At 41.5% G+C, this 72,089-nt stretch overlaps 1 protein-coding gene across 1 annotated transcript; it reads left to right on the top strand.

The window, feature by feature from the left end:
- The first annotated feature begins 24,966 nt into the window (after nt 1-24,966).
- On the top strand, nt 24,967-67,977 carry vtg3 (vitellogenin 3, phosvitinless). Its single transcript, XM_024378647.2, has 27 exons — nt 24,967-25,039; nt 25,130-25,150; nt 25,254-25,405; nt 25,636-25,887; nt 25,989-26,150; nt 26,305-26,453; nt 27,071-27,221; nt 27,369-27,526; nt 28,613-28,778; nt 29,164-29,295; nt 29,526-29,744; nt 30,149-30,366; nt 30,460-30,557; nt 30,680-30,804; nt 30,894-30,995; nt 31,116-31,235; nt 31,395-31,584; nt 31,696-31,783; nt 32,120-32,305; nt 32,406-32,541; nt 32,632-32,800; nt 33,143-33,252; nt 33,358-33,453; nt 33,681-33,893; nt 43,462-43,607; nt 59,934-60,072; nt 67,870-67,977. Exons 1-27 carry the CDS (start codon nt 25,000-25,002, stop codon nt 67,975-67,977), a joined length of 3,846 nt encoding a protein of 1,281 aa, XP_024234415.2. The 5' UTR covers nt 24,967-24,999.
- The last annotated feature ends 4,112 nt before the right edge of the window (nt 67,978-72,089 follow it).

The following is a 72,089-nucleotide window of genomic DNA, read 5'->3' as shown; positions in this document are numbered from 1 at the left end:
GGCCATGCTTTCCACCTGGCTACCCCTACCCCGGTCAACTGCCCGGCACCCTCCACAGCAACCCGCCCAAGCCCCCACCATTTCTCCTTCACCCATATCCAGATACCTGATGTTCTGAAAGAGCTGCAAAATCTGGACCCCTACAAATCAGCCGGGCAAGACAGTCTGGACCCTCTCTTTCTAAAATGATCTGCCGAAATTGTTGCAATCATACCTTCTCCGCTATGCAATCTGTTTTCCGAGCCGGTCATGGGTGCACCTCAGCCACGCTCAAGGTCCTTAACGATATCATAACCGCCATCGATAAGAGACATTACTGTGCAGCTGTATTCATCAACCTGTCCAAGGTTTTGACTCTGTCAATCACCACATTCTTATTGGCAGACTCAACAGCCTTGGTTTCTCAAATGATTGCCTCGCCTGGTTCACCAACTACTTCTCTGATAGAGCTCAGTGTGTCAAATCAGAGGGCCTGTTGTCCGGACCTCTGACAGTCTCTATGGGGGTGCCACAGGGTTCAATTCTCGGGCCGACTGTGATGTCGCTCTTGCTGCTGTTGATTCTCTGATCCACCTCTACGCAGACGACACCATTCTGTATACTTCTGGCCCTTCTTTGGACACTGTGTTAAAACCTCAATGGGATCGGTGTCCCTATACCGGGACGGTTGTTGCTATTGTGCACTAACATGACTAGAATGACGTTGTAAGTAACATCAAATTTGCCAGGACATAGACATGTCTTATATTTGCAGATATATTAAATTCCTGTTAATCTAACTGCACTGTCCAATTACAGTAGCTATTACAGTGAAAAAATACCATGCTAATGTTTGAGGAGAGTGCTGTGACAGAAAAAGTACATATTTACCTAATTTGTTGGGTATTTAACAATTATTTACAGTACTTAACATACTGTAAGATATTTCTGTCCTACTAATGCTGTATTTTAGTGTCTCCACCCTGCAGCTAATTTGGGTGTATGGTTTACTAGAGATAGTAATAATGATTTGATATCTTGGTGATAAAAATGAACAGCGACATTCCATTCTATGGTTAGTGGTGCATGAGAGGGAGATAATGTACTTACGGTAAATTCAGTAATCTTGCTCTGATTTGTCATCCTGAGGGTCCCAGAGATAAAATGTAGCATAGTTTAGTTTGATAAAATACATTTTTCTATTCAAATGTTGGAACTGGATTCTAAAGTTTGAACCCCTGCTGTTTCTGACCCCACACCCACATCCATCTAGATGTATGAAGGTTAGTGTCTTTTCTGTAGGGAAGCTCATTTTCCATCATGTATGACCTTCCTGGGAGTGTGTAAACTAAAAAAAATGTATTACCATATCATTTTTGTATGTTCTCTATATTTGTGTACTTGAAAATGTATCAATTGACCAATTCGGCACATTTGGGCAGACATGATACAACATTTTGTGCAGCAATGCAATACTTCACTGGATCAGTCTGAAATTTACACATCCAAGTATACCTGACTAAATTATGAAAGACAAGAACTGTAATTTTGAATTCTGTAAAGTGAGTGTGGAACAATTATTGTCTATCAACAATGACAAGCCTCCCGGATCTGACAACTTGTTTGGAAAATTACTGAGAATTATAGCGGACGATATTGCCACTCCTATTTGTCATATCTTCAATCTAAGTCTACTAGAAAGTGTGTGCCCTCAGGCCTGGAGGGAAGCAAAACTCATTCCGCTAACAAATAATAGTAAAGACCTATTTACTGGCTCTAATAGCCGACCAATTACCGTCAGTAAACTTTTGGAAAAAATTGTGTTTTACCAGATAAATGTAACCTTTATTTAACTAGGCATTTTACAGTAAACAAATTGACAACAGGCTTTCAGCACGCTAATAGGAAAGGACATTCAACAAGCACAGCAATTACTCAAATGATTGGCCCGAGAGAAATTTATGATAAAAAGATTGTGGGGGCTGTGTTCGACTTCAGTGCGGCTTTTGACATTGATCATAGTCTGCTGCTGGAAAAACATACAGGATGTGTTATGGCTTTACACCCCCTGCTATAGTACGGATAAAGACTTACCTGTCTACCAGAACACAGAGGGTGTTCTTTAATGGTAGCCTCTCCAACATAATCCAGGTAGAAACACCTGTCTAGGCCACTTACTTGTTTCATTCTTTACAAATGACAAGGCACTGATTAAAACCAGTGTGTCTATGTATGCAGATGACAACACTATACAAGTCAGCTACTACAGCGACTGAAATGACTCCAACACTTATCAAAGAGCTGCAGTTAGTTTCAGAATGGGTAGCAAGGAATACATTAGTCCTGAATATTTCAAAACTAAAAGCATTGTATTTGGGACAAATCATTCACTAAACCCTAAACCTCAACTAAATATTGTAATAAATAATGTGGAAATTGAGCAAGTTGAGCAAGAGGTGACTAAACCACTTGGAGTAACCCTGGACTGTAAAACTGTCATGTTAAAAACATGTTGACACAACAATACCTAAGATAGGAGTATATGTCTGTCCATTATAAAGCGTCAATAAGGCAGGTCCTACAGGCACTAGTTTTGTCACACCTGGACTACTGGTCAGGTGACAGAAAGAGGAACCTCTGAAAATTACAATTGGCTCAGAACAGTTTCACACGGCTGGCCCTAAAATGTACACATAGAGCTAACATTAATAGTATGCATGTAAAATCACTCATGGCTCAAAGTGGAGGAGAGCGTGACTTCATACGAAGTGTTGACAAGCTGAATCTGTTTAAACTACTAGCACACAGCTCAGACACCCATGAATACACCACAAGACATGCCACCAAAGGTCTCTTCAAAATCCCCAAGTCAAGAACACACTATGGGAGGCAAACATTACTACATAGAGCCATGGCTACGTGGAACTCTATCCACATCAGTTAACTGATGCAAGCAGAAGAATTATATTATATAAAAAATAAAAAATAAATACACCTTATGGAACAGCAGGTACTGTGAAGAGACACACACACACAGGCACAAACACACGCATACACACACAAATGCTAGCATACGCACTCTAAACAAATGTACATTGTAATATTGTTGTATGGTGGTATTGTAGATATGTAGCGGTGTAATAATGTTATATGATGTACTGTTTTATAGTTTGTTTTATGTACAGTATGATGTAAGTTCCTTAATGTGTTTGGATCCCAAGAAGAATGGGGATCCCTAATAAATACAAATACAAACCGAATGTAATTACTGACTTTAAATGAATTAGTGTCCATGCTGCGAAGTGATCGAAAGCCACACTGGAATTTTTTAAATAAGTTGTTCATACTTAAATGAGCCATCAATTGCTTAAAAAACAACTTTTTCAAAAATCTTGGCTATAAAGGAAGCTTAGATTTGGGTCTTATGGAACAGTGGGGAATGTGAAGAGACATACACACAGGCACAGACACACATACACATGATAAGACAAGCATTCTACATACACGTACACATGGATTTTGTATTGTAGATATGTTGTAGTAGAGTAGTGGCCTGAGGGAACACAATGTGTTGTGAAAAGGGTTATGAAATGTCATGTAATATTTTAAATTGTATATAACTGCCTTAATGTTGCTGGACCCCAGGAAGAGTAACTGCTGCCTTGGCACCAGCTAATGGGGAACCTTAATAAATACAAATACAAACTGGACAGTTTTATTTCCCTCTCTACATTCAAAGACTCAATCATGGATACTTTTACTGACATTTGTGGCTGCTTTGTGTGATATACTGTTGTCTCTAACTTTTTGTCCTTTGTGCTGTTGTCTGTGCCTAACAATGTTGGCACCACATTTGTGCTGCTACCATGTGGTGCTGCTGCCATGTTGTGTTGCTACCATGTTGTTGTCATGTTGTGTTGATACCATGCTGTCTTAGGTCTCTCTTTATCATCATCATCATCATCATGGGTTGTTGTGATACAGCCTGGAATTGAACCAGGGTCTGTAGTGACACCTCGAGCACTGAGTTGCAGTGCCTTAGACTGCTGTGCCACTTGGGAGCCCATCTAGATAGCCAATACATCTCTGTTGCTAGGCAGGAACTTAATGGTTCCTCTCACTGGTGAAGTCATAGCCCTGCCTGATACTAGAACCTTTGTGGGCAAGGAAGTGTATGTGTGAAATAGGACTGTAGTAGGAGAGTTGTTGTGGTGGCACTCTCTGGCCCCCCTCACATAGGTTTCTTCTAACTTCATCTGTTGAGTTGACCTCGAGACGCATTCCTCGCTCCTCCCTATTTCCGCAGCTGGCCTGCCTTATCAGACACTAACTATTGCCCTTCGCCTCCCTCGTTAGAAACATCGGACAGAGTATGAACTTTCTGCACTTAGGGACTGGGTGTATGGAAAGTTACTATCTCCCCTTCATTGACCCCATCATGTAAAGTAATCAATAAGTTCTAGTGTGGTAACATGAATAAGTATTTTTCAAGCTAGATTCCAACAAAATGTATTAATTTTCTGTCCTGTGGCCTTTACTAAGTGAGTTCCTAGGCAAATTTTATAATTAAACTCTTCATGATGGTTTTTATGCCTTACATATCTCATCAGGCCTTATTTTGAGGCCTAGACTTACACAAATCCAGTGGCCTGAAACTCATGGTTTTACAGGCCACATCAGGCCTGCAAGTAGGGTTGCACAATTCCAGTTTTAACTAAAAAAAAAACATTTTTGGAGGATTTCCAGGAATCTCCCATCTGGGATTTCTAGAAAACTTGGAAAATGCACCAGAATTTTACAATCCTGCTTGCAAAGTGATATATATTCCTATTGGAATCCAGCCAGAGTCAGGATATCCAATAGTTGGAATTGTTATTCACCCATAACCTGCATCCATAATGAGGCCAGGGTTTGGAACAGCGTGAGGAGACTACCTAAGACATTTAAACTGGAACAACCATTTCAGTAAATGGTGCAAAAAATCTGACTAAATGATTGGATTCGTTCAGAAAAATATGATTTATCTTTGTGTAGCATTATATCAATCAATCACTCAATGTACATGCAAAAGCACATATATTAAAAACGACCTGCTGTAGAGCATGCTGGGTAAAAAAGTAAATTTGTTATCATAACTTTAAAAAATAGAGTTGATGTGACTTCTCATTTCGTTTTGAGTCAGTACCATAAACATTTTAAGTAATTATTACTTTTAGTTGACTTTGAGTTCAACTTACTAGAAGTATTTCAGTTAAAAATACTTTGGAGTTTACGGTGTAGTTGCCTCAAGTGCCTGCTGACCAGAAATGCTGGTATGGGGCAGGCTACTGTCAATTTGGGATCTAACATTTTCGATATTTTCTGTAAAGAATCGTAAAAACTGTTCACAGAGATCAGGGAATGCGAGCATGTCATTGTAATTTGTCATCAGGTCATCAGTTTACATGCCTTCAATTTACATTCAACCTTTCTAAGTTAACTTTTTAAAGCACAAGTGTGGTAATTTAACCAGGGTGATACACTGGCAGACAATCTATTATTGGTTTTAACTGGTGCCACTGAATCTAAAGTAGCCTGACATATGTCATTGGAACTGTTCAACAAATCATTGTTGTGAAGACAAAGAACAGGATCAGTGGTAGGGGATAGAAAAGCATTCATAAATTTACTAGCAGTTGTCGAGTTAATGATGCGAGAGTGAGTGGGGACAGACACATTTTTAGGAGATAAAGGAAGGAGAAAGCATTTTAAAAACAATACTGAGATGGTCACAGACACACGCGTCAATGATTTCCAAGTTATCAATATTCAGACTATAGGACAGCATGAGATCAAGAGTATGGCCTTTGTTGTGTGTAAGCCCTGTGGCATGTAGCACAAAGTTAAAGGATTCTAACAGGTTAATAAACTCCCCCGCTGGTAGCATTGTTTGGGCAACACATTGTTTAGATATCCAAGAATAACAACCCTGTTATATTCAGGAGTAACCAAAGAAATCAGGTCAGAAAATTCTGCAAATAACAAAGTATTAGGTTTAGGAGGGTGGAACACAACCATATACAATGTGGGCTGTTTCTTGTTCAAGCTAAACATAAGGCTCTCAAATTAGGAAAATTCACAACATGACACAGGGCCACATATAAACTTGTCTCTATGAATGACGGCTACCCCACCACCATGGCCAGACGGTCTGGATTCCTGTAGATAAGAAAAGGCTGGAGGGATAGTTTAATTTAGAGAACTAAAATCCTCTGTTTTAAGGCAAGTCTCATTTAGCATGAAAATATCAATGTCATTGGAAATAATAAAATCACTGCATATGAACAACTTATTTTTTATAGATCTTACATTCAATAAAGCAAACTTGACATGGATAGCTGCTGTATTTACAGAGGTATTCAGGGGAGGTAAAGGAACATAAATTAACCGCACCACAGAACAAAATATGCATTCCATGTCCTCTGTTGCTAAAAACAGACCCAGGCTGTTTTTGTCTTTCATTTCCCCCCTAAAACACCCTGTTTTGCTTTTTACTTTTAGATATTGATGAATGCAAGAACAGCCAAATCTGTGGACCATTTTCACGTTGCCACAATACAAATGGTTCTTTCTTTTGCAGCTGCCAAATATATTTTTATCTCTACTTGAGGCACTAAGAATGGAAGGGAAGAATGGAATAATATGTAAAAGTAAGCATCTGGATGCAAATCTGCATGAACTATCGGTGAATTGATAGTTTTGAAAATAACGGTTTTGAGGGAAATGGGAGGATACAATATGCTAATTATTTGATGTTACCATATAATATAAAATATTTTCTGAGAGTAAATGAAAAGTGGTGAGGAGTGTTATCATAATTATCTTTTAAAACTTAAATTATGTAACAATTTTAGTATGTCCTGGTGATATAGTAAAAAAAACTGCAGTTTTGAGGTTACTCTGGTCGACTGTCAAATTAGTATGTTGATTCATATGTTTTCCAGAGCATCCCCAGAAAAATTACCATGACAATATTGTGTGCATAAACACAGTGTCGACAAACCTCTTGAATATGTAGGTACTCCAAAACATGAACTAGGGAAGTCGTACCACTTATACAATTATTTATAGGAGGACACTGCCCTCTGATGGTCACTGTCAAGGCATAGATGTATTTTCTTTATAGATATGGTATTCAATTGGTACATAGGTTTGTCAATCAGGATTTCCAGGCATTGGCCTGAACATTTTGTGTGGGAAAATCTGTAATAAGCGTAATGCGCTTATTAAATTGTCAGCTTTGCCTTTAGAACACAATTTTAAATGGACCATCCTATTTCTCCTCTTAGGAGCTTACTAAAACTTGTGTCTTCCATTTGTATATCAGAAACCTTACAGATCCTCAGAGACTGCTGGTGGAGATTGACAGACAGATGTCAGGGGAGCTGTCCTCAGTGGATGTGATCTCCTATCTGAAGGCCCTCTCTCTGGCCGTGATCAAAACAAGTCTCAGAGTAATCTTTATTTCCACTAGCATTGCGGATACTCTTTTTTTAACTTAATTACATTTGTTATAAAAAAAGTCAAAAACGGGGAGCCGAACCTGCGATCCATCAGCCACCGGCCCAAGCTCCCAACCTCCAGGCCACCAGCCCTCCAAGATCCCCCCCACAGTTCCCCAAAAGCTGCCTCTCAACTATCCAAGACCCCCCACAGTGACCCCCAGAAAAGATAAATAACTAAAATAATAATAATTCCCCACACCCAATACCCCCCCCAACCCTATGCACCAACAACCAACAAAAAACAATAATGCAAAAAAACATCAAGGAGAACAAAAATCATAACAGCAAGTCCAACTGAGTATGTTTGAGTGCATGTATTTCACTATTTACACGTGTGTGTGTGTCCGTGTATGTGCACATCAAAATCAAATCAAACTTTATTTGTCACATGCACCGAATACAACAGGTGTAGACTTTACCGTGAAATGCTTACTTATACAAGCACTTAACCAACAGTGCAGTTCAAGAAGAAGAAAATATTTACAGAGTAGACTAAAAGGAAAAGTAATAATGAAAAGTTACACGATAAGAATAACAATAACGAGACCATATACAGGGGGCACCGGTACCATGTCAGTGTACATGCTAGTTAAGGTAATCTGTACATGTAGGTGCTGCAGTGTACAAAAGGAAGGGGGGAGTCAATGTAAATTGTCCGGTTGCGAATGAAATGTTCAGCCGTCTTATGGCTTGGGGGTAGAAGCTGTTGAGAAGCTTTTTGGTCCTGGATTTGGCACTCCAGTACCGCTTGCCGTGCGGTAGCAGAGAAAACAATCTTTAATTTGGGTGACTGGAGAATCTGACAATTTTACGGGCTTTCCTCTGACACCGCCTATTATATAGGTCCTGCGTCATTCGCACTACCCTCTGTAGCGCCTTACATTCAGATGCCGAGCAGTTGCCATACCAGGCGGTGATGCAACCAATGCTCTCGATGGTGCAGCTGTAGAACCTTTTGAGGATCTGGTGACCCAAATCTTTTCAGTCTCCTGAGGGGGGAAAGGTTTTGTCGTGCCCTCTTCACGACTGCCTTGGTATGTTTGGACCATGATAGTTCGTTGGACACCATGGAACTTGAAACTCTCGACCCGCTCCACTTACAGCCCCGTCGATGTTAATAGGGGCCTGTTCGGCCCACCTTTTCCTGTAGTCCATGATCAGCTCCTTCATCTTGCTCACGTTGAGGAAGAGGTTGTTGTCCTGGCACCACACTGCCAGTGCTCTGACCTCCTCCCTATAGGCCGTCTCATCATTGTCGGTGATCAGGCCTACCACTGTTCTGTTGTCAGCCTAATGTTTACAAACACCTGCACGGCCGCATCAGCCTCAGGCAAACCGGCATTAGCTGTAACAACAGTGCCCCTTAGTGTCATTCAATCGAACTTTCTATTATGTTTTATTTTTTATACTTTTATCTTTTACCATCATTCTATCCCCCTCCCAGCAACTCTACTCTCCAATTCCACATCCCAACTCTCAGCTTCACTTCCCTCAGCTATTACTATTTTTAGGAGTAGGATACTAAATGTTCTAGGCCTAGGAGTATGTACAGTATATGTCATCATTGTCACATCACAATATGCATTGCTTGTTCCCTCATAAATTATGTTGTTCTGCCTTCCTTTAGTTTCCACAGTCATTTTTAAATGTGGCAAACAATTTGATTGAGAAGGATGAGTTTGTGTCATTAAACATAATAAAAGTGGAGCACTGGGGCTACACAATCACCAAACTCTTATACACCTTGGAGGAAAGTAATCTGACCTTGGCCAGGAATTATAGAATGACAACTGAGATTGAGATCAGAGAGAGTGAAATTGGTAAGAAGACCACAATCGTGTCTGTAACATCTTACTCCAACACCCAAAGATATTTAATTACCCATTTTGATTTTATACAATATGTTCTGCAGATTCTTCCTGTACACTGAATTGTTAGACAAGGTCAATTATTGATTTTGTAACGTATGACACTATATAGATTTATTTTTTGTATTTTATTCTTCATTATGAAATTCCTCTGCCCACACTCTAAACTGCCCCAGGGACACAAAGGCATCTACGTGTACTGTTTTTTTTGGTGATTATTCCAAAGATATGGAACAGAAAAAAACAAGCATTTGATTTACCTAACTCTGAAGACACCGAAGGAGTCTCCAGAGTTAACAATTCCTGTGAATTGGTTTTGATAACTTGTCATTTCAAATCTTAATAGTGAAGTTAGGTAAGTCGGAAGCTTGTGGAGCAGAGCCTTGTAAAAAAAAAAAAAAGAGCGTAATGATGTGATCTACGTGACTTCAAAGAGGTCCAGCGACCTTTTGGTAAATAATAAAGTGATGAGTAATAAAACTGTCTCCTGTCATAAAACGGAGGCCACTGTGTTCTAAGGGATCTTCAATGCTGCAGAAATGTTTTGATACCCTTCCCCAGATCTGTGCCTCGACACAATCCTGTCTCGGAGCTCTACGGACAATTCCTTCAACCTCATGGCTTGGTTTTTGTTCTGACATGCACTGTCAACTGTGGGACTGGTGTGTGTATTTCCAAATAGTGTTAGCACTGAGCACAAAACTTTTGACTTGTACTTGCTGGGATGGAAAATGACAGTCGGCAGTACAGTACTGGGCTATTTACGAGGATGGAGTAGGCTGTTCTTGTAAATAAGAATTTGTTCTTAACTGATTTGCCTAGTTAAATCAAGGTTACACTAAGAGTATAACATTTCTGCACTCTAATTTTCTAATTCTTGTAACGGTTTTCTAGTGGTGATGAAGGAGAGTCGGACCAAACTGCAGCGTGTCGATTGAGATTCATGTTTAATAAAATAAAGAAACACGAACACTACACAAAACAATAAACGTAATCGAAACCGAAACAGCCTATCTAGTGCAAACTAACCGAGAGTACACATAGGACACTAAGGACAATCACCCACGACAAACTCAAAGAACATGGCTGCCTAAATATGGTTCCCAATCAGAGACAACGATAAGCACCTGCCTCTGATTGAGAACCATTCCAGACAGCCATAGACTTTGCTAGAAAACCCACTAAGCTACAATCCCAATACCACCACCAAAACCCCAAGACAAACACACCACAATTACAAAAACCCCATGCCACACCCTGGCCTGACCAAATACATAAAGATAAACAAAATACTTTGACCAGGGCGTGACAGAACCCCCCTCCCTAAGGTGCGGACTCCCGAACGCACAACCTAAACCTGTAGGGGAGGGTCTGGGTGGGCATCTGTCCGCGGTGGCGGCTCTGGTGCTGGACGTGGACCCCACTCCATAATTGTCTTAGTCCACCTCCTTAGTGTCCCTTGAGTGGCGACCCTCGCCGCTAACCTTGGCCTAGGAAACCTAACAACGGGCCCCACTGGACCGAGGGGAAGCTCGGGACCGAGGGGAAGCTCGGGAGTGAGAGGAAGCTCGGGAGTGAGAGGAAGCTCAGGCAGGTTGATGGATCTACCAGATCCTGGCTGGCTGGTGGTTCCGGCAGATCCTGGCTGACTGGCACTTCTGGCGGATCCTGGCTGACTGGTGGATCTAACTGATCCTGGCAGACTGGCGGATCCTGGCCGACTGGCAGATCCTGGCCGACTGGCAGTTCTGGCGGATCCTGGCCGACTGGCGGATCCTGGTCGACTGGCGGATCCTGGTCGACTGGCAGTTCTGGCAGATCCCGGTTGACTGGCAGTTCTGGCAGATCCCGGTTGACTGGCAGTTCCCGGTTGACTGGCAGTTCTGGCAGATCCCGGTTGACTGGCAGTTCTGGCAGATCCCGGCTGACTGGCGGATCTGGAAGAGTCTGATTGACTGGCGGATCTGGAAGAGTCTGATTGACTGGCGGATCTGGAAGAGTCTGATTGACTGGCGGATCTGGAAGAGTCTGATTGACTGGCAGATCTGGAAGAGATTGTCTGGCGGATCTGGAAGAGTCTGGTTGACTGGCAGATCTGGAAGAGTCTGGTTGACTGGCAGATCTGGAAGAGAAGAGTCTGGTTGACTGGCAGATCTGGAAGAGTCTGGTTGACTGGCAGATCTGGAAGAGTCTGGTTGACTGGCAGATCTGGAAGAGTCTGGTTGACTGGCAGATCTGGAAGAGTCTGGTTGACTGGCAGATCTGGAAGAGTCTGGTTGACTGGCAGATCTGGAAGAGTCTGGTTGACTGGCAGATCTGGAAGAGTCTGGTTGACTGGCAGATCTGGAAGAGTCTGGTTGACTGGCAGATCTGGAAGAGTCTGGTTGACTGGCAGATCTGGAAGAGTCTGGTTGACTGGCAGATCTGGAAGAGTCTGGTTGACTGGCAGATCTGGAAGAGTCTGGTTGAGTCTGGCAGATCTGGAAGAGTCTGGCTGACTGGCAGATCTGGCGGCTCTGGGCAGCCTGGCGGCGCTGGGCAGACTGGCGACGCTGGGCAGACTGGGCTGGGCAGCCTGGCGGCGCTGGGCAGACTGGGCAGACTGGCGACGCTGGGCAGACTGGCGACGCTGGGCAGACTGGCGACGCTGGGCAGACTGCTGGGCAGACTGGCGGCGCTGGGCAGACTGGTGACGCTGGGCAGACGGGGGCACTGGCGGCGCTGGGCAGACTGGCGGCACTAGCTGCTCCATATAGGCTGACAGCTCTGGCGGCTTCTTACAGACTGGCAGCTCTGGCGGCTCCGTGCAGACTGGCAGCTCCTTACAGACTGGCAGCTCCTTGCAGACTGGTAGCTCCGTGCAGACAGGCAGCTCCGTGCAGACCGGCAGCTCCGTGCAGACCGGCAGCTCCGTGCAGACCGGCAGCTCCGTGCAGACCGGCAGCTCCGTGCAGACCGGCAGCTCCGTGCAGACCGGCAGCTCCGTACAGACCGGCAGCAGACCGGCAGCTCCTTACAGACTGGCAGCTCCTTACAGACTGGCAGCTCCTTACAGACTGGCAGCTCCTTGTAGACTGGCTGCACTGAACAGGCGGGAGACTCCGGCCGTGCAGGAGAGGAGAAAGGCTCTGGCTGCGCTGAACAGGCGGGAGACTCCAGCAGCGCTGTAGAGGAGAAAGGCTCCGGCAGCGCTGAACAGGTGGGACGCACTGCAGGCCTGATGCGTGGTGCTGGCACTGGTATGCCGTGCATGCTATGCCAAGCCCACACCTTTCTTTCTACTCTGTCCAGTACATCCTCCACACTCTCAGACTCAGCACTCTGCTTCGCCGACAGCTCCAATTCCATCCATGGCTCTGCCCAGGGTCCTTGTCCGTCAAGGATCTCCTCCCAAGTCCATTTATCCAAAGAGTGCAGCCTCTCCCAATGCTGCTGCTGCCTCTGTTGCTTCTCCTGCTGCTGCCTTTGCTCCTGCTGCTGCCTTTGCTGCTGCTGCTGTTGCTCCTGCTGCACCTGTCGCTTCTCCTGCTGTTGCTGCTGCCTCTGTTTACCACGCCGCTTGGTCCTTGGTTGGTGGGTGATTCTGTAACGGTTTTCTAGTGGTGATGAAGGAGAGTCGGACCAAGCTGCAGCGTGTCGATTGAGATTCATGTTTAATCAAATAAAGAAACACGAACACTACACAAAACAATAAACGTAATCGAAACCGAAACAGCCTCTCTAGTGCAAACTAACCGAGAGTACACATAGGACACTAAGGACAATCACCCACGACAAACTCAAAGAATATGGCTGCCTAAATATGGTTCCCAATCAGAGACAACGATAAGCACCTGCCTCTGATTGAGAACCATTCCAGACAGCCATAGACTTAGCTAGATAACCCACTAAGCTACAATCCCAATACCACCACCAAAACCCCAAGACAAACACACCACAATTACAAAAACCCCATGCCACACCCTGGCCTGACCAAATACATAAAGATAAACACAAAATATTTTGACCAGGGCGTGACAATTCTTGTCTAACCAATACCCAAATGGAGATTAAACATCGAATACATTTCAAGTTGAGGGATTTTCAAAACAGTAGCCGGGTTCTAAAAAGTATATTGTGCCAATAATTACATTTAGAGGATTGGAGGACTCTATATTAATTTCTAAGGGGCATTTTCCGTTAGGATCTGTGAGAATATCTGAGAATATCTAACAGGCTTTTATATAATTCTAATTTCATTAATAATAATAATCGCTATGTTTAAAAAGTAACAATATTTTGGAGATTTCGTTTTCATTTAACCTAGAGTGAGTGAGAAAAATAAAATTCTTGAACATGAGGTGAGAGATTCTCACTAATTTGTAAATAAAGCCAGTTGTTTAGAAAGGTTTCTCCAGAAATAAAGCAAACTTTATTATATCACATTAATCAAATCAAATCAAATTTATTTATATAGCTCTTCGTACATCAGCTGATATCTCAAAGTGCTGTACAGAAACCCAACCTTAAACCCCAAACAGCAAGCAATGCAGGTGTAGAAGCACGGTGGCTAGGAAAAACTCCCTAGAAAAACCTAGGAAGAAACCTAGAGAGGAACCAGGCTATGTGGGGTGGCCAGTCCTCTTCTGGCTGTGCCGGGTGGAGATTATAACAGAACATGGCCAAGATGTTCAAATGTTCATAAATGACCAGCATGGTCGTATAATAATAAGGCAGAACAGTTGAAACTGGAGCAGCAGCACGGTCAGGTGGACTGGGGACAGCAAGGAGTCATCATGTCAGGTAGTCCTGGGGCATGGTCCTAGGGCTCAGGTCAGTTGAAACTGGAGCAGCAGCACGGTCAGGTGGACTGGGGACAGCAAGGAGTCATCATGTCAGGTAGTCCTGGGGCATGGTCCTAGGGCTCAGGTCCTCCGAGAGAGAGAGAGAAAGAGAGAATTAGAGAGAGCATATGTGGGGTGGCCAGTCCTCTTCTGGCTATGCCGGGTGGAGATTATTACAGAACATGGCCAAGATGTTCAAATGTTCATAAATGACCAGCATGGTCGAATAATAATAAGGCAGAACAGTTGAAACTGGAGCAGCAGCACGGCCAGGTGGACTGGGGACAGCAAGGAGTCATCATGTCAGGTAGTCCTGGGGCATGGTCCTAGGGCTCAAGTAAAACCTTGAAATCAGCCCTTGCTTTGATAGGAAGCCAGTGTAGAGAGGCTAGCACTGGAGTAATATGATCAAATTTTTTGGTTCTAGTCAGGATTCTAGCAGCCGTATTTAGCACCAACTGAAGTTTATTTAGTGCTTTATCCGGGTAGCCGGAAAGTAGAGCATTGCAGTAGTCTAACCTAGAAGTGACAAAAGCATGGATGAATTTTTCTGCATCATTTTTGGACAGAAAGTTTCTGATTTTTACAATGTTACGTAGATGAAAAAAAGCTGTCCTTGAAATGGTCTTGATATGTTCTTCAAAAGAGAGATCAGGGTTATATTTGTTAATCAAGAAGATTAACGAAAGCATAAAGATGTTGATGAAGAAATGTTTTGAGTTAGAAATGTAACACTTTAGAGTACCTAAGCATCGAATACATTGCAAATTGAGGGATTTTCACAACAGTAGCCGGCTGTAAAAAGTATATTGTCCTGCTAATAGGAATCATTCGCATGATGGGCTACATTCTTCATTGTAACACAGTGTCACACATTTGTATCTACCTTTCCAATTACTTTTAGAGTATGGGATTTACAAATGTGCGCTTTCTTTTTAGTTACATTGTTTTAGTTCAAACGTGCACACTTTTTTCTTTAAATTATTGCTTTATGTAGGATGCTACATTTTTGACCAGTTGCAATTGTAAGTAGGGCTAATTAAAAAAATCCTACTTCTATTAGGCTGTTAAGCCTCACAGCCTACTTCAGCCAGTTAAGTTATTTTATATAGGTCTAGGCTCCAAAGAAATAGACTCCAATTAAGCCCTCTTGTTGCTTGTAGTCAAATTCAAAAGGCACTCGCACATCTGAGCTATATTCTTTGCAGGTGCATGGCAACAGCCGGATAAGATGAGGAAAAATATGAAGGAACCCGAACACTGCCCTTGATCGTATCACTGATCTTTAATAAGCTTAATGTATCAGCATCACGGCCGTCAGAGCTTTTGTGAGTTTTTTTACTTCTTAGGGATAGGCCCCTTTTTTCTACACTTCCTGTCTGAATGACATGCCCAAAGTACACTGCCTGGCCCTAGCTCAGGCCCTGATGCCAGGATATGCATATAATTGGTACCATTGGAAAGGAAACACTCTGAAGTTTGTAAAAATGTTAAAATAATGTAGGAGAATATAACACAATAGATATGGTTGGAGAAAATCTAAAGACAAAACAACCAGAATATTTTTTTTGGAGAGACCATCCTCGTAGAAAGGCAAGTAAAAGGTCATATTGAAAATTAGCTCCCTGGATGCAATTCCTATGGTTTCCACAGGGTTTCAGCAGTCCATGTTCAAGGTTTCAGGCTTGTAACTTCAAAACCGAATAAGAAATAGTTTTAGCAGAAGGACACAGTCTGGGAAATTTGTGTTTGAGCACGCACTGAAGAAATTACGCACCTGCTAAAATCAGTTTCCTATTGAACATACTTATTTCCATAAGAAATATTATAGTTTGATTACATTATAAGGTATCTTAGGAGTGAATAAAAACGTATTTTGACTTGTTGAAACAAAGTTTAGGGGTAGATTTTTGGAACCCTTTCTCTGCATTTTGAACAAGTGGATTACTCAAATCGATAGCGCCAACTAAACTGACTTTTTAGTATATAAAGAAGGATTTTATCTAACAAAACGAAACTACATGTTATAGCTGGGACCTCTTGGTTGACAAATCAGAGGAAGATAAGTATGAAAAGATATGTATGAAAAATATTTTGATGTGGGGAGCCTTCCTCAAACAATCGCATGGCATGTTTTTGCTGTAATAGCTACTGTAAATCAGACAGTGCAGTTATATTAACAATAATTTAAGGTTTAATCCGATATACATTAATATTTAAAATCCATATTATTTATGATTATTTATTTCAATTGTGCACCATCCAGTTTCACTGGAAGTTGTCACGCTTGCGGGACCACTAGCCCATGGGGACCCTTATGTAGACCTAGCCACTCCCACATTTGTTCCACGCATCGAAAGGGGTTGGAGGCGAAGGAAAAATAAATCAGTGTTACCAAATATAATAATATGCATTACATTTTTTTTAAGTCATGGGAAGCACAAATAAAACATCAATAAACCAGAAAAACGGATACATACCTCAAAAAATAAATCCCCAATCAATGCTTGAAATGACCCGAACGGCACAAGAACATCAAGAGGAAATACGTTTTGAATTTTGCTTGAGCAATACGGTGCATTAAAACTAAAAGTGTCACACCCTGATCTGTTTCACTTGTCCTTGTCGTTGTTTCCACCCTCCTCCAGGTGTCACCCATCTTCCCCATTATCCCCTGGGTATTTATACCTGTGATTCAGTCTCTGTGCCAGTTCGTCTTGTTTGCCAAGTCAACCAATGGTTTTCTCTTAGCTCCTGTTTTTTCCCGTCTCTCTTTTTCTCGTCCTCCTGGTTTTGATCCTTGCCTGCCTGATCACTCTGCCTGCCACTGACCTCGAGCGTGCCAGCCACCCTGTACAGTTTTGGACTCTGCCCTGGTTATGAACTCTTGCCTGTCCCTGACCTGCCTTTTGTTTATCCCTTGGATTATAATAAATACCACAGAGCTCAAACCATCTGACTTCTGTGTCTGCATCTGGGTCTCGCCTTGTGTCGTTATAAAAAGCAGATTTACATAGCTCGGTGGAGACCCTAGGAACCTCATGAGTTAACCAATCCTGTGAATGGGTTAGGCAACTCAGGTGTCTATACCTCTACAGCAAAGTTAGATCAGATGGGAGTTTATAAACAAAAAGAGAGTAATGTAGAGATCTACAGGTCCTTAGCAAAATCCAGCCAACCTTTTGATACAGGATGCAGCGGTGGGTATCAAAACTGTTATCTGTAACAAAACAAAGTGCACTATGATGGATGGCATCCAAAGGTTTAAGAATAGTAGCAGCTGCGCTTTGATAAATAATATCACAATAATCAAGAACATATAACAAGTTGACTGAATAATCTGCTTCCTACTGCTTAGAGAGAAGCACGATCTGTTACTGTAGACAAATACAACTTTAAATCTTAGTTTCTTAACCATGGTTTTTAAATGCCAAATCCACATCAATCCAAATGCCTAAGACATACACTGTGTCTAAAATACATTAGGAACACCTTCCTAATATTGAGTTGCTCCCCCTTTTGCCATCAGAACAGCCTCAATTTGTCGAGTATGGACTCTAAAAGGTGTCGAAAGCGTTCCACTGTGATACTGGCCCATGTTGAGTCCGATGCTTCCCACAGTTGTGTCAAATTGGCTGGTAGTGGGTCTTTAAGTTAGCTTGTTCCATCTCATCCCACAGATGCTCAATTGGATTGAGATCTGGTGACTGAGTAGGCCACTGCAGTAAGCGGAATGTAAGCTGAATTCACTGTCATGTTCGTGGAACCATTCCTGGACAATCCTAGCCTTCTGGCATGGAGCATTATCCTGCTGAAAACTTATCAATTGCAGATGGATACACTGCTGCCATGATGGGATGCACCTGATTGGCAATGATGTTCAGATATCCTGTGGCATTCAAATGTTGCTCCACTTTTATCAAGGGGACCAATGTGGCCTTGAAAACACATAATCTAACCAACAGCCTTTAATGTTGACACAAGGCACGATGGATGAAACTTAAAACAGTTTCACCTCACATTTCTACCAGCATGTTAAATGTGCAACCAGGGGAAAGAAAACTCTGGCATACAAAGCTCTCCCCGTTCTCATTTGGCAAATCTGACCATAATTCTAACCTCCTGATTCCTGCTTACAAGCAAAAACTAAAGCAGGAAGTACCAGTGACTCGCTCAATACGGAAATGGTCAGATGACCTGGATGCCATGCTACAAGACTGTTTTGCAAGCACAGACTGGAAAATGTTCCAGGATTCATCCAATGTCATAGAGGAGTATACCACCTCAGTCATTAGCTTCATCAATAAGTGCATCGACGACTTCGTCCCCACAGTGACCGTACGTACATATCCCAACAAGAAGCCATGGATTACAGGCAACGTCCGCATCGAGCTAAATGCTAGAACTGCCACTTTCAAGGAGCTGGACACTAATCCGGACGCATATAAGAAATCCCACTATGCCCTCAGATGAACCATCAAACAAGCAAAGTGTCAATACACGATTAATATTGAATCTTACTACACCGGCTCTGACACTCGTCGGATGTGGCAGCGCTTAAAAACTATTACGGACTACAAAGGGAAACCCGAATGCAAGCTGCCCAGTGACGCGAGCCTACCTGCTAAATGCATTTTTTGCTCGCTTCGAGGAAAGCAACACTGAAGCATGCACGAGAGCACCAGCTGTTCTAGACGAGAGAGAGATAACGCTCTCGGTTGCCGATATGAGCAAGTCCTTTAACCTCTCTAGGGTATGTGAGACGGTAGCGTCCCACCTCTTCAACAGCCAGTGAAACTGCAGGGCGCCAAATTCAAAACAACCGAAATCCCAAAATTAAAATTCCTCAAACATACATGTATTTTACCCCATTTTAAAGATACACTTGTTGTAAATCCAGCCACAGTTTTCGATTTCAAAAAGGCTTTACGACGAAAGCAAACCAAACTATTAAGTTAGGTGAGTGCCTATTCACAGAATAACACAGCCATTTTTCCAGCCAAAGAGAGGATTCACAAAAAGAAGAAATATAGATAAAATGAATCACTAACCTTTGAGATCTTCATCAGATGACACTCATAAGACTTTATGTTACACAATATATGTATGTTTTTTTCGGTAAAGTTCATATTTATATCCAACCATCTGCGTTTACGTTGGCGCCTTACGTTCAGAAGTTCCAAAACATCCTTTGATTTTGCAGAAAGCCACATCTATTTACAGAAATACTCATAATAAACATTGCTAAAAGATACAAGTGTTATGCATGGAATTTTAGATGCACTTCACCTTAATGCAACCGCTGTGTCAGATTTCAAAAAAGCTTTACAGAAAAATCAAACCATGCAATAATCTGAGTCGGCGCTCAGAGCCCAATCAAGACACAAATATATCTGCCATATTATGCAGTCAACAAAAGTCATAAATAGCATAATAAATATTCACTTACCTTTGCTGATCTTCATCGGAATGCACTTCCAGGACTCCCACTTCCTCAAGAAATGTTGTTTTGATCAGTAATGTCCATCATTTATGTCCAAATAGTTACTTTTGTTAGCGCATTTGGTAAACAAATCCAAAGTCACGAAGTGCGTTCACTAAAAGAAGACGAAATGTCAAAAAGTTCCGTAACAGTCAGTAGAATCATGTCAAACGATTTATTGAATCAATATTTAGGATGTTTTTAACATAAATCCTCAATAAAATTCCAACCGGAGAATTCCATTGTCTTCAGAAGTGCGATGGAACAAAGGTCCCTCTCATGTGAACGCGCATGGTCAGAGCATGGTCAGCTCATGGCAGACCTTACTCATTCCCTTCTCCTTCGGCCCCACTTCACAGTAGAAGCATCAGACACGGTTCTAAAGACTGTTGACATCTAGTGGAAGCCTTAGGAAGTGCAACATAAATTATCCCACTGTATCTTCAATTGGAGCTCAGTTGAAAATCAACCAACCTCAGATTTCCCAGATTTCCTGGTTGAATTTTTTTCTCAGGTTTTTGCCTGCCGTATGAGTTCTTTATACTCACAGACATCATTCAAACAGTTTTAGACACTTCAGAGTGTTTTCTATCCAAATCTACTTATAATATGCTTTATGACTTTGTAGCAGGCCATTTAGTCTGGGCATGCTTTTCATTCGGACGTGAAAATACTGCCCCCTACCCCAAAGTTAAACAGGTCAACATCACAAAGCCGCGGGGCCAGACAGATTACCAGGACGTGTACTCAAAGCATGTGCTGACCAACTGGCATGCGTATTCACTGACTTTTTTTAACCTCTCGCTGACCAAGTCTGCAATACGCACAGGTTTAAGCAGACCACCATAGTCCCTGTGGCTAAGGAAGCGAAGGTAACCTACCAAAATAATTACCGCACCATAGCACTCACGTATGTCAGGTTTTGCTTTGAAGTGCTTTGAAAGGCTGATCATGGATCATATCAATACCATTATCCCAGAAACCCCAGAGCCAGCGTTCAACACCATAGGGCCCACAAAGCTAGTCACTAAGCTAAGTACCATGGAACTAAACACCTCCCTCTGCAACTGGATCCTGGACTGCCTGACGGGCCACCCCCAGGGGGTAAGGGTAGGCAACAACATGTCTGCCACGCTGATCCTCAACTGTGGGGACATCAGGGTTGTGTACTTAGTCCCCTCCTGTACTCCCTGATCACCCATGACTGCGTAGCCAAACACGACTCCAACACCATCATTAAGTTGGTAAACCTGATCACCAACAATGATGAGACAGCTTATAGGGAGGAGGTCAGAGACCTGGCAGTGTGGTGCCAGCACAACAACCTCTTCCTCAATGTGGCAACTGCTCGGCATCTGACCATAAGGCGTTACAGAGGGTAGTGCGTATGGCTCTGCTACCACACAGCAAGTGGTACCAGAGCGCCAAGTCTTGGACCAAAAGGCTCCTTAACTTCTTGGATATAGGGGGCGCTCTTTTAATTTATGGATTAAAAAACGTGCCCGTTTTAAGCGCAATATTTTGTCACGAAAAGATGCTCGACTAGGCATATAATTGACAGCTTTGGAAAGAAAACACTCTGACGTTTCCAAAACTGCAAAGATATTATCTGTGAGTGCCACAGAACTCATGCTACAGGCGAAACCAAGATGAAACTTCAAACAGGAAATGAGCAGAATTTTTGAGGCTCTGTTTTCCATTGTCTCCTTATATGGTTGTGAATGCGCAAGGAATGAGCCTGCCCTTTCTGTCGTTTCTCCAAGGTGTCTACAGCATTGTGACGTATTTGTAGGCATATCATTGGAAGATTGGCCATAAGAGAATACATTTACCAGGGATCCGCCCGGTGTCCTTTGTCTAAATTGGTGCGTAATCTACAAGCTGCACGCAATCATCCAGTGATTGAGAGGAGAGAGGAGGCTTCCACGAACGATATATCAAGAAGAGATACAGTGCCTTGCGAAAGTATTCGGCCCCCTTGAACTTTGCGACCTTTTGCCACATTTCAGTCTTCAAACATAAAGATATAAAACTGTATTTTTTTGTGAAGAATCAACAACAAGTGGGACACAATCATGAAGTGGAACGACATTTATTGGATATTTCAAACTTTTTTAACAAATCAAAAACTGAAAAATTGGGCGTGCAAAATTATTCAGCCCCTTTACTTTCAGTGCAGCAAACTCTCTCCAGAAGTTCAGTGAGGATCTCTGAATGATCCAATGTTGACCTAAATGACTAATGATGATAAATACAATCCACCTGTGTGTAATCAAGTCTCCGTATAAATGCACCTGCACTGTGATAGTCTCAGAGGTCCGTTAAAAGCGCAGAGAGCATTGTGAAGAACAAGGAACACACCAGGCAGGTCCGAGATACTGTTGTGAAGAAGTTTAAAGCCGGATTTGGATACAAAAAGATTTCCCAAGCTTTAAACATCCCAAGGAGCACTGTGCAAGCGATAATATTGAAATGGAAGGAGTATCAGACCACTGCAAATCTACCAAGACCTGGCCGTCCCTCTAAACTTTCAGCTCATACAAGGAGAAGACTGATCAGAGATGCAGCCAAGAGGCCCATGATCACCCTGGATGAACTGCAGAGATCTACAGCTGAGGTGGGAGACTCTGTCCATAGGACAACAATCAGTCGTATATTGCACAAATCTGGCCTTTATGGAAGAGTGGCAAGAAGAAAGCCATTTCTTAAAGATATCCATAAAAAGTGTTGTTTAAAGTTTGCCACAAGCCACCTGGGAGACACACCAAACATGTGGAAGAAGGTGCTCTGGTCAGATGAAACCAAAATTGAACTTTTTGGAAACAATGCAAAACGTTATGTTTGGCGTAAAAGCAACACAGCTCATCACCCTGAACACACCATCCCCACTGTCAAACATGGTGGTGGCAGCATCATGGTTTGGGCCTGCTTTTCTTCAGCAGGGACAGGGAAGATGGTTAAAATTGATGGGAAGATGGATGGAGCCAAATACAGGACCATTCTGGAAGAAAACCTGATGGAGTCTGCAAAAGACCTGAGACTGGGACGGAGAATTCTCTTCCAACAAGACAATGATCCAAAACATAAAGCAAAATCTACAATGGAATGGTTCAAAAATAAACATATCCAGGTGTTAGAATGGCCAAGTCAAAGTCCAGACCTGAATCCAATCGAGAATCTGTGGAAAGAACTGAAAACTGCTGTTCAAATGCTCTCCATCCAACCTCACTGAGCTCGAGCTGTTTTGCAAGGAGGAATGGGAAAAAATTTCAGTCTCTCGATGTGCAAAACTGATAGAGACATACCCCAAGCGACTTACAGCTGTAATCGCAGCAAAAGGTGGCGCTACAAAGTATTAACTTAAGGGGGCTGAATAATTTTGCACGCCCAATTTTTCAGTTTTTGATTTGTTAAAAAAGTTTGAAATATCCAATAAATGTCGTTCCACTTCATGATTGTGTCCCACTTGTTGTTGATTCTTCACAAAAAAATACAGTTTTATATCTTTATGTTTGAAGCCTGAAATGTGGCAAAAGATCGCAAAGTTCAAGGGGGCCGAATACTTTCGCAAGGCACTGTATGTGAAAAACACCTTGAGGATTGATTCTAAACATCGTTTACCATGTTTCAGTCGATATTATGGAGTTAATTTGGAAAAAAGTTTGGCATTTTGATGACTGAATTTTCGTTTTTTTTTGGTAGCCAAACGTGACGCACCAAACGGAGCGATTTCTCCTAAACAAATAATCTTTCAGGAAAAACTGAGCATTTGCTATCTAACTGAGAGTCTCCTCATTGAAAACATCCGAAGTTCTTGAAAGGTAAATGATTTATTTGAATGCTTTTCTGGTTTTTGTGAAAATGTTGCCTGCTGATGCTAACGCTAAATGCTACGCTAGCTACGCTAGCTGTTACACAAATGCTTGTTTTGCTATGGTTGAGAAGCATATTTTGAAAATCTGAGATGACAGTGTTGTTAACAAAAGGCTAAGCTTGAGAGCTAGCATATTAATTTCATTTCATTTGCGATTTTCATGAATAGTTAACGTTGCGTTATGCTAATGAGCTTGAGGCTGTATTCACGATCCCGGATCCGGGATGGCTAGAATCAAGAGGTTAATTAACAGCTTCTACCTCCAAGCCATAAGACTGCTTAACAATTAAACAAATGGCCACTGGACTATTTACATTGACCCCCCTCCAATTGTTTTGTACACTGCTGCTACTCAATGTTTATTATCTACGCATAGTCACTTCACCCCCACCTACATGTATAAATTACCTCGACTAACCTGTACCCCAGCACATTGACTCGGTACCGATACCCCTTGTATATAGCCTCATTATTGTTATTTAATTTAGTTACTTTTTATTTATTTTTTACTTTAATTTATTTGGTAAATATTTTCTTAACTCTTCTTCAACTGCACTGTTGGTTAAAGGCTTGTGAGTAAGCATGTAAGGTCTACACTGTATTTGGTGCATGTGACAAATAGAGTTTGATTTGATTTGATTTTGACTGTCAGTTGAGTAACTGTAGCCCGTCTGTTGCTCTGCAAAATTTGTGTCAGTCTTTTATCCTCTTTCATCAATGACCCGTTTTCGGAAATTGTCTGGATGTCCTTTGGATGGTGGACCATTCTTGATACAAAGAGGAAACTGTTGAGCGTGAAAAAACGCTGCACCTGGTATCTACCAGCATACCCTGTTCAAATGCATATTAAATATTTAGTCGTACCCATCCACCCTCTGAATTGCACACAAGCACAATCCATGTCTCAATTTTATCAAGGCTTAAAAAGCCTTCTTTCACCTGTCTCCTCCCCTTCATTACACTGATTGAAGTGGAATTAATATCAATAAGGGATCATAGCTTTCACCTGGTTAGTCTATGTCATGGAAAGCACAGGTGTTCCTAATGTTGTGTACATCCTGTGAATATATTATTTGTGCAAGCAGCACACTTTGTGCATTTGAAATAAGGTCAAAGATGTTGAATTTTAAACAATTCTTTGTAATATACAATATGTGAGTTTCACAAAGCACTGGTTATTAGTGTCCATTTTAGATCACTGTTTATTTTTCCTGAAATGTCCTCCTTTTCCATGTCATACTGACCACTGTCAACGTCACTGGTTACACTCGTCTGACATACCTTTGCCCCCTTGTTACTTTATGCCCCTCATTGATGCCAAAGATGTGCTGTGCAGACACTGGGTCATGTACTTGTTTAGTCATTGAGAACACAGCATTGCATATAAAAGGAAACGTTGAGCTGCAGGATCCCACTCCTGGATTTCACCATGTGGGGGTTCCTTCTTTGTCACCTTGTGGCCTTGGCCGGTAAGTGTGCAGAGAAACAAAAATATGGAAATTATTTTTAATTAGCTACTTATGACAATTTTTGATTATTTTTTCATTTTTTCATTTCAGCATGTGCCCATATCAGTTATGGTGAGTTCTTTATCAAGTGATTTGAAATGTATCATTTAAAACTAACCCTACATTCAAATGAGCATGTTTTCATGAATATTTATATATCAATGATGTATTGTAGAGCCTGGCTTGAACCCTAAGAAAACCTATGAGTACAGATATGAGGGAATGGTGAATATTGGGCGTGGCATGCCAAACCTTGCAGAGTCTGGTGTGAGACTTGTGTGCAAAGTCAAGATCATTGGTGTGTCTGCACAAACATTCCTTCTCCGGGTATGCATTCAATAAAAATTACCAATGCAATGTACTTCATAGACCTTTACCTAATTTTTCAGAAGAGAAATATACTGCATGTGTTATTTTAAGGATCTACGTTTCTTTTGATGAACATAAAATGTGTCAATATCCTGGGAATTTAAACAAACTCCTTTGAAAAACGTTTTTTAATCGTAAATAAGCAATTAATTCTACCTGGTGATCCAATTATATTTTCTTGTTTTAAGGTTTCAAACTTGAACTTCGAGGAGTTCAATGGCATCCCAGGGAAGAATGCATTTGATACCTCACCAAAGCTTACCAAACGGATTGCTGCCGAGCTCAGCAAACCCTTCATGTTCGAGTACGCCAAGGGACGGGTTGGTGACATTCGCACCTCTGCTGAAATATCTGACACCATCGTCAATATTGTGAGAGGCATACTTGGGTTCTTCCAAGTCACAGTCAAGACCACCCAAAGAGTGTATGAGCTTGAGGAGGTAACTAAAACAGGTTTTACATAAACAATGCTTACGTTATATTGCATTTTCATCTGTAAAGAAATGTTAATGTGAGGTTTATTCTATGTATTTGTTATCAGTTCGGGATCCATGGATTGTGCCAGAGTACGTATGCCAATGAGGAGGATGCCAACTCCCAAGAATTGTCGGTCACCCAAATTGTTGACATTAATAACTGCAAAAAAAAGGCAGCCATTTACAGAGGAATGGCACTTGCTGTCGACAACAAACTTTCCAAAGAGGTTTGTCTTTCCAATCCATAGACCTATATGTGAACATGCACAATTCTATTTAAACGAGTATACAGTGCCAATACTACAGAGACCATCGAGGTAAATAGTATACTTTAACAGTCACTCACTTTCAATAATTTTTGTATTCTTTTACGTCATCTAGAGAGGTGACTCCGTCATTTCAACAGTGAGATATGTCTACACAGTGAAACCAACAGTTGACGGAGGCCTGATCAAGAAGGCTCACGCATTGGAGCGCCAGCATTTCTCCCCATTCAACGTGAAAGGGGGGAACTCCAAACTGCAAGCCACGTATGACAAATCTCATTGTTTTCTTTCATTTCACTATATAAAATTGGGTGTCTGAAAATGAGAACCACCTTGTAGATGGAGGACTTGAAAGAGATGACACGGTTAGAGGCGTAATGACTAAACACCAACATACAGAATAATTTGTGAATGTGGTTTATTTGCCATGTACACACTAAGGATGCGTTTACACAGGCAGCCCAACTCTGATAATTGATGTAATCCACTAATTGTTTTTTTGACCAATAAGATCTTTTGCCAATAATTGAGCAAACAATAACAATTGGGCTTCCGCAGTGAAAACACAGCCTAACGCTAAATTATGTGAAGGAATGTCCAGGAGGAGATGTCCAGACATGAGTTATAGGGCTGCGATTACACAGGCAGCCCAATTCAGATTTCTTGCCCGATTATTGGCAAAACAGCTGATCTAATTGGTCAAAAGAAAAAAATACTGATAAAAAAGATAAGAATTTGGCTCCCTGTAAACACAGTCTTAGATGAAGTGCAGCGAAGAGGTTCACTGAGAGGTTCTCAGTCTTGGGGCTATAGTGAGGCATACTCACCAGGATGCCAAAGTTTGTATGTGTTAGGTGCTATTCTTGTTGACTCTCCTTTAGGAAAGAGCTTGTGCTGCTCAGTGTAACTGACACAGTGGTGACCCCTGCTGTTGGTCCCATGATTAGCCGAGGGAATCTAGTTTACAAGTTTGTGAAAGTGTTGGCCCAAATACCCATTTTGATGAAGAAGTTGGATGATCCAGTGCCCAAGGTAAAGAACAGGGTATCAATAATACTCAAAACTTGCTCTAAAAATGTTTTTTTCCTCACCCTGTCATGAAGATGTTTATGGCTCATGATTATTTACTGCTAACATGTGATATGCCACAAACAAATGCAACCACATTGTTGTTCACAGATTGCAGACATGATCAAACGTTTGGCCCAAGCGAACATCTACCAGACGGACAGTGCAACAAGTGAGGATGTTGTTGTTCTTTTCCAACTCCTGCGTGTGACATCGCTAGAAAACCACGAGGTTCTGTGGAAACAGCTCTCAGGGAATGATGAACACAGGTGCATATTCATGTTTATTTAATTTATAATCAAATGTATATGTTTTACTGTATGTACACAATCGTTCAAAAGTTTGGGGTAACCTAGAAATGTCCTTGTTTTTTGTCCATTAAAATTACATCAAATTGATCATAATTACAGTGTAGACATTGTTAATGTTGTAAATGAGTATTGTAGCTGGAACTCTGGGATGCTGGCCTTCTAGGCAGAGTTCCTCTGTCCAGTGTCTGTGTTATTTTGCCTATCTTAATCTTTTATTTTTATTGGCCAGTCTGAGAAATGGCTTTTTCTTTGCAACTCTGCCTAGAAGGCCAGCATCCCGGAGTCGCCTCTTCACTGTTGACGTTGAGACTGGTGTTTTGTGGGTACTATTTAATGACGCTGCCAGTTGAGGACTTGTGAGGTCTCTGTTTCTCAAACTAGACACCGTAATATACTTGTCCTCCCGCTCAGTTGTGCACCGGGGTCTCCCACTGCTCTTTCTGTTCTAGTTAGAGACAGTTTGCTTTGTTCTGTGAAGGGGGAGGTACACAGCGTTGTATGAGATCTTCAATTTCTTGGCAATTTCTCGCATGGAATAACCTGACAAGTTTCAGAAGAAAGGTCTTTGTTTCTGGCCATTTTGAGCCTGTAATCAAACCCACAAATGCTGATGCTCCAGATACTCAACTAGTCTAAATAAGACCAGTTTAATTGCTTCTTTAATCACAACAACAGTTTTTAGCTATGCTAACATAATAGCAAACGGGTTCTCTAATGATCAACTAGCCTTCTAAAATGATACTGGGCCTCTGTATGCCTATGTAGATATTCCATTAAAAATCTACCGTTCCCAGCTACAATAGTCATTTACAACATGAACAATGTCTACACTGTATTTCTGATGGATTTTATGTTATTTTAATGGACAAAAAAAATGTGTTTTTCAAACAAGGACATTTCTAAGTGGCCTCAAACTTTTGAACGATAGTGTGTGTATATATAGGCATGTTTTTATATGAATTTAAACATTCTATGGTTGCCATGGTAAACATTTCTATGTTTGCTACAAAGTTTTTTTTTATTGTCATCCTTCTCTCTTGTCAGACGGTGGCTTTTGGACACAATTGTTGAAGTTGCAGATGCAAGAGTCCTCAAATTCCTGAAGAACAGATTCAAAGCCGGTGATGTATCAGCCAACGAGGCTGGACAAACACTTCTGATCGCATTCAATCATGTAGCAGCAGAGACTGACTTGATGGAAATGGCCAAGGTGATTGTCTTGGTTGGAGGTGTAACATACAGTTATTTAAATTGCATATGTTTATAAGAACTGTGGTTGGGGCGTTCGTATACTTTAGTTTAACTTTACTCAGAAGTATGCTGGTATTACATAGTACACATGGCATATCACTCCCACTGTCTGGCTACTGTAAAACATGGAACTGGAATCCCACCGTACTAATACACAGACTGGATTTTAGCATAATGTTCACTACATTACAGGAGGTATTATTGTTATACAGTATAAAGACAAAGAGTACATTGTCCCTACATGGGCTTATGGGCCATTTAACTTTTTTTTTACGCTAGATGACAAAATCATGTGGTCGATGTGATGTGCTCAGAGTGATTCATAATCAATCGTCCCTCTGTAGGAGTTTCTGTCCATGCCCTTCAGTAAGTCCCACCCAATGCTGTGGAACACTGTGGTGTTGTCCTATGGATCACTGGTCTACAGGTACTGTACCTATGAGTATGGTCAGTCTTGCCCGGTGGCAGTTGTTCAGGTAATTGGCTCAATTACCATTGCATTACTTACTGGTAAAGAAACCAAATGCATAATCTATGTTCCAGTTTATTCTGGTTATATGGCAGAAGATGGTATTGTGAATGTTATGACTACTGCTACGATAATCTTGTGTAGTTTTGCTGTTGTTCAGACTATTTCTGAATAGATATTAGCTACAAATCACTGCAGATTACAGAATTCATGATGTGACACGTCCATCTCAAACAGCCCCTGTTGGACCTGGTGATCGATGGCCTGAAGAGAAACAATGAATTGGACATGGTGCTAGCCCTGAAGGCCATTGGGAATGCAGGCCACCCCTCCAGCATTAAGACCATCAGGCGCTTCCTCCCCGGAGTGTCTGCCACTCCTGTGACCCTCCCAGCCCGTGTGCTAAGTGCAGCCGTGCAGTCTCTGAGACACCTGGCAGTCAGAGACCCGCACAGCGTTAGTAGTAGTAGCAGTACTAGTAGTAGCAGTAGTTTGGTTTATTTCATTGTGTACACATTCACAACTAAAATCTGAATTCCAGAATACAAACCAAAAATTAAAAAGGTGATAATATTTAGGAAGTCGGTCATAGATATTGTGGTTCTGGTGTCAGAGTTAAATTGGTGTCAATAACATTTCGACCCACTCACATTAGGATATCAAGTCAATTCCCCAAATGAAAATGAATTAAAGACCCCATTGAAAAATATGCAACTGAGTATCTATTGATTTACTAAATTGACTTTATATCAGACAAAATGATGACCAGTTGACATACAGTCGGATTTTGTATTAGTCCCAGTCTAATCTCTTTGATAATATGACTTTAGCTACTGTATGTCTTACGTATGTGTTTTCAGGTCCAGGACATCACAGTGAGCCTGTTTGTGCAGAGGCACCTTCCCACTGAGATCCGTATGCTGGCATGTATGATTCTGTTTGAAACTAAGCCACCTTTGGCTTTGGTGTCTACAGTGACTGCATTCCTATTGGAAGAGGCTGACATGCATGTGGCTAGCTTTTCTTACTCTCTCATTGGGAGCATTGCCAAATCAAGCACTCCGGACAACCACTTCCTGTGAGTGTTTCTGTCAGGGCAGAGTCAAATTTGTTGTGTCAATGCTTCTGATTTTGCATTTAAACTGCGGCTGTTTTGTTATCTTTGTTAAAGCTCAACAGCCTGCAATGTCGCTGTGAAAATCCTGGCCCCTAAATTTGGTCGTGTCAGTTACCACTACAGCAAAGCCATGCACCTAGATTGGTTTAATGGTAAGTTCAAAACACCTGTAAGCGGCATGGGTTTACTTTGAGAACATACAGTATATGAAAGGCTGAGGAAACTGTTTTCTTCGCAAAAACATTGACTGACCACATATCTCTTGAATATCCAGACGACTTCTTGATTGGTACAGCCACTGAGATCTTCATGCTGAAAAATGCTGCAAGCTTCATCCCAACAGAAATAGTGACTAAAGGGAAATTCCATTTCATTGGCAAAATATTACAACTTGTGGAGGTAATCGGTAATGTTCATATTAATTGTTTGTACTTGTTCTGTTTCATGCTGAAGTAAAACATTATTTGACTATTGTTTCTGTCATAAAGCTTGGTTTCCGTGCTGACGGAATTAAAGAACTGTTTAGACAGAACATTCAAGTTTTTAACGGCCATCTCAGCTACGCTGACTTCGAGGCCATATTCAAAGTGGTGAGTTCATGACTTTTCAAAACGCATACTGCACAGTTGCGGGCAATAAGAAAGTGCCCTCAAATGTACTGTACCATCCCTTCAAACTCAACTTTGTTCTATTGAATCATCTTCTTTCAGCTGCAAGATTGGAAGACATTGCCCGGGGATAAGCCTCTTTTGTCTGCCTATACACGAATCTTTGGTCAAGAGTTTTTCTTTGCGGATTTGAACAATGACTTAATTCAGAGTGTTATCAAGGTGAGATTTCTAGTCAATCAAGTATTGCATGTTACTCAGTATAACATCATGTCCATCTCTATCCACTCTGGGCAATAACAAAACCTCATGATACACATTTCCTGTGGTCTCAATAAGCTGTTACACACTGTGCTCTTCTGCCACGGTATCTCCATGCAGACTGTCAGTCCATCTGCAGGCAAAGAGAGCCCAGTCTGGAGTATGATTGAAAATCTTCAGAATGGGATGTCATGGCACTGGACCAAGCCCTTCCTTATGTTTGAGACCCGTTACATCCAAGCCACCTCCCTTGGTCTCCCAGTGGAAATCAGCAAATATTATAACACACTAACAACCATTACCGTCAATGGTAAACATTGAATACCAAGGCCATTTGAATTACAAAGCAGAATACCATTTTTTAAATAAATGTGTATATATATACAAAATCAATAAAACGCAAACATTTTCTCTTATGTAGCTAAGGCTGCAATCAGCCCACCACTGACTGATCGCCTGGGACAACTGTTGACCTCAGATGTTTCACTAGTGACTGATGGATTTGCTGGGTAAAATATGTATTTATGTTTTGGTAGCTGGGGCAGTCAAACTTGCATATTTGTATGTTTCTTGTAAAGGATAGTGAGAAAGAGAGGTAGTGCTAGAGCAATGGGTTGCTTGCAGAACTGCCAAGTAAGTGTGATCTGAGGGCAGCGGCTTACACAGCTGGACCCCTCCAGGCCTCGGCAAGTATTTATTCAATATGTTGCATCATATTATGAGAAGAACAATACTATGAGGAACCCTCCCATATCAATGGTTTCATTTTACAGAGTATATTCATGGCTCAATTATTGTTCATTCCTAATATAACTGATTGTGTTCTATACGTAATTTTGCTTCAGTTTCTCAAAGGACCAATTTGTCTTCCATGGGATAAACACTGCCATTTTCCAGTGTGGTGCGGAACTGAAGAGTAAAACAGTAGTTGCCATACCATGGGAATTCAGCATGAAAATGAACGTCAAACAAAAAACATTTGAAATTGACCTTCCTGCTTGCAAAGAGGAGACTAAACTTTTCTCAGTCAAGTATGTTTCTCACATTTCATTAGACCTGTCAAAAACAATATTTTAACTGTCGCAATGGATAGTAACTTAACAGATGCTAGTTTTCTTTTTGTTACAATAGGTTTGACGTATATGCGGTCTCAAGGAATATTGAGGAGCCATCACGTGCTAAAATGACCCCAATGATGCCTGACTCTGTTGAGGCTAATAAGGATATAGAGCCACCTGAGCAAAGATATTTGACCTCTGGACAAAAGGTACAATCACTCTCCAAGGAAAAGATTATTACACGCAAAGTAATAGAGATATGTGTGCACTCATAATATGCTTTCTTTTTTGCCAAATAGATTGTAAAATGTGACATTTACCATCCACAAGTAAAGTTGTGTGCAGAGGCTAACATCTATGGGGCAGTTTTCTGTGTTGAGTTTGAGGCAACGAGATCACACTACATTGATGAATACCCCCTTTACTACTTCTTGGGATACACCAACTTTGCATGTACAATTCAACCAGGTAACAGCATATACAAGTATAAAGTATGACGTAATAGGCTTTTTCTTGTACATTGTTTTGGACCGTCATTTATTGAGCCTTATTGGATGTGCCAGGAACTGGTCCACCGTTTGTGCTGTCGACCCCAGACTGTACATCAGCCCTGTGGCAGGGTTCAGTCCTTGCTTACACCTTACTTAACTGGACCTATTATATACATTCCTCTAATCTATCTTCGCCTTTCATTCTTTCACAATAAAGCACCAACATTTGAAAGGGAAATGGAATTCCACAACAATAACAAGCCTCATTAGATTTCATATGTGTGACAATTAAAATCGAATTCCTCTCTTTCATTATCAGTCCAGTCCAACAAACCTGTTGACAAGATTCACATTGAGATGAACGCCAGCCCAACCAAGTACACAGTTAGTGTCCGCCACCTGCTTGACACCCTGCAGAAGCTTCCCAAGGTACTTGGCCATGGTACTTGGCCATGGTACTGTCATGATCTGCACACATACATTGCTAAGTTCATACAGTATGTGACCATTTCTACTCTATTTTTGTGTTTGCAGTACGCAACCAAGAGTTTCCATCACTCCTCTAGTTCCTCAAGCAGCGGAATATCTCATCAAGCAAGCTTCAAAGCTAAAGAAGCTTCTGCTTCTGAGGTAGGGCTATGGCTGAAGTGCACCACTGACTACTGTAACTTTTTGTTGTGGTTGTTGTTTTAAGGGGGGTATATTCATATCAATCAATATTCAAAGACAGTGTCATCACTGTCTGCATTATTTCAGACATGACGAAAGTATTATTTTTTTCACTCGAAACCTAGTTGTGTTTACAAAACAGTGATGGCAGTATAAGGACCTTTGTGCCTTCTTGTACTCCTCCTCAGGCTTGGAATGGCAATTCTGAACCAGTGTTCACCATCAAGGTTCTGGCCATGAGTGGCAACACAAAGCCAGAGGGTTACGAAGCAGCTGCTTTCTACACCCCTGCTGCCCAGATGGACAACACCCAGCTGATCGTGTCTCAGATTGGGGAGGAGGCCAACTGGAAGTTGTGCACAGATGCAAATGTGGATAAGGTCCGGCAGGAGCAGCTAAAGGTAATCAGGGTTGGGTAGGTTACCTTCTAAATGTAGTCTGTTAATAGTTAACAGTCCAAAATTGTAATCAGTAATTTAACTTTTGGATTAGCCAAACTCTGTAACGTAATCTTATTACATTGAGTTAATTTGAGATTACTTTCCCCTTAAGAGGCATTAGAAGAAGACAAAAATGTATGTTACCAATTGAACAACATCTATTGCAGGACTAATCAATGTTAAAGTTTACATAGCTGGCCATATATGGATGTTCAATTTTACTTTATGGGTTGGTTATGTAGTCTTCTTCAAACCCATCGCGTTCTACTACATATAATAATACGATTAAATGATATCTTTACATGGAAAACCAAAGTCTATCACAATTCCAGTCAGTCCAATAAATTATATACTCCATGATCTTCAAGTATACGACTTGGAAATATGGAAGTATAGATTAGCCACATTGTTAATATTTCTTTATTTCACATTTATTTAACCAGGTAAGCCAGTTGAGAACAAGTTCTCATTTGCAAATGCAACCTGGCCAAGATAAAGCAAAACAGTGCGACAAAAACAACAACACAGAGTTACATATAAACAAAAAACAAACGTACAGTCAATAACACAATAGAAAAATATATGTATACATGTGCAAATGTAGAAGAGTAGGAAGATAAGGTAATAAATAGGCCATAGAGGCGAAATAATTACAATTTAGCATTAACACTGGAGTGATCGATGTGCAGATGATGATATGCAAGTAGAGATACTGGGGTGCAAAAGAGCAAGAGGATAAATAACAATATGGGGATGAGGTAGTTGGGTGTGCTATTTACAGATTGGCTGTGTACAGGTACAGTGATCGGTAAGCTGCTCTGACAGCCGATGCTTAAAGTTAGAGTGGGGGATATAAGACTCCAGCTTCACTGATTTTTGCAATTCGTTCCAGTCATTGGCAGCAGAGAATGGAAGGAAAGGCTGCCAAAGTAAGTGTTGGCTTTGGGGATGACCAGTGAGAGTGAGTGAGTGAGATAACGGTGAGAGACTTGTTTCTGGAAAGGTTTTACCTGAGCATCACCCCAAAACTTCTTAGCTATCCCTACTCTGTTGTTAATTATTTTGTGGTCATGGTGGGCTCATTGAGTCGAGTTGAAAAATAAATGCTGTGCTCATGGAATTGCAGGCTTTGAGCACTACTGAAAAGTGCTATTTACATGTGAATAATTAATGCCATGTGCTGCATTTGCAAAAGGCCTATTATTTACCTTTTTGTTGGTGAACCTTTGATATCTTGATAATATGCAGCTGTTTAAAGGACAAATCCACAGATGAAGCAATAACAAAACAGTTTCCCCGCCTCTGTTTTGGAAAAAGCTGAGGGAGAGGCCTTGAGAAATATAACCACTCTCAGATTAATAGACAGAGCTATGGATGCAAGGGCTGACCATCCATGGTATCACAATTATTGTTTTTAGCATCTTATGAGTCTTTACAGAATCCAAGATGGCGTACCAGTCAGGCGTCTTTTTTCTTCGTCTTGTCGTGTCCCATGTGTATACATATACTGTATATATACAGTATACGTATATTTAAATATTTTGTCTTCGAATATATTTTGGATCTTTTTCTTAAACCCAACTTCAACATACTCTCCTGCAACCCGCCTCACCCATAGTGGTATGGATCTGCTATTTTCTTTAATTGAGAACCAGACCCCCACACAGAAGCTAGCCAGCTCCTTGGTAGTAGTCAACTAGCCACTGCTAGCAGTCATCAGCTAACCTTTAGCCCGGACAACTCCTGCCAAGCTGCACAGCTAGATTCAACCCAGAGCTTATCTGACTTTTTCTCCATATCCCCGGATTCCTACCACAAGCTCTGAACCTCTTAACCTGGATAATTCCCGCTAGCTAGCTGCTATCCGATTGGCTTCTCCTGGAAAACGTCTCTGTCCCGAAGAAAGCACCAATTAGCCTGGAGCTCGCCTATGCTAGGCCCATCTCCCGGCGAGCTGAAGAATTCCATCAGCCACTCCTTGGGCTACAATACCTATTTTTGCCAATTGGCCTGGACCCCAATGTATTGCCGATGCAGAGCCCCGCCAATCCATCACAACTGAACTACCGACGTAATCCGCCTGAGGGGATTTTTCAACAGGTTCCTCCGTCACGACGTCCCTGAATTTTCCATCTGCTAGCCACGGCCCGCTAGCTGTCTAGAGCATACCAGACTATTAGCTGAAGAGGTCCTATTTTGCCAATTGGCCTGGACCCTTCTACTACACCGACCCCTGCTGATCCATCACAACTGGTCTGCCAACGTAACCTCGCGAGCAGGCCCATCTGCTAGCCTGCTTGCCCATGCCCGCTAGCTGTCTGAATAGCTGTGTCTCCAGCCCGCCCAGCTACTCACTGGACCCCATGATCACTTGGCTACGCATGCCTCTCCCTAATGTCAAAATGCCTTGTCCATTGCTGTTTTGGTTAGTGATCATTGTCTTATTTCACTGTAGAGCCTCCAGCCCTGCTCAATATGCCTCAGCTAACCTTCTTGTCCCACCTTCCACACATGCGGTGACCACAGCTGGTTAAATTGATGTCTCTAGAGACAATACCTCTCTCATCATCACTCAATGCCTAGGTTTACCTCCACTGTACTCACATCCCACCATACCTTTGTCTGTAAATTATGCATTGAATCTATTCTACCGCACCCAGAAACCTGCTCCTTTTACTCTCTGTTCCAAATGTACTAGACGACCAGTTCTTATAGCCTTCAGGCGTACCCTAATCCTACTCCTCCTCTGCTCCTCTAGTTATGTAGAGGTTAATCCAGTGCCTATCTCCACTCCCATTCCCCTGGCGATCTCATTTGTTGACTTCTGTAACCGTAAAAAGCCTTTGTTTCATGCATGTTAACATGTATGTTAAGCCTCCACCCTAAGATTGTTTTATTCACTGCTGTAGCACACTCTGCCAACCCGGATGTCCTAGTCGTGTCTGAATCCTGGCTTAGGAAGTCCAATAAAACCTTACTATAACCTTACTAACTATAACATTTTCCGACAAGATAGAACTGCCAAAGGGGGCGGTGTTGCAATCTACTGCAGAGATAGCCTGCAGAGCTCTGTCTTACTATCCAGGTCAAAATCCACCTTTCCAGAAACAAGTCTCTCACCGTTGCCGCTTTCTATAGACCACCTTCTGCACCCAACTGTGCCCTGGTCACCATATGTGAATTGATTGCCCTCCATCTATCTTCAGAGCTTGTGCTGTTAGGTGACCTAAACTGGGACATGCTTAACACCCCGGCCATCCTACAATCTAAGCATGATGCTCTCAATCTCACACAAATGATCAATGAACCTACCAGGTAGAACCCCAAATCCGTAAACACAGGCACCTTCATAGATATCATCCTAACCAACCAACCCTCCAAATTCACCTCTGCTGTCTTCAACCAATGTGTCTGCATGCAAACAACCACCCCTCATTGCTGTCAAATGCTCCCTGAAACACTTCAGCGAGCACGCCTTTTTATTCGACCTGGTTCGTGTATCCTAGAAGGTTATTGACCTCATTCTGTCAGTAGAAGAAGCCTGGTTATTCTTTAAAGGTGCTTTCCTCACAATCTTAAATAAGTACGCTTCATTAAAAAAAAATTGAACCAGGAACAGATATAGCCCGTGGTTCACTCCAGACCTGTCTGCCTTTGACCAGAACAAAAACATCCTTTGGCATACTGCATTTGCATTGAATAGACCCCACAACTTTTGTGGGAGGTCAGGAACCAATATAAACACGCAGTTAGTAAAGGAAAGAATAGCTTTTTCAAACAAATATTTGCATACTGCAGCACAAACTCCAAAAAAGTTCTGGGACACTGTAAAGTCCATGGAGAATAAGAGCACCTCCTCCCAGCTGCCCACTGCACTGAGTCTAGGAAACACTGTCACCACCGTTAAATCCACGATAATTGAACATTTCAAGAAGCATTTTTCTACGGCTGGCCATGCTTTCCACCTGGCTACCCCTACCCTGGTCAACTGCCCTGCACACCCCACAGCAACTTGCCCAAGCCTACCCCATTTCTCCTTCACCCAAATCCAGATAGCTGATGTTCTGATGACTCTTGCAAATCAGCAGGGCTCGACAATCTGGACACTCTCTTTCTAAAATTATCAGCCAAAAACATTGCAACCCCATTGCAACCCCTTTGCAACCCCCAACCCCAAGATCAAAAACATTGCAACCCCCAACCCCAAGATCCCCAAAGATAAGAAAGCGGGAGACACTCTAGACCCACTCTAGACCCAAACTGCTACCAACCTATATCTATCCTACCCTGCCTTTCTAAGGTCTTCGAAAGCCAAGTTAACAAACAGATCACCGACCATTTCGAATCCAACCATACATTCTCCGCTATGTAATCTGACTTCCGAGCTGGTCATGGGTGCACCTCATCCAAGCTCTAGGTCCTAAACGATATCACAATCACCATCGATACAAGACAGTACTGTGCAATTGTCTTCATCGACCTGGCCAAGGCTTTCGACTCTGTCAATCACCACATCCTTATCAGCATCTTGGTTTCTCAAATGACTGCCTCGCCTGGCTCACCAACTACTTCTTAGAGGTCGGACCTCTGGCATTCTCTATGGGGGTGCCACAGGGTTCCATTCTCGGGCCGACTCTTTTCTCTGTATACATCAATGATGTCTCTCTTGCTGCTGGTGATTCTATGATCCCACCTCTACACAGACGATACCATTCTGTGTACTTCTGGCCCTTCTTTGGACACTGTGTTAAAACTTATTGTGGATCATTGGGACGCTACCGTCCCACCTGGCCAGCATCCTGTGAAATTCTAGAGCGCAAAATGAAATTACAAAAATTCTAATATTAAACATTCATGAAAATACAAGTGTCAGTTAAAAGCTTAACTTCTTGTTAATCCAGCCGCTTTGTCAGATTTCAAAAAGGCTTTACGGCACCATGCGATTATCTGAGGACAGCGTTCCGCACACAAAAGCATTACATTCATTTTCCAACCGAGCAGAGTAGTCAAGAAAGTCAGAAATAGGGCTAAAATTAATAATTTACCTTTGAAGATCTTCATCTGGTTGCAATCACAAGGGTCCCAGCTGCATAACAAATGGTCATTTTGTTTGATAAATTCCTTCTTTATTTCCCAAAAAAGTCTGTTCCATTGGCGCGCTTGACTCCGTAATCCACTGGTTTCGCTCATTAACCTTGTGTGACTAGGGGGCAGTATTTTCATTTTTGGAAAAATAACGTTCCCGTAGTAAACGGGATATTTTGTCAGGACATGCATATAATTGACAGCTTAGGATAGAAAACACTCTAAAGCTGTGAGTATAACAGAACTGATATTGCAGGCGAAAGTCTGAAATGTTGGATGGGCAAGGAGGCATGACTGACTCAAATAGGAATCCTGACTTAATGAAGTGGTGATTAAAGAGCTCAGCCATGTGCTTCTTGTCAGTAACAACCACATCATAAACTTGAACCTTTTGTGACTAGGGGGCAGTATTTTAATTTTTGGAAAAATAACGTTCCCGTAGTAAACGGGATATTTTGTCAGGACAAGATGCTAGAATATGCATATAATTGACAGTTTAGGATATAAAACACTCTAAAGTTTCCAAAACTGTAAAAATATTGTCTGTGAGTATAACTGAACTGATGTTGCAGGCGAAAGCCTGAGAAAAATCCAATCCGGAAGTGACTCATCTTTTGAAAGCTCTGTGTTCCAATGCGTCCCTATTGAGCAGTGAATGGGCTATCAACCAGATTACTTTTTCTCCGTATTCCCCAAGGTGTCTACAGCATTGTGACATAGTTTTACGCATTTATGTTGAAGAATACCCGTAAGCGGCTACATTGCGCAACTGGTCACCTGATGGCTCCCAGAGTGATTCTCGCGTAAAATATAGAGGTAGCCATTATTCCAATCGGTCCTACTGAAAAACCAATTGTCCCGCTGGATATATTATCGAATAGATATTTTAAAAACACCTTGAGGATTGATTATAAACAATGTTTGCCATGTTTCTGTCGATATTATGGAGCTAATTTGGAATATTTTTCTACGTTTTCATGACTGCAATTTCCGGGCGATTTCTCAGCCAAACGTGAAGAACAAACGGAGCTTTTTCGCATACAAAAATAATATTTTTGGAAAAAAGGAACATTGGCTATCTAACTGGGAGTCTCGTGAGTGAACACATCCGAAGCTCATCAAAGGTAAACTATTTAATTTGATTGCTTTTTTGATTTCCGTGACCAAGTTACCTGCTGCTAGCTGGACAAAATGCTATGCTAGGCTATTGATAAACTTACACAAATGCTTGTCTAGCTTTGGCTGAAAAGCATATTTTGAAAATCTGAGATGACAGGGTGATTAACAAAAGGCTAAGCTGTGTCTCAATATATTTCACTTGTGATTTTCATGAATACGAATATTTTCTTGGAATATTTATGTCCATTGCGTTATGCTAATTAGTGTCAGTCGATGATTACGTTCCCGCACCCGGGATGGGGAGTTACTAGGGGTTAAAAATGCATACAAAAGAATCCCAAACGTTACCAATAAACTTCTTCCAAAAATATCAAACAATGTTCCTAATCAATCCTCAGGTACCCTATTATGTAAATAAACAATAAACTTAAGACAGAGAATAACATTACCGGAGATAAATAACGAAGTGCATGCCCTCACTGGAACGCGCAACAAACACGACAGCCAAAATGGGAGCCACTGAGAAAAACTACAAATTCTAGCGCATTTTTCTAAAGACTGTTGACATCTAATGGAAGCCCTAAGGAACTGCAATCTGGGAGGTGTTCCATTTATATTCCCATTCCCAGCCATTGTAATCAGTGGTGAGCTGAAACTATTTCTGGATAGATTGTCCTCGGGTTTTTGCCTGCCATATCAGTTCTGTTACACTCACAGACAGAATTTTAGCAGTTTTGGAAACTGTGGAGTGTTTTCTATCCAATACTACCAATTAGTTGCATATCATAGCATCTGGGCCTGAGTAAGAGGCAGTTTACTTTGGGCACCTCATTCATCCAAACCTCCTAATACTGCCCCCTCGCACGAATAAGTTAACTAACATTCAGATGAGCTTCAATGCCATACAACTTTCCTTCCGTGGCCTCCAACTGCACTTATATGCAGTTTAAAAAAAAATGCATGCTTTTCAACCGATCACTACCAGCACCTGCCCGCCCATCCTGCATCACTACTCTGGTCGGTTCTGAGTTAGCACATGTGGACATCTACAAATGCCTACGTGTCTGGTTAGAGTGTAAACTCTCCTTCCAGACTCACATTAAGCATCTCCAATTCAAAATTAAATCTAGAATCGGTTTCCTATTTCGCAAAACAAAGACTCCTTCACTCATGCTGCCAAACATACCCTCGTAAAACTGACTATCCTACCCATCCTTGACTTCGGCGATGTCATTTACAAAATAGCCTCCAGCACTCTACTCAGCAAATTGGATGCAGTCTATCACAGTGCCATCCGTTTTGTCACCAAAGCCCCATACACTACCCAGCACTGCAACCTCTATGCTCTCGTTGGCTGGCCCTCGCTTTATATTCATCGCCAAACCCACTGGCTCCAGGTCATCTATAAGTCTTTGCTAGGTAAAAACCCATCTTATCTCAGCTCACTGGTCACCATAGTAGCACCCACCCTTGGTACGCGATCCAGCAGATATATTTCACTGGTCACCCCCAAAGCCAATTCCTCCTTTGGCCACCTTTCCTTCCAGTTCTCTGCTGCCAGTGACTGGAACGAACTGCAAAAATCACTGAAGCTGGGGACCCATATCTCCCTCACTAGCTTTAAGCACCAGCTCACAGATCACTGCACCTGTACATAGCCCATCTGTAAATAGCCCATCCAACTACCTCATCCCCATACTGTTATTTATTTTTTTTTTGCTCCTTTGCACCCCAGTATCTCTACTTGCTCATTCATCTTCTGCACATCTATCACTCCAGTGTTTAATTGCTAAATTGTAATTATTTCAACGCTATGGCCTATTTATTGCTGTACCTCCCTTATCTTACCTCATTTGCACACACTGTTTATTGACTTTTTTCTCTATTGTGTTATTGACTGCATGTTTTATTCCATGTGTAACTATGTGTTGTTGTTTGTATCGCACTGATTTGCTTTATCTTGGCCAGGTTGCGGTTGTAAATAAGAACTTGTTCTCAACTAGCCTACCTGGTTAAAAAAAGGTGAAATAAAATTATATACAGTGGGAGGGAGTTATATCCCCACTGTATATATACCTTGTTTGTTTACATTTACAATGTTTACAAACAATGGAGAAAAACAAGCTTATATTTTGGTTTCTTATGGAGTGTGACAGTTAAAATAAGCTCATGAGGCATTTACAAGTTTTATTCATCAAGAATCAATGGATTTATTAGTCCAAAAATGGATGTAGCAAATACATATTGCCCCTTTAAGTCTACCAAAAGTGTGCGAATTTGAGCATGTGTCCATTAGGCCTATGTATTTTCTTTTCTTATCAGCATGAATTAGATTGAGCAATAAAATGCCCACCATTATTCTATAGGCTGGGATCTGCACTATGCAGCTGTTGCAAGAGCGCATATTTCATTGGCTGTCCACTGGTTTCAAAAACAGTGATTGTTGTGCAACTTAAATTTCTTGAATTTCTTTGGTTCAAATGTACATTTCGATTTGTGAACAGCCATCCACAACAACCACAATCCATAAGGCGCAAATAACTAAATGAGAGAGCAGCAGTGTGATTCACATCAATGCGCTATGTAGATATTAATAATAATTGATATCCGTTTTGCCATAGACTACAAAGCTGTTGTTATCCTTACCTCCAAGCATTTGTTCAAGTTGGATAATCTTTGTATGCCGGCAGTAGTCACACCATTGGAGACATATCTTGGACTGTAGACTATATAAGCCTATTCCTGCTCTTTTCCCGCAATCCATTCCCACATCCAACACATTTGGTGTGTCATCATAGTGGTCTCTGGCTTGTGGTCAGACACTCAGGTGGAACAAACTTACATTTGAGCATTTTTTCAATGCTGATTTGAATGTCATTTAAAAACAGAGAGGTGCCAAATATGTTTTTGCAAACATACTTTCTGAATTTAAAAGTAATCCTCGAAGTAATCTAGTTTTTCAAAAGTGTCTGTAATATGATTACAACATTTTTGCTGGTAACGTAACAGATCACAGTTACCAATTTGTGTAATCCCTTACATGTTACTTAATACATGTAATCTGTTTACCCCCCAACCCTGAAGGTAATAGGCAGTACACTAAGAAAAGAAGGTACTAACTAGAACCTAAAAAGGTTAATCAGCTGTCCCCATATGAGATCCAAAAAGTGTTCTCGTATCAGGAGAGGGGCAGAACCCTTTTCGAACCTGTTTTTCTAAATAGTGTAGATACAAGGTGGGGAGAGATATCTCTCAATAGGGATTGGAGAAACAAGACATGTTATTCAATGTGATGGCTTCATAAGTGTTCTCCTTTTCATGTTAGATGCACCTAAGATGGGGAGCTGAGTGTCAGTCATATGAGATGTCAATGAAAACTGCCACTGCACATCTGCCTGGGTCCAGACCCACTCTGAAGGCCAAGATTCACTGGAAGACTGTTCCAGGGTATATGATAGAGCTTGGAAAAAGGTGAGACAAGCACACATTCAGTACACTGAAAATTATATTCAGTTTCCCAATCCTACTGCAATCAGAGTAATGTATTAGCAGGTCGTGTGACTATTCACATTGTATATAAATGCTATTGGTTCTTTTATGCTGATGACACTGTGATGTACTGACTCCTCTGTGAACCAGCTATAGCCGATCTACAGACTGCATGTAATGTCATACAAAAAGCACCCGTTGACCTGAAACATGTACTGAATTTGGAAAAAAGTTGTTTTCTAGAGAGACTCTACTGATATAACCCTTTGGACCCCAATAGAATTCTAGAATGCTGCTGTAGATTACTGAGAATTTTCAAGATTAAGCAAATTTTCTCACAAATTTCAAATAAACAGACATAGCTCAAGAACAAAAAACAAATGACAATTACAAGTCAACTTAGTTTAAATATGACACCACATTCATGTCGATAGGAATAACACCAATTTTGTCTCCTATTGTGTAAAGACACTCACTATCAAAAACTCTAGAGTATTTAAATTGTACAAAATGCCACCAAATGACTCATTCAAACTGTACCAACTATGATATATTATTTATATATACAGTAACAGTCAAAGGTTTGGACACACCTACTCATTCAAGGGTTCTTCGTTATTTGTACTATTTTCTCCACTGTAGAATAAAAAGTTTTAAACAAATCAAAATACATTTTATATTTGAGATTCTTCAAATAGAAACACTTTGCCTTGATGACCGCTTTGCATTTTGGCCTTGGTCTGGAAGGTGACCAAGAACGTGATGGTCACACTGACAAAGCTCTAAAGTTCCTCTGTGGAGATGGGATAACCTTCCAGAAGAACAACCATCTCTGCAGCACTCCGCCAATCAGGCCTTTATGGTAGTGTGGCCAGACGGAAGCCACTCCTCAGTAAAAGTCACGACAGCCCGCTTCGTTTGCCAAAAAGGCACCTAAAGGACTCTCAGACCATGAGAAACAAGATTCTCTGGTCTGATGAAAACAAGATTGAACTCTTTGGCCTGAAAGCCAAGAATCACATCTGGAGGAAACCTGGCACCATCCCTACGGTGAAGCAAGGTGGTGGCAGCATCATGCTGTATGGATGTTTTTTAGCAATAGGAACTGGGAGACTAGTCAGGATCCAGGCAAAGATAAACGAAGCAAAGTACAGAGTGATCCTTGATGAAAACCTGCTACAGACTGCACAGGACCTCCGACTGGACCCTGAAAGGTTCAGAGCAAAGGTTCCCCTTCCAACAGGACAACGACCCAAAGAATACAGCCAAGACAACACAGGAGTGGCTTTGGGACAAGTCTCTCAATGTCCTTGAGTGCCCCATCCAGAGCCTGGACTTGAACCCGATCAATCACCTCTGGAGAGACCTTAAAATACCTGTGCAGCAACGCTCCCCATCCAATCTGACAGAACTTAGCCAAGAAGACTCAAAGCTGTAATCGCTGCCAAAGGTGCTTCAACAAAGTACTGAATAAAGGATTGGTCTGAATTCCATTTTCACAAAAAATATATTTTTTCCTTTGTCATTATGGGGTATTGTGTGCAGCTAGATGAGGCAAAACAATTTAATCAATTTTAGAATAAAGCTGTAATGTAACAAATTGTGAAAAAATTCAAGGTTTATGAATACTTTCAGAATGCACTGTATATGTAAGGGAACACTCCCCTGAAATGGAGAAAAATGAATGGGAAGTCATTGGTGCTGGACAAAGCCTATACACGGTGTCCAATACCACTCAATTCGGCATCGTTTCGTTCAAAGTTGATTGCAAATGCTAGGTGTAATACTTTAAAAATCCAACAGGTGGCGAGCACGCTCCACCGTGGTTTTTCATATTGCAAATGCAACACAAGTCAACATCCAAAAGCAACATTTTGAAAAAGTGAAAAAAAAATCAAAAACCTAGCAAACCCTTAAAGTGCTTTCTGGACCGTTTTTCAAAATTCTTTCGATTTTTGTGTCAATTACACATGTATAAGAACTGTATCAACATACTTTAGTCATATTTTATTATCATCATTTATTTTTTATTTTTTTAACTTGTGCATAATGGATAAGTTTTCTCCTTTTGCAATATGATTTCATAGGAAGTCAAAAGTCAAAAAAAGCAAGCATTTTGAAAAACTTCACCGACCCTTAAAAAAAGTGCTTTCTGGACCGCTTTTCAAAATTCTTTCGATTTTTGTGTCAATTACACATGTATAAGAACTGTATCAACATACTTTAGTCATATTTATTATCATCATTTTTTTATATTTTTTTTACTTGTGCATAAGGCATATGTTTTGTCCATTTGCAATATGATTTCATAGGAAATCAAAGGTCAATAGTCAAAAGTCACTTTTTTGGGGGCCAAATGCCATAAGAAATTTGACATGCTCAAAAATCCTGCAGAAATGCAAAATTGACTGGCCTGATGAACACAGGATGGCCGGGCAGTGATAGTTGTTCCTTTCCATCGCTCGTTGTGTTCAGCAAGTCACTGTCCATCAGTCAATTAGATATCATTCTGACACCAAACTGATACAAACTGACACCAAACCCACTTTTTCCAACTTGTTTAATAGCCAACTATCACATACTACAGAGCTGGCCCAAAATTCAGAACGACTTCTATTCAAACCATAATAAAAATGTAAAACACATAGTTACGTTCTAGCTGCGGGTCCAGTTCTGATGTTATGTGTAGGCCTAGCTGAGGCGACCCCGAATCCCAAGTTTCGGCTCAATAGGTCATTTGGTGCCCTAGCAAGACCCTAATTGGTGCTGAAAATCCACTTTTTTCCATGCCTTGCTATGGGGTCCTTGAATGAGCAATCGGACAGAAACGTTGGGGTCCGTCTATATGGGCCGAGGTGATCGCAATGCACCTAGTCTTGCATCTCTGAGACTGTTCTAAATGTCGTCATTTTCGTAATGGTCAAAATGAATTGAAGTCATTGCAAATGTACGAGGCTGTTTCTCGGTCTGAGAACCTTCTAGAGCCAAGTAACTCACCACGCACTATCGACCTGAGGTCTAGAACAGGTTTCTAAAGTTTCAGAACTCTAGGTCTGACGGTTCTTTTTTAGCTTGAACAAAGCAAACTATTGCAGGCACTGTCTGTCTCTACGCACCCCAATAGGTCCATCCTTCCAACCTGTGTGTGTGTGTGATATAGTTTTTCTTTGAAATTTTATGGGAAAAATGACTGATTTACAGTTCATAGGGGTTGCATAATCACACATATGAAGTTTTGGAAAGATCTGACTTTTTTAACCCTTCGAAACAGCCCCTGTGACACCAATTATGGCACTTCCGGTTGGCACAGGAAGCTATAAGTAAACACATATCCTCATTGGGGTATGCCTTTACAGAATCCTGAGTTTTAAGTGTTTATGTTAAGAACCGTCTGATTTACACAGGGTTGAATTCACTATTTATTACAAACTGCTGGTTGGGTATGGAAAAACACATTTAGGGTGATTTTAACCACTTCCGGTTGCTTCAGGAAGCTTAGAATCGACACAGGTAGACCTCATAGTGTCCTGATGGACTGTCATCAAAGACAGGTTCATAAGGCATTCATAACCACATAGGCTTCAGGTTGACTTTAGAGGAGCAGGCAATGTATTCCTATGGGGAGAGATGTCATTGTAATCTGTGAGATCAAAATACCCTGTTTTACTGTTAAGGGTTAATGCCACACGGTCAAGGTTAGGCTTGCTCAGAGCGAGCTACGGTCAAGCGGGGCATCTCGTTGAACTCGGAGGACCTCGGGATCGTACCTGAGGTCAAATTGTGCTTCTCACCCTAACGGTTCTCTCACTGTCACCCAAAAGCAAATGACATTTAGGGCCAGGCTTCATTTTGGGCCTACGTTTTTTTGGGCCTACGTTTTTTCTCGTTGAACTCGGCACGGCCTAGAGAATATGGAAATGCCATTGCAGGCTCTGTGTGTCTTTAAGCACCACACTTTGTCACTCCATGCTTGCTGTGTGTGAGTGTGAGAGCTTTTCTTTGACATCTGTTGGGAGAAATGACTGACTTACAGTTCATGGGGGTTGTCTAATCACACATATGAAGTTTTGAAAAGATCTGACCTTTTTAACCCTTGGAAACAGCACCTATGACACCATTTAAGGCACTTCCGGTTCACACAGGAAGCTGAAAGTGAACACATATCCTCCTTGGGGTAGGCAATTATAGAATTTTGAGTTTTAAGTCTTTATGTTAAAAACTGACTTATTTACGGAGTGTTTAGTGAGTGTGTGTTATTTCAGAAAATCACAAAAAATCACAGAAATCTCGCAGAGCTCCGAAGCACACTTTAAAAAGATTTGTATGAACACGCTGCAACTGGATCTGTAACTGTTTAAAAAATCACCAATTTGACATTGTACAATTTCTCCTAAATGACGAAAGATAAATGGCTGGTTCTTTTTTTATTGACACCGGAGGCTCCTTGACTTTGACGTGAAGCGAAATTTTTTTAGCTCTATTTTCATTTTGGACCTTTAATCCCAGAAAAATGGCCATAACTCAAAAACCGTTGAGGCCTAGACGCCATCTTGTTCGGAGCCAACTGCCCATTATGCCAAACCTACGCTCACCATGTTTCGTCTTCGAAGTCTTTTCCGTTTTGGAGATAAGGCCACGTCGTGATTCGTGATGTTTTGTACATTTGCAATATGATTCCATTCGCCCTCTTGTGGGATTTATCGGGACAGCGGAAAAATGACCAAAATTTGATTATTTTATAAAATGGAAACCGAATGTCAGAGAGAGTTCGTTTGATGACTTCAAGGTAGATCCGGCCCTGCCGCACGGCCCAACGCCGTCAGAGAATTTTACAAACGTATTCGGACGTCTGGTAAGGGACCGTACATTTGCAATATGGACTTTCTCACTAACCATATGGCGAATGTCAAAATGTTCCCTTAAAACCTCTTGATCCTACTTGAGATGCAGACGTCCCAACTAGAGCTCTGGAAATGCAAATGCGCTACGCTAAACGCTAATAGTAATGGTTAAAACGCAAACGTTCATTAAAATACACATGCTTGGTATTGAATTAAAGCTACACTCGTTGTGAATCCAGGCACCAAGTCAGATTTTTAAAATGCTTTTCGGCGAAAGCATGAGAAGCTATTATCTGATAGCATGTAACACCCCAAAAGACCCGTAGGGGATGTAAACAAAAGAATTAGCATAGTCGGCGCTACACAAACCGCACAATAAAATATAAAACATTCATTACCTTTGACCATCTTCTTTCTTGGCACTCCTTGATGTCCCATAATCAATACTGGGTCTTTTTTGATTAAATCGGTCCATATATAGCCTAGATATCGATCTATGAAAACTGTGTGATAAACGGAAAAAAATAGCGTTTCATAACGTAACGTCATTTTTTAAAAGTTAAAAAGTCGACGATAAACTTTCACAAAACACTTCGAAATACCTTTCTAATGCAACTTTAGGTATTACTACACGTTAATAAGCTATAAAAATCATCAGGAGGCGATGTAAATTCGATAGCTGGTCGTCTGGAAAAAATGTCCGGAAAAACACCGAGCCGATGCATCAAGTTGGTGGTCGGAGGGAATCGGTTCCCTTTGATCGGATCTACCAAGAATCAAATCAGAATCAAATGAGAAGACTCTATACATCCTGTGGAAGCTGTAGGTACTGCAACCTCGGCCTCATTTAATACGGTTTACCTTTAACAATGGGTTGAAGTGGCGCATGGATATTTTTTTCCATCTCCAGTGATCAGATTTTCCTGCGCTTTTCGATGAAACAGACGTTCTGTTATAGTCACAGCCGTGATTTAAACAGTTTTAGAAACGTCTGAGTGTTTTCTATCCACACATACTAATCATATGCATATACTATATTCCTGGCATGAGTAGCAGGACGCCAAAATGTTGCGCGATTTTTAACAGAATGTTCGAAAAAGTAGGGGGTCGGCTTAAGAGGTTTTAAGGTATGTTATGGACAAATTATATTTTACTTCAGTTATCTTCTTTTTTTGTCCTTCATTTACCCATATCCCCTTCCATCTATCACTGAACACCTTCCAGTTTTGATTCTATTTGCCATACATTTTTCAACTGTGTTGTGATGTTTCACTAAAGATCTGAACCTTTCTATTCTTATAGTTTTTAAAAATGAAATATTTTTTTCTGCTATTTTTGCAATTTTTTGCTATTATATTATTGATTGTGTTGTGACTTTACTTTCATTAATCTGAAGACTGTTATTTATCTAATCAACCTAAATATGTTTTATTGTTACTGATTAAGTGAATGATGTGACAATTAACTCATTAGGATCTGGGGAATAGAGTTATCATCTCACAAATTAAACTCTAAAGGTCGTTAACTATTACATTCATAAACAGTCAACTTATTAAATCATAACCTCGTATCATATCATAATTCAGAAAAGTCGTAACCGCCTTGCCTCTGCAAAAACCCGAGCCTTACTTATGATTTAGTACAACACAAATTGGAATAATTATTTCTTTACTAGCTAACTAGTAAACAGACAGAGACACTTCACGTTGTTACATTTAGAAACTTCTCTCAATTATGGTACTCCTGTACTTTGCACACAAACCGCCGCGCACTTGGAGTAAGAAATCATTAATTTATTTACGTGAAATGACATATCTGTTGGAACCGGGACACATTGGAAAGGGGATTGGGCCTTTTCGTGGCATGCTTGTAAGGCTCTGATTGTCCAAAATGGTTCCGACAAGTCTCATACGGTTGGCCCTCTTTGTAGTTGTCATGTAGTCCTGAACAGAACTACAGAGTTAATTGTACTTCCATGTGCTCTGGAAGATGCTTCTTTGAAGATATGCTAGCCGGTCCTGTCAATGGTTCCCATTGGGGTGATGAGAGTAGCGTACTACAATGGTTTAAAAAGAGTAGTAGAATAGTCCCACTTAAGTTCACTTTTCCAGATACACAATGCTCTCTGCGCTTTTAACGGACCTCTGAGACTATCACAGTGCAGGTGCATTTATACGGAGACTTGATTACACACAGGTGGATTGTATTTATCATCATTAGTCATTTAGGTCAACATTGGATCATTCAGAGATCCTCACTGAACTTCTGGAGAGAGTTTGCTGCACTGAAAGTAAAGGGGCTGAATAATTTTGCACGCCCAATTTTTCAGTTTTTGATTCGTTAAAAAAGTTTGAAATATCCAATAAATGTCGTTCCACTTCATGATTGTGTCCCACTTGTTGTTGATTCTTCACAAAAAAATACAGTTTTATATCTTTGTTTGAAGCCTGAAATGTGGCAAAAGGTTGCAAAGTTCAAGGGGGCCGAATACTTTCGCAAGGCACTGTACTTTACTTAGGACAGCTAATCAGCTGTACCAGTGATTGTCCGAGAGGTGACATTATCGTCTCTACCTCATGTTGAGATTCAGAGTTCAAACCACCACATGAGCTGCAGCGCTACGTCTCTCTGGTCTGATATGTTAATTTTGTTACCCATCATTTATGCAGTTTGTTCGAGAGGGGCGGTTCCGTCAGACTGACACGCTCTCTGACCTCACTCAGGGGCTTGACTTGTTACTTGTACAAAGTTATGTACAACTATTATCTCTTATGGTTCCTAAATTCATGTCCCACTCTTAACAAAAACACTTTCATAATGTTTCATGTTTAATGCTCAACGCATGGGATGGACACTTTCCAAGTTATAGTATTTCCTGTATAATATATTTTTTTTACATCACAAAATAACAACCAAAATGTCATTAGTGTTCTTTAGATCGCCTCTGACCATTCCCCATGTTAAATGTTAGAAATATTTAGTCGGGAAAAGTATGTGAAACAAAGTCACATTCCTCTGGTGAACATTGGAGAGAGATGCTAACTGTTGATTTACAACAGGGTGTGAGGTGTTAACCCCTACCAGTTCCCTCCTCCCACCCTCTACGGGTGAAAGGGGGTTTGGTTGAAGTTATTTATTGAAAAGCTGATCTGACCTACAGTGGGGCAAAAAAGTATTTAGTCAGCCACCAATTGTGCAAGTTCTCCCACTTCTCCCACTTAAAAAGATGAGAGTTGAAAGTCCTTGTTGCCCAGCAACAGCCCCCATACATCACTGCTCTAGAGGAGATCTGCATGGAGGAATGGGCCAAAATACCAGCAACAGTGTGTGAAAACCGTGTGAAGACTTACATAAAACGTTTGACCTCTGTCATTGCCAACAAAGGGTATATAACAAAATATTGAGATAAACTTTTGTTTTTGACCAAATACTTATTTCCCACCATAATTTGCAAATAAATTCAATAAAAATCATTTTTAGTAGATTGGCTATAACGTTTCAACCAAATCTCCTAGTGTTTCATGATTTTTTTTCTCATTTTGTCTGTCATAGTTGAAGTGTACCTACGGTGATTCTACTTAGTGGTGTTTTTCTTACGGCGCTATCCTAAGTTGATAACGACATGATAAAGTATTACCAGCATTTGTGTTAACCATCAGAAGAGTGTTTTGGAGATTCCCTTCCACTGAGTGACTACTAACTGCTCTGTCGCTGTTATCAAGGGCTATTCGAATTGTTAGGTCTCAAACCTTCTTACTGACTGTGGCTGGACTGGCCGTTGCTGGCATTGATACTAGTATCCAAGGGGACCAGCTAAGCTACCAATTTATTCCATAATGTTAACCTACACATGATTAGAGCATTTAAATAGTTGCAATGTAGTTGAGACTATGCGTGGCAAGGAAGGGTTATTGTAAATTTTTGGGGGGGAGGCGCAAAGTCCACTGGACTTCTTTTATGACCTGTGTGGGACACCTAAGTGATGTGTCAGATGTATCCTAAGGTTATCCCCGTCGAGGGGCTTTTCCACTCCTCTCTGTTCTCGTGGGGAAGTTTACAACTTGATTTGTTTCCTTATCAGGCAGCCTCGTACAGCGCTGCACGTAGCCTCGATCCACCCCCCACTGGCCTTGACGAGGCATATCATGAGTCTGGACTAGTATTCCCGCCCTTTGTGTCTCGGGACCTCCCCACCAGCAGTTGGTGTTGGTGTCCGTGGCACAAACGAAATGATTGTGCCCTTTGTACGAGTTGTCAGCAGCTGCATTTTTAGTAGATTGGCTATAACGTTTCAACCAAATCTCCTAGTGCTTGTGCTTCAAAACGCCCAGTGGCTGTCGTGGCCTGCCATTCACCACAACATCTGCATGTGGCAACCGTTCCAGTACCTGCAAACCGAGACAAGGATATCTTTCGGCAATATTGCAGTGTTTCACCAGCTGGAGTCACCAGGTCAGTGGTGGGACTGACACCGTTAGTTTTATTGTAAGGGGTTTCAGTCCCCCTCCTAGCAGAAAGCGTATCATCGGAAGCAGAGTCCACTCTGAAAGTTGATGCTTTGTTTCCTGATAAGCTTGTGGAAGTGTCTGAAGGACAAGATAAGTTAATCTTAGCTATGGTATCGCATGATTCCAAGGAGAAGTGAAGTTGCTCACTCACATAGAATGTTGGCTCACAATCTTGAAAACAATAGTCTATCTGGTTTGCTGATTTAATGTGACGAGATATCGTCATATCTGCTTGAGTCAGATTCTGCACCAAGCGGTTGCGAAATGTCTTTTTCCCAAAGGGTCCTGTCAACAGATGCTCCCTGTGGATGACTGTGTTGCAGCCAGCATTAGGAGGAGACAGTGTGGTCAGTGGAGACAGCACGGTTACCTGTGACCACAATTGGTTGTTTTTCCAATCCATCAGAGAAACCAAACGATCCATCAAGTCTGCTCCGAGTAGCATGTGTTCAGTGTTGAGGCTGGTAACATACGCAGGGTGAATAAGCGAAACATCTTGGAAGTATAGTTTTAGCGTTAGTCAGATTGTGAGAGGCGATGTAGTCTGAGTTAACCCTCAAAGTTTGTCTTATCGTTCTGTCCTTAACCAACGTTTAGCTGGGTTCACAGCACTTTTGAGATCATTGTCAAGCCCGAATCAATTAGCGCATCATGGGTTAAGCAGTCTTTGAGTTGCGTTTTGTGGTCATATTCTCCACAAAGTGGAGTGATTGTTCACAATGGCGTAATGTATCATTTTTCTTAATGGTGAAAACAGATTGACTTATCAGAGTTTGAGGGAGTTGGCTATTGCGATGTTGTTTACATTGTGCGTAGCAACATTTGTATCTGACTCTATAGTCAAAGCCTGTGGGCTTGTTTCTTGATCGAGTGGTCCCTGGAGGGAGTGTTGAGTGAGAGCGGGGGTAATTTAATAGTTTTGGTCCTCGCTAGTCATGGTGACTTATGTTTTTCGTCTTTCTCAAATGTTGCTGCTTCTGTATTTCTCTTAGCAGAACGCCTTTTGACCCTTGTGCCCTGACACCTTGTGTGGGTTGGGTGCAGGAAAGTAGCTGTTTTGTCATCTGACTTGGTCATTGTGTTCATTAACTGATCGTCTTTGGTCTGCAGCATTTGGACTGGAACATTATTGCTTTGAGTGTTGTTCATCAAAACAGCATACATGTTATCAATTTGCCCGCCCCTGTTTCTAGTGAACTCGCCCAATTTATATAGATTTGCTTGTCATATTTATTTTTGGCTAAATCGAGTTGTTCCTGTAAAATACAATTTTTTGTTCCTGTAGAAGATGATTTTGTTGAAGACTTTGTGCTTGTTCGTCATCATAAGTTTTTGCCATTTCTTTTAATTTTTCACTTCCCAAATGCAGTTCCTCGTCAAGCAGTATCTTTTCCTTTTCTGCTTTTGGCATTAGTTTCCTGGTTCTCTCCACCTGTCCCTTCATCTCAACCGTTTCCTGCTCGTGCTTCTGCTGTGCACTGCGGAACTTGACCGATGTCAGTCTCTGCTGGTGGCCATACCTCAGGGCAAAATTTGAGAGAACCTTACAAGGCCTGCGCCTGTTGGTTTATTTTGGCATCTGTTTTAGGTATTACTGTAGTTTTTTTCAGTTATTGCATTGTGATCTAACATTCTCAGCTCTTTGGCAAAATTTGGGAGTGACCATGGGTGAGGGTTCACCATGGGTGAGGGTTCACTAATTAGCAGGGGAATGGGGGCCAACGCCTCTGATAGCTTGCTCATCATTATTATTCTTCTAAGTGATTTGATTAGCTGTTCAGCATTCTTATGGCTGGGGGACATTTTGGTCCTAGACTTGGCGCTCTGGTACCGCTTGCCATGCGGTAGCAGAGAGAACAGTCTATGACTGGGGTGGCTGGAGTCTGATAATTTTTAGGGCCTTTCTCTGACACAGCCTGGTATAGAGGTCCTGGATGGCAGGCAGCTTAGCCCCAGTGATGTACTGGGCCGTATGCACTACCCTCCGTAGTGTCTTGCGGTCAGAGGCTGAGCAGTTGCCGTACCAGGCAGTGATGCAACCCATCAGGATCTTTTTAGTTTCCTGTGGGGGAATAGGCTTTGTCGTGCCCTCTTCACGACTGTCTTGGCGTGTTTGGGCCATTCTAGTTTGTTGGTGATGTGGACACAGAGGAACGTGAAGCTCTCAATCTGCTCCACTGAGAATGGGGGCATGCTTGGTCCTCCTTTTCCTGTAGTCCGAAATCATCTCCTTTGTCTTGATTATGTTGAGGGATAGGTTGTTGACTATATCTCTCTCACTATTACTCAATGCCTAGGTTTACCTCCAATGTACTCACATCCTAGCTTACCTTTGTCTGTACACTATGCCTTTAATCTATGCTATCGTGCCCAGAAACCTGCTCCTTTTACTCTCTGTTCTGAACGTGCTAGACGGCCAGTTCGTATAGCATTTAGCCGTACCCTTATCCTACTTCTCCTCTATTCTTCTGGTGATGTAGAGGTTAATCCAGGTCCTGCAGTGCCTAGCTCCACTCCCACTCCCCAGGTGCTCTCATTTGTTGACTTCTGTAACCGTAAAAGCCTTGGTTTCATGCATGTTAACATTAGAAGCCTACTCGCTAAGTTTGTTTTACTCACTGCTTTAGCACACACTGCCAACCCGGATGTCGTAGTCGTGTCTGAATCCTGGCTTAGGAAAACCACAAAAAACCTTAATCTCCACTGCTAACTATAGCATTTTCCGTCAAGATAGAACTGCCAAAGGGGGCGGTGTTGCAATCTACTGCAAAGACAGCCTGCAGAGTTCTGTATTACTATCCAAGTCTGTACCCAAACAATTCGAGCTTCTACTTCTAAAAATTCACTTTTCCAGAAACAAGTCTCTCACTGTTGCCACTTGCTATAGACCTCCCTCTGCCCCCAGCTGTGCCCTCGATACCATATATGAATTGATTGCCCCCCATCTATCTTCTGAGCTCATGCTACTAGGTGACCTGAACTGGGACATGCTTAACACCCCGGCCATCCTAAAATCCAAGCTTGATGCCCTCAATCTCACACAAATTATCAATGAACCTAAGAGGTACAACTCCAAATCTGTAAACACGGGCCGGGGTATCCTGGAATGACATTGACATCATCCCGTCAGCAGATGATGCCTGGCTTAAATAAGCACGCCCCATCCAGACCTGTCTGCCCTTGAGAAGCACAAAAACATCCTGTGGCGTCCTGCATTAGCATCGAATAGCTCCCGTGATAGGCAACTTTTCAGGGAAGTTAGGAACAAATATACACAGGCAGTTGGGAAAGCTAAGGCTAGCTTTTTCAAACAGAAATTTGCATCATGTAGTACTAACTCAAAAAGTTCTGGGACACTGTAAAGTCCATGGAGAATAAGAGCACCTCCTCCCAGCTGCCCACTGCTCTGAAGCTAGGAAGCACTGTCACCGACGATAAATCCACTATAATTGAGAATTTCAATAAGCATTTCTCTACGGCTGGCCATGCTTTCCACCTGGCTACCCCAACCCCAGTCAATTGCCCGGTACCCTCCACAGCAACTCGCCAAAGCTCTCACCATTTCTCCTTTACCCAAATCCAGATAGCTGATGTTCTGAAAGAGCTGCAAAATCTGGACCCCTACAAATCAGCCGGGCTAGACATTCTGGACTGTCTCTTTCTAAAATGATCTGCAGAAATTGTTGCAACTCCTATTACTAGCCTGTTCAACCTCTCTTTCGTATCGTCTGAGATTCCCAAAGATTGGAAAGCTACCGCGGTCATCCACCTCTTCAAAGGGTGTGACACTCTAGACCCACACTGCTACAGACCTATATCTATCCTACCCTGTCTTTCTAAGGTCTTCAAAAGCCAAGTTAACAAACAGATTACAGAGAATTTTCGAATCCCACCCGACCTTCTCCGCTATGCAATCTGGTTTCAGAGCTGGTCATGGGTGCACCTCAGTCACGCTCAAGGTCCTAAACAACATCATAACCACCATCGATAAGAGACATTACTGTGCAGCCGTATGCAGCTGTCAATCACCACATTCTTATCGGCAGAATCACCAGCCTTGGTTTCTCAAGTGATTGCCTCGCCTGGTTTACCAACTACTTCTCTGATAGAGTCCAGCGTGTCATATCGGAGGGCCTGTTGTCCGGACCTCTAGCTGTCTCTATGGGGGTGCCACAGATTTCAATACTCGGGCCGACTCTCTTCTCTGTATACATCAATGATGTTGCTCTTGCTGCTGGTGGTTCTCTGGTACACCTCTACGCAGACGACACCCTTCTGTATACTTCTGGCCCCTCTTTGGACACTGTGTTAACAAACCTCCAGACGAGCTTCAATGCCATACAACTCTCCTTCCTCTCCTCCTTCCCAGCTGCTCTTAAACGCAGGGGAAACTAAATGCATGCTATTCAACCGATCATTGCCCGCACCTGCTCGCCTGTCCAGCATCACTACTCTGGACGGCTCTGACTTAGAATACGTGGACAACTACAAATACCTTGGTGTCTGGTTAGACTGTAAACTCTCCTTCCAGACTCACATTAAGCACTTCCAATCCAAAATTCTATCTAGAATTGGCTTCCTATATCGCAACAAAGCATCCTTCACTCATGCTGCCAAACATAACCTCGTAAAACTGACTTTAGTGATGTCATCTATAAAATAGCCTCCAACACTCTACTCAACAAACTGGATGCAGTCTATCACAGTGCCATCCGTTTTGTCACCAAAGCCCCATACACTACCCACCATTACAACCTGTGCTTTCTCGTTGGTTGGCCCTCGCTTCATACGCGTCGCCAAACTCACTGGCTACAGGTTATCTACAAGTCTCTGCTAGGTAAAGCCCCGCCTTATCTCAGCTCACTGGTCACCATAGCAGCACACACTCGTAGCACGCGCTCCAGCAGGTATACCTCACTGGTCACCCCCAAAACCAATTCCTCCTTTGGTCGTCTTTCCTTCCAGTTCTCTGCTGCCAATGACTGGAACAAACTGCAAAAATCACTAAAGCTGGAGACTCAGGAATATAGTATATCTAGAAAACACTCCGTTTCACTGTTTAAGCTTTAAGCACCAGCTGTCACTGGAGATGGCAGCTCACAGATCACGTCTCCTCATTTGACCTGTACATGAGGCAGCCCATCTATCTACCTACCTCATCCCCATACAGTATTTATTTATTTATCTTGCTCCTTTGCACCCCAGTATCTCTACTTGCACATTCATCTTCTGCACATCTACCATTCCAGTGTTTAATTGCATAGCCCATCTATCTACCTACCTCATCCCCATACAGTATTTATTTATTTATCTTGCTCCTTTGCACCCCAGTATCTCTACTTGCACATTCATCTTCTGCACATCTACCATTCCAGTGTTTAATTGCTATATTGTAATTACTTCGCCACCATGGCCTATGTATTGCCTTAACTCCCTTATCTTGCCTTATTTGCACTCACTGTATATATACTTTTTGTTTTATTTTGTTCTACTGTATTATTGACTATGTTTTGTTTATTCCATGTGTAACTCTGTGTTGTTGTATGTGTCGATATGCTATGCTTTATCTTGGCCAGGTCGCAGTTGCAAATAAGAACTTGTTCTCAACTAGCCTACCTGGTTAAATAAAGGTGAAATAAAAAAATACAACCGGCTGGTATAGAGGTTCTGGATGGCAGGGCCTCAATGATGTACTGGCTATACGCACTTCCCTCTGTAGTGTCTTGCGGTCAGATGCCGAACAGTTGCCATTCCAAGCAGTGATTCAGCCAGTCAATATGCTCCTAATGGTGCAGCTGTAGAACCTTTTGAGGATCTAAGGGCCCGTGTCAAATCTTTTCGGAATACTGAGTGGGAGGAGAGGTTTCATGGCTGTTTTGGTGTGTGTTGACCATGAAATATCTTTAGTGATTTGGACACAGAGGGACTTGAACCTCTCAACCTGCTTCACTACAGCCCAGTCAATGTGAATTGGAGCATGCTTGGCCCTCCGTTTACTGTAGTCCACGATCAGCTTCTTAGTCTTGCTGAAGTTGAGGGAGAGGTTGTTGTTCTGGCACCACACTGCCAAGTCTCTGACCTCCTCCCTAGAGGCTGTCTTATCGTTGCTAATGATTAGGCCTACCACTTTTGCGATATCATCAAACTTAATGATGGTGTTGGAGTCTAAATGGTGCTGGCCGTTTTATGGGCTCCGTTCTGCGATGATCTTAAAAACATTTTTTAATAATGTTTCCCCCATCATTCTCTATGACCAAAAATGTCTTCTGGACATCAGAACAGCGATCACTAACCTCAATTTGGATGAAGAATTCTACTTCAATGACAGGACATACTGCTCACCTGGGACCAGGCCATTATCCCCGACACTGGGAAGCGGAAAATATGGTAATGTAAGGCCGACGTGGGGGCAGCCTGATAAAACTATGGAGGTGTTCTATTGGCAAATGTACACTTACTGGAGAACGAACTAGACAAGCCCCTTTCCAGACTATCCTATCAACGGGACCTGAAAAACTGTAATATCCTATGCGTCAAGGACAGCAGTTGCGCAATCTCTAATTTTAAGTAACTATCGAGATTCTGCTTGCCTGAGTTAGAATACCTCCTGATAAGCTGTAGAACATACTATTTACCAATAAAGTTTATATCTATATTTTTCGTAGCTGTATACTGACCACCACAAACAGATGCTGGCAGTAAGACCAGACTCCTAATGGCTGGTGATTTTAATACAGGAAAAATGAAATTTCAATTCCATTTATCATAATATGTGTATTGTGAATGTCTTCTTGTTTTTGTATTTTCGTGTTTGCTGTGCTCCCGGCTTGATTGATGTATCGTGTCACTAACGCCTTGCTGCTTTTGTAATGCAGGGCTCCCTTGTATAAGAGACATTTCCCACTGCTTAAATAACAGTTAAATATCTAAAATAACTACATTATCTCTTTCTCCTTTAGTATTGAGAAGTACATTCCAGGCATGGCATTCCTTTTGGGGTTTTACCAGAAACATGCCACAAATGCCAAACATGAAGTTTCTGCATCAGTTGTTGCAGCAACAGGAGGCAGCATTGCTACAACGATCAAGGTCCCTGATGTGGGTAATACACTAGCATTGGTTATAAATCTGCTTTTTATCCATAGTATCATTTCTAAGACTCACTTTATAAAACATTATAATGGCTTATAGAAAAAGATAAGTTTATAAATGCTTTATGAATTGTTATAAATGTTAACCATTTAAATGTAATTGTTATCCATTGTAATAAGGGTTACACGATTAATACAATTGTTGCATGCTCAATATCCATATAGTAAGAGGCTGCGATATTTTCAAACACCCCTTCTGTAACAAAAAAATAATATTTTGATTTATTGTTCGTCTTTTGGCCGCTTCCCAGTCCCAATCACACACACACCAAACCCCACTCGAGCAGATAGTTCCTCGTGCTCGAGATTCACTCTGCATGCATGGACTAAAAAACAGCACACACTCAACACATTTTTCCAAACAAGCTTACCACTTTGCTTCTTAATATAAAATCCACATGTTTTTTATATTATTACAGTGGCTTGCGAAAGTATTCACCCCCCCTTGGCATTTTTACTATTTTGTTGCCTTACAACTTAGAAATAAAATGGATTATTGGGAGGGATTAGTTTCATTTGATCTACACAACAAGCCTACCACTTTGAAGATGCTAAATATTTTTTACTGTGAAACAATTAAGATTAAAAAAAACAGAAAACTTGAGCATTCATAACTAAAGTCAATACTTTGTAGAGCCACCTTTTGCAGCAATTACAGCTGCAAGTCTCTTGGGGTATGTCTATAAGCTTGGCACATCTAGCCACTGGGATTTTTGCCCATTCTTCTAGGCAAAACTGCTCCAGCTCCTTCAAGTTGGATGGGTTGCACTGGTGTACAGCAGTCATAAAGTCATACCACAGATTCTCAATTGGATTGAAGTCGGGGCTTTGACATGGCCATTCCAAGACATTTAATTTTTATGGCTTGGGGGCAGTATTTCGACATCTGTATGAGAAGCATGCCCAAAGTAAACTGCCTGTAACTCAGGCCCAGAAGCTATGATATGCATATAATTGGTATATTTGGATAGAAAACAGTCTAAGGTTTCCAAAACTGTTAAAGTAATGTCTGTGAGTATAAGATAACTGATATGGCAGGCGAAAACCTGAGGTAAATCCATCCAGGAAGTGGGATTTTTTATCTAATGGGATAGGACCCAGATTGCAGTTCCTATGGCTTCCACTAATGTCTTTAGACATTGTTTCAGGCTTGTTTTTTTTAAACGAAGAAGAATGAGAGCTGGTTAGTGAACTGAGTCAGTGGACTGAGGAAGAATGCAGAGTTGGTTTGTGCTGGTGACTGAGTAAGCACAATTCGTTGTTTTTCCTTTCTATTGAATACACTATTGTCCGGTTGAAATATTATCGATTATTTAGACAATTGACAACCTGAGAATTAATTATAAACATCGTTTGACATGTGTCGACGAACTTTACCGGTACTATTAGGATGTATTTGTCTGCATGTTTTGACCGCCTTTGAGCCAGTGGATTACTGAATAAAATGTGCAACAAAACTGAGTTTTTGGGACATAAAGATGGACTTTATTGAACAAAACAAACATTTGTGTAGCTGGGACTCTTGTGACTGCAACCATATGAAGAACTTCAAAGGTAAGTGATTCATTTTTTCGCCATTTCTGGCTTTTGTAATTCCTTTACTTGGTTGTAAAATGTTTGTATGCTTTTGTATGCGGGGTGCAGTCCTCAGATAATCACATGGTATGCTTTCGCAGTAAAGCCTTTTTGAAATCTAATAAAGCGGCTGGATTAACAAGAAGTTCATCTTTAAGCCGGTGTATAACACTCGTATTTTTTTTATGAATGTTTATGACTAGTTCTGTATTTTGAATTTGGAGCTCTGCAATTTCACCAGATGTTGTTGAGGTGGGTTGCTAGAGGAACGGCTCTGCCAGAAAGGTTAAATGTTTCCCCTTAAACCACTTGAGTGTTGCTTTAGCAGTATGCTTAGGATCATTGTATTGCTGGAAGGTGAATCTCCCTCGCAATTTCAAATCTCTTGAAGACTGAAACATGGTTCCCTAAAGAATTTCCCTGAATTTAGCTCCATCCATCATTCCTTCAATTCTGACTAGTTTCCCTGTCCCTGCCGATGAAAATCATCCCCACAGCATGATGCATGGGATGGTTTTCGTGGGGTGATGAGAGATGTTGGGTGTGCGCCAGACATAGCCAGCAGAATACCAGACATTTGCCAGCAGCACACCACCCTGCTGGCTTGCTTCTGAAGCTAAGCAGGGTTGGTCCTGGTCAGGCCCTGGATGGGAGAACCGATGCTGCTGGAAGTGGTGTTGGAGGGCCAGTAGGAGGCACTCTTTCCTCTGGTTTAAAAACAAATATCCCAATCCCTCAGGGCAGTGATTGGGGACACTACCCTGTGTAGGGTGCCGTCTTTCGGATAGGACGTTAAACGGGTGTCCTGACTTTCTGAGGTCATTAAAGATCCCATGGCACTTATTGTAAGAGTAGGGGTGTTAACCCTGGTGTCTTGGCTAAATTCCCAATCTGGCCCTCAACCCATCACAGTCACCTAATAATTCCCCTGTCATGCCCTGGCCTTAGTATTTTGTGTTTTCTTTCTTATTTTGGTCAGGCCAGGGTGTGACATGGTGATTTATGTGTCTTGTCTTGTCTAGGGGTTTATTAGATTTATGGGGTTGTGTTTAGTAGAGTTGTCTAGGAAAGTCTATGGTTGCCTAGAGTAGTTCTCAATCAGAGGCAGGTGTTTATCGTTGTCTCTGATTGGGAACCATATTTAGGCAGCCATATTCTTTGGGTATTTCGTGGGTGATTGTTTCCTGTCTTTGTGTTTGTTGCACCAGATAGGGCTGTTTCGTTTTTTTCACGTTTCTTGTTTTGTATATTGTTCTGTTTCCATCTTTCATTAAAGATGTATAAAGATAACCACGCTGCATTTTGGTCCTCCTCTCTTTTACCAGAAGAAAACCGTAACACCCCCGTTGACAATTGGCTCATTCATCCCCCATCCTCTCCCCTGTAACTATTCCCCAGGTTGTTACTGTAAATGAGAACGTGTTCTCAGTCAACTTACCTGGTAAAATAAAGGATAAATAAAAATGGCATTTTTCCATGATGGCCAAAAAGCTAAATTTGAGTCTCATCTGACCAGAGTACCGTCTTTCATATGTTTTTGAATTCTCCCACATGCCTTTAGGTGAACACCAAACATGTTTGCTTATTTTTTTTCTTTAATAACCTGTTTGGGCAGGAGGCAGTATTTTAGGTTATACATCAGTTAAAAGCTTAAATTATTTTTCATCTAACTGCTTTGTCCGATTTACAATAGGCTTTACAGCAAAAGCATGCCATGCGATTGTTTGAGGACGGCGCCCCACATCAAAATATTTTTCAACCAGCACAGGCTTCATAAAATCAGGGGGCAGCATTTTCACTTTTGGATAAATAGCATGCCCAATTTCAACTTCAACTTATTATTAGTAGATTAATATAGAAAACACTCTGAAGTTTCTAAAACTGTTTGAATCATGTCTGTGTGTATAACAGAACTTATGTAGCAAGCAAAACCAAAAGGACTAACCATTCAGAATAAAAACAAATTGAGGTCTCTGTCTGTTCAGTTCTCATTGGGAAACGATATTTCTTAGGCACTTGTTTGCAGTTCCTACCGCTTCCACTGGATGTCACCAGTCTTTGGAATTTGGTTGAGGTTATTCTTTTGTGCAATGAAGACGTACGGCTATCTAGGAAATGGGTAACACTGTTGAGAGTTGAACTTGAAAAGTAGTGTTGGTTTGTTGTGTTCCTGTATTGAACACAGACCCGTCTTCAATTTGATAGATTATTCATGTTTAAAAATACCTAAAGTTGTATTACAAAAGTAGTTTGAAATGTTTTGGCAAAGTTTACAGGGAACTTTTGAGATATTTTGTAGTGACGTTGCGCAAATTGGAAGCTGTTTTTTTCTGGATCAAACGCGCCAAATAAACTGACATTTTGGATATATATGGACGGAATTCATCTAACAAAAGGACCAATTGTGATGTTTATGGGACATATTGGAGTACCAACAAAAGAAGCTCGTCAAAGGTAAGGCATAATTTATATTTGATTTCTGCGTTTTGTGTAGCGCCTGCAGGGTTGAAATATGCTACTCTCTTTGTTCACTGTTGTGCTATCATCAGATAATAGCTTCTTATGCTTTCGCCGTAAAGCCTTTTTAAAATCTGACATGTTGCCTGGATTCACAACGAGTGTAGCTTTAATTTAGTATCTTACATGTGTGATTTAATGAAAGTTAGATTTTTATATCATTTTATTTGAATTAGCCACGCTGCATTTTCCCTGGCTTTTGGCCAAGTGGGACGCTAGCGTCCCTTATCCTAGAGAGGTTATTAACCAACTCTGACTCCCAGTACCAAATCTCAAAATGTGTCCTCGTTTGGGAAGAAACAAGCCTGAAACCTTGAACAAAACTGTTGACATCTAGTGGAAGCCATAGGAATTGCAATCTGGGAGCTGGAATTGCATATGCCCCATAGCTTTCCATTGCAAGAGCATGGGCTATCAAAAATAAAATATTCCAGTTGGTTTTTCTTTGGATTTTCTCCTACCATATCAATTGTGTTATATACAGGCCAGTACCAGCGGTGGAGTATATCAGCATTGTTAGTTCAACAGCTTGTTTTTAACCAGAGGGAAAAAGGCTATATTCTACAATAATTGGTGAATGTACCATTTCAATTTGTTCCTACTCTGTCCCAACCATCTCCTCCCTTACTTCGGCTGTCATGCCAAAGAAAACGGAATTCCAAGTGCTCGCTGTATTGCAACAATGCAATTAGAATGATCAATCAATCAAATGTATTAATAAAGCCCTTCTTACATCAGTTTGTCACAAAGTGCTGTACTGAAACCAAGCCTAAAACCCCAAACAGCAAGCAATGCAGGTGGAGAATCACGGTGCCTTGGAAAAACTCCCTAGAAAGGCCGGAACCTAGGAAGAAACTTAGAGAGGAACGAGGCTATGAAGGCTGACCAGTCCTCTTCTGGCTGTGCCGGGTGGAGATTATAGCAGAACATGGCCAAGATGTTCAAATGTTCATAGATGGGTCAGCAGGGTCAAATAATAAAAATAACAATGGTTGTAGAGGGTGCAACAGGTCAGAACCTCAGGAGTAAATGTTAGTTGGCTTTTCATAGCCGATCATTCAGAGTATCTTTACTGCTGTCTTTAGAGAGTTGAAAACAGCAGGTCTAGGACAAGGTAGCACCTCCAGTGAAAAGGTCAGGGTTCCATAGCAGCAGGCAGAACAGTTGAAACTGGAGCAGCAGCATGACCAGGTGGACTGGGGACAGCAAGGAGTCATCAAGCCAGGTAGTCCTGAGGCATGGTCCTAAGGCGCAGGTCCTCCGAGAGTGAGGGAGAGAGAGAGAAAGAAAGAGAAAAAGTGAGAGAGTATACTTAAATTCACACGGGACACTGGATAAGACAGGATAAATACTTCAGACTGACCCTAGCCCCCGACACAAACTATTGCAGCACAAATACTGGAGGCTGAGACAGGAGGGGTTGGGAGACACTGTGGCCCTCTGACGATACCCCCGGACAGGACCAAACAGGCAGATAGAACCCCACCCACTTTGCCAAAGCACAGCCCCCACACCACTAGAGGGATATCTTCAACCACCAACTTACTATCCTGAGACAAGGCCGAGTATAGCCCACGAAGATCTCCCCCATGGCCCAACCCCAAGGGGGGACGCCAACCCATACAGGAAGATCACGTCAGTGACTCAACCCACTCAAGTGAAGTGGCATGGAAGAGCAAAAGTAAGCCAAGTGACTCAGCCCCTGTAACAGGGTTTGAGGCAGAGAATCCCAGTGGAGAGAGGGGAACCGGCCAGGCAGAGACAGCAAAGGTTGCTCCAGTGCCTTTCCATTCACCTTCACACTCCTGGGCCAGACTACGCTCAATCATAGGATCTATTGAAGATATGAGACTTCAATAAAGACTTAAAGGTGGAGACCGAGTCTGCGTCTCTCACAGGGATAGGCAAACCATTCCATAAAAATGGATCTCTACAGGAGATAGCCCTGCCTCCAGCTGTTTGTTTATAAATTCTAGGGACAGTAAGGAGGCCTGCGTCTTGTGACTGTAGCGTAATGGGAGGTATGTACGGCAGGACCAAAATCAGAAAGATAGATAGGAGCAAGCCCATGTAATGCTTGTGGGTTAGCAGTAAAACCTTGAAATCAGCCCTAATCTGAAGTTAATTTAGTTCTTTATCCGGGTAGCTGGAAAGTAGAGCATTGCGGTAGTCTAACCTAGAATTGACAAAACCTTGGATTCATTTTTCAGGATAATTTTTGGACAAAAATATTTTAATTTTTGCAATGTTACATAGATGGAAAAAGCCGTCCTTGAAACAGTCTTGATATGTTAGTCAAAAGAGAGATTAGGGTCCAGAGTAACGCTGAGGTCCTTCACAGTTTTATTTGAGAGAACTGTAGAACCATCAAGATTAATTGTCAGATTCAACAGATCTCTTTGTTTCTTGGGACCTAGAATTAGCATCTCTGTTTTGTCCAAGTTTCAAAGTAGAAGATTTGCCGCCATCCACTTCCTTATGTCTGAAACACAGGCTTCCAGGGAGGTCAATTTTGGGCTTCACCATGATCATTATAATGATCATCCATTTCTATGATTCCAAAAGTTTACTGAAGTGTTTTGATCTACACTGAAAAAAAATATAAACGCAACATGTAAAGTAAAATAAAAGATCCAAGACTGTTCTATATGCACAAAAAGCATATTTCTCTCAAATTTGTTTACATCCCTGTTAGTGAGCATTTCTCCTTTGCCAAGATAATAAATCCACCTGACAAGTGTGGCATGTCAAGAAGCTAATTAAACAGCATGATCATTACACAGATTAACATTGTGCTGGGTACAAATAAAGGCCACTCTAAAATGTGAAGTTATATCACACAACAAAATGCCACAGTTATTTCAAGTTTTGGTCACAGATACCTTAAAAAATTGCCCTCACAATGGGCCTCAGGATCTAGTCACAGTATTTTGGTGGATTCAAATTGCTATCGATAAAATCCAATTGTGTTTGTTGTCCATAGCTTATGGAGTGTGCAATTGGCATGCTGACAGAGCTGTTGCTAGAGAATTTAATGTTAAATTCTCTATCATATACCGCCTCCAACGTTGTTTTAGAAAATTTGGCAGTACATCCAACCGGCCTCACAACCGCAGATAATGTGTATTACATCGTGTGGGTGAGCGGTTTGCTGATGTCTGCCAAATTTTCATTGTGAACAGAGTGCCCCATGGTGGCGGTGGGATTATGGTGTGGGCAGGCATAAACTTCAGACAATGAACACAATTACTTTTTGTCAATAGCAATTTGAATGCACAAAAATACCATGACGAGATCCAGAGGCCCATTGTGAGGCCCATGTTTTTAAGGTATCTGTGATTAACAGATGCATATCTGTATTCCCAGTCATGCGAAATCGATAGATTCATTAGACGCTAATCTATTTCAATTGACTGATTTCTTCATTGTCAGTAAAGTCTTTGGAATTGTTGCGTTAATATTTTGTTCTGTATATAATCCCAAGTAAAATTGCAATTCTATTTGTTGCCAATATTGTGCTGCCCTAATTGTAATACAAAATACATGCTTACTATTTATTAATATTCTTTATGCATGCTCATGGCCTTTATTATAAAGTGTTTCTAGCTGTTTTTGGTGCTTTTCTAACAGTATGTTTTTGTCATTACATCAGTTGACAGTATATCATCAGGCGATCGCTATTCCAATCCAAGTGACCGATTTTGAGGACGATCAACAGTTCATGGGAAACTCAACATTGGAGATGCATAAAGAACTATAAGGTAAATTACAATAATTGTTTTTGGGTTGAAAAAAATGTGTACTGAGCTCAATTTATAAATGTACAGGTGACATTTATAAACTTGATATGGATTGTTCTTAACGCCTCATTATTCCTTCATTGGTGTTGTGCTCAAAACATCAGGGGCCTTTGTTTTTTAGCATAAAGGTTATGAATCATGTTGATTGTTTTACTAGTCTTACCATTGCCATTGTGTACTGCAGAAGGACAACTAAAGGAACAGAAATCCATGACCATGCAGTGAATCTTTTCATCAGCAATGAGGCTAATGGCATTCATTGACATTTCTAAAATGTGAAGATCTGGAGAAGGCAGACCATAAGTCTTATTTGTACAATACGTGTTTTTGTGTTAAACTTTAATTTGGATATCATATCTGAAATCAATATTTTTAAAAGTCTACCTTCTTTCACTTGAAAGTTTGCCTATTGATGTGAAATAAAATGGTAATCTGCATCATTCAAATTCTTTGAACATTCATTATTTGAAAGAATGTCAGTTTCATGAATATGTAAACATTCCCAAAATTATATTATTCACAGATATTGTGAATTTGAATCAAAATGAGATCCCAAAATATAACTAGAATATTTGAATCCATTTTATGAAATGACACATATGGAATCATGTAGTAACCAAAGAAGTGTTAAATAAATCTAAATATATTTTAGATTTTAGATTCTTCAAAGTAGCCACCCTTTGCCGGGGCGGCAGCATAGCCTAGTGGTTAGTGGTTAGAGCGTTGGACTAGTAACCAGAAGGTTGCAAGTTCTAACCCCCGAGCTGACAAGGTACAAATCTGTCGTTCTGCCCCTGAACAGGCAGTTAACCCACTGTTCCTAGGCCGTCATTGAAAATAAGAATTTGTTCTTAACTGACTTGCCGAGTTAAATAAAGGTTAAGAAAATGACAGCTTTGCACACTCTTGGCATTCTCTCAACTAGCTTCACCTGGAGTGCTTTTCCAAAAGTCTTGAAGGAGTTCCCACATATGCTGAACACTTGTTGGCTGCTTTTCCTTCACTCTGCGGGCCAACTCATCCCAAACAATCTCAGGAGCAAACCAGATGGGATGGCGTATCGCCGCAGAATGCTCTTGTAGCCGTGCTGGTTAAGTGTGCCCTAAATTCTAAATAAATCACAGACAGTGTCACCAACAAAGCACTCCCACACCATTACACTTCCTCCTCCATGCCTCACGGTGGGAACCACACATGCGGAGGACATCCGTTCACCTATGCTGCATCTCACGAAGACACGGCGGTTCGAATCAAAAATCTCAAATTTGGACACAGACCAAAGAACAGATTTCCACCGGTGTAATGTCCATTGCTCGTGTTTCTTGGTCCAAGCAAGTCTCTTATTTTATTGGTTTCCTTTAGTAGGGGTTTCTTTGAAGCAATTCAACCATGAAGACCTGGTTCACGCTGTCTCCTCTGAATAGTTGATTTTGAGATGTATCTGTTACTTGAACTCTGTGAATCATTTATTTGGGCTGCCATTTCTGAGGCTGGTAGCTCTAATGAACTTATTCTCTGCAGCAGAGGCAACTCTGGGTCTTCCTTTCCTGTGGCGGTCCTCATGAGAACCAGTTTCATCATAGCGCATGATGGTTTTTGCGACTGCACTTAAAACTTTCAAAGTTAATTAAATTTTGCGAATTGACTGACCTTCATGTCTTAAAGTAGTACTGTCATTTCTCTTTGCTTATTTGAGCTGTTCTTGCCATAATATCAACTTGGTATTTTACCAAAAAAGGCTATCTTCTGTATACTACCCCTATCTTGTCACAACACAACTGACTGACTCAAACGCATTAAGAAGGAAAGAAATTCCACAAATTAACTTTTAACAAGGCACACCTGTTATTTGAAATGTCTTCCAGGTAACTAATTCATGATTCATTTGGTTGAGAGAATGCCAGGAGTGTGCAAAGCTGTCATCAAGGCAAAGTGTTGATACTTTGAAGAATTTCAAATATAAAATACATTTATATTTCTTCAACACTTTATTTGGTTACTACATGATTAGTCTGGGTATCCATTTGATTAGCTGTGAAGCAGTTTTATGGCTTGAGGGTAGAAGTTGTTCAGAAGCCTTTTGGACCTAGACTTGCTGCTCCAGTACCGGTTGCCATGCTGTAGCAGAGAGAACATTATATGACTAGGGTGTCTGGAATATTTGGCAATTTTCAAATCAAATCAAATTTTATTAGTCACGTGTGCCGAATACAACAGGTGTACCTGTTGTACCTGACAGTGAAATGCTTACTTACGAGCCCCTAACCAACAATGCAGTTAAAACAAATATGGATGAGAATAAGAAATTAAAGTAACAAGTAATTAAAGAGCAGCAGAAAAATAACAATAGTGAGAATATATACAGGGGGGAACCGGTTCAAAGTCAATGTGCGGGGGCACCGGTTAGTTGAAGTAATGTGTACATGTAGGTAGAGTTATTAAAGTGACTATGCATAGATGATAACAACAGAGAGCAGCAGCGGTGTGAAGAGAGGGAGAGGGTGGCAATGCAAATAGTCTGGGTAGCCAATGGTTAGGTGCTCAGAAGTCTTATGGCTTGGGGGTAGAAGCTGTTTAGTCCCAGGGTCCTTAGCTTATTGATGAGCTTTGAGGGCACTATGGTGTTGAACGCTGAGCTGTAGTCAATGAATAGCATTCTCACATAGATGTTTCTTTTGTCCAGGTGGGAAGGGGAAGTGTGGAGTGCAATAGAGATTTCATCATCTGTGGATCTGTTTGAGAGGTATGCAAATTGGAGTGGGTCTAGGGTTTCTGGGATAATGGTATTGATGTGATCCATGACCAGCCTTTCAAAGCACTTCTTGGTTAAAGATGGGAGTGCTACGGGTCGTTATTCATTTAGGCAGGTTACCTTAGTGTTCTTGTCGTGGTCTGCTTAAAACATGTTGGAATTACAGACTTGGACAGGGAGAGGTTGAAAATTTCAGTGAAGACACTTGCCAGTTGGTAAGCGCATGCTCGCAGTACATCCTGGTAATCCGTCTGGCCCTGCAACCTTGCAAATGTTGACCTGTTCAAAGGTTTGCTCACAACGGCTAAGGCGAGTGTGATCACACAGTCATCCGGAACACCTGGTGCCATTTATTTTTTATTTTACCTTTATTTAACTAGGCAAGTCAGTTATTAAGAACAAATTCTTATTTTCAATGACGGCCTAGGAACAGTGGGTTAACTGCCTGTTCAGGGGCAGAACGACAGATCTGCATGTTTCAGTGTTGCTTGCCTCAAAGCACGCATAGAAGTAATTTGGCTCGTTTGGTATGCTTTTGTAACTGACCAGCTCGCGGCTGGGCTTCCCTTTGTAGTCTGTAATAGTTTGCAAGCCCTGCCACATCCGACGAATGTCTGACGATTCAACTACTCATTCATTGCAGCTGCAGTGCTGGCTGTGAAGTACGATTCAATCTTAGTCCTGTATTTACGCTTTGCCCATTTTGATGGTTCATCTGAGGGCACAACAGGATTTCTTATAAGCGTCCGGGTTAGAGTCCAGCTCCTTGAAAGCAGCACCTCTACCCTTTAGCTCAGTTCAGTGCGGATGTTTCCTGTAATCCATGGCTTCTGGTTGGGTTATGTAAGTACGGTCACTGTGGGAACTACGTCATCGATGCACTTATTGATGAAGTCTGTGACTGATGTGGTATACTCCTCAATGCCAGCGGATGAGTCCCGGAACATATTCCAGTCTGTGCTAGCAAAACAGTCCTGTAGCTTAGCATATGGGGAGGCAAGTATCCTAGTGGTTAGAGCGTTGGACTAGTAACTGGAAGGTTGCAAGATCAAATCCCAGAGCTGACAAGGTAAAAATCGGTCGTTCTGCCCCTGAACAAGGTAGTTAACCCACTGTTCCTAGCCCATCATAGAAAATAAGAATTTGTTCTTAATTAACTGACTTGCCTAGCTATTCAGTAAAAATATCTGAGTCATCTGTCAACTTCTGTATTAAGCGAATCACTGAGCAATGCTATTCCAAAATTCCTCATCCTAACATTTACACTACCATTCAAAACTTTGGGGTCACTTAGAAATGTGCTTTTCTTTCAAAAACAAG

The sequence above is a fragment of the Oncorhynchus tshawytscha genome, linkage group LG18 (genome assembly GCF_018296145.1).
Source record: "Oncorhynchus tshawytscha isolate Ot180627B linkage group LG18, Otsh_v2.0, whole genome shotgun sequence".
NCBI lineage: Eukaryota > Metazoa > Chordata > Actinopteri > Salmoniformes > Salmonidae > Oncorhynchus > Oncorhynchus tshawytscha.
Note: the sequence above shows the minus strand (reverse complement) of the source record. Positions and strands in the feature narration are given on the sequence as shown.

Excerpts from the sequence above, each read along its gene's own strand:
- vtg3 (XM_024378647.2), top strand. The coding sequence starts at position 25,000 with ATGTGGGGGTTCCTTCTTTGTCACCTTGTGGCCTTGGCCG. Across the intron at positions 25,040-25,129 it reads TCACCTTGTGGCCTTGGCCG|CATGTGCCCATATCAGTTAT; the intron begins GTAAGTGTGCAG and ends TTTTCATTTCAG. Across the intron at positions 33,454-33,680 it reads AAGAAGCTTCTGCTTCTGAG|GCTTGGAATGGCAATTCTGA; the intron begins GTAGGGCTATGG and ends ACTCCTCCTCAG.